The sequence below is a fragment of the Natator depressus genome, chromosome 23 (genome assembly GCF_965152275.1).
Source record: "Natator depressus isolate rNatDep1 chromosome 23, rNatDep2.hap1, whole genome shotgun sequence".
In the NCBI taxonomy this organism is placed as follows: Eukaryota; Metazoa; Chordata; order Testudines; family Cheloniidae; genus Natator; species Natator depressus.
In genome coordinates this window covers 17,826,614-17,896,836 of record NC_134256.1, presented here as the reverse complement: position 1 = coordinate 17,896,836, position 70,223 = coordinate 17,826,614, and the positions used below count along the sequence as shown (strand labels likewise).

Genomic DNA, 70,223 nt, shown 5'->3' with positions numbered 1-70,223 from the left:
CCCTGCCCCCGAGTGTGTGAAGGCCTCCAATCTAGAACCCCACCCACTCCGGCATGTGCACCTGGCATCAGCCTAGAACCTATGTCCCATCCCTGGGCAAGAGTTGAACTCCAGTATAGAACCCCCATCCCTGTGTGTGCTCTAAGGTCCCACCTAGAACCTCTCCCCCCTCTCCCTAAGAATCCTCTCCAGTTGGTACAGTCCCAAACCTTTGGATCTTCAGAACAATGGAAAATCAATCAGGTTCTTAAAAGAAGAATTTTAATTAAAGAAAAGGTAAAAGAATCACCTCTGTAAAATCAGGATGGTAAATACCTTACAGGGTAATCCAATTCAAAACATAGAGAATCCTTCTAGGCAGAACCTTAAGTTACAAAAAGACACAAAAGCAGGAATATACATTCCATTCAGCACAGCTATTTTACCAGCCTTTAAACAAAAGGAAATCTAATGCATTTCTAGCTAGATTACTTACTAACTAACAGAAGTTCTGAGGCTGCATTCCTGATCTGTTCCCGGCAAAAGCATCACACAGACAGACAGACTCTTTTTTCCCCACCCCTCCATCTTTGAAAGTATCTTGTCTCATCATTGGTCATTTTGGTCAGGTGTCAGCGAGGTTATCTTAGCTTTTTAACCCTTTGCAGGTGAAAGGGTTTTGCCTCTGGTCAGGAGGGATTTTATAGCACTGTATACAGAAAGGTGGTTACCCTTCCCTTTATATTTATGAAAGGCTGCTTCATCTTCTTCACCTATTTTGCCCCCTGCCTGGGCACCTGCCTCAACTTGAAGGACGACTACTGCATCCAAGAACTCATGGATGGGATCTTCGGTGCCATAAATGAAGACCGCCGTGCCTTGGCCTTCAAGGAGGTTTTCCAACAAGACAGAAGGCGGAGAAAGCAGCTTGTATGGAACTCATGGCAAACGCTCTGTAAAGTGCCCCTGTACCTGTGTGATGACCAGGGCTGCCACAGCTGTGAGGAGAAGGATGTCAACAAGAACTCCTGCCTAACAGCAGTGAAAAACCCAGCCATGCCTGCCCCAAAAGTCAGTCCATGGGGGTAGACGCCAAGGTGGGAGGAGAATGTAAGCTGCGATGCAATCAATCAACAACCAACCCATCCATCCTTCAACCCATCCATCCACCTGTCCTTCAACCCATCGGTCCAGCTGTCCATCCATGAACCCATCCGTCTGTCAACCCATCCATCCGTCAATCCATCGTCCTTCAACCCATCCAGCCATCCATCCGTCCATGAACCCATCCAATCATGAACCCATCCATCCATACATACATCTATCCATCCAACCGTCTATCCATGAACCCATCTGTCTGTCAACCCATCCCTCCACCAATCTGTCCATCAGCCCATCCATCCATCCATCTTGCAACCCACTCATCCATCAGTCCATCCATCTCTCAGCCGATCTGTCCATGCCTCTCACATACCTCTCCTTCTATTTATCTCTCTCATTTCAAAGTGCCTATCCCCCAGCTATCTGGGCACTGGGATTGCCCTGTGATCTCCCCTCCCTCTCTCTCTGTATCTCATTTCCAGGGTGCCTACACCCCTGGGATCTGGGCCCTGGGTTTCCCCTGCAGGTTTGCCCCCCTTTCCAGTTCAGCAGACACACTCCCTCCTCCAGTAATGGAGTAGGGGGTGGGATTCCGGTCTGGAGCATGGCATGCAGGACACAGGCGTGGGGTGTGGGGGTGGGGGTGGTTGTACCAGGGCAGACGCCAGGGCCCATGCTGGGGGTCGGGTTTGGCTAACTCTGTGCATGGCAAACCCAGTTTTGGTCATTCTCTGATGGACACCAATAAAGCTTCAGAGCAGCACTTGGCTTCATGTCTCTGTCCATGTGTTTGTCTCCTTCCTCCACAGAGGTGCCGGCTCCCCTGGGATCACCTCTCTGCAGGCAGTATAACTGCCCCACCCCAGACTGCTGCTCCTCATGCTCCCAATGCCTTGATAGAGTGTCACTTTTACAGTGACACCTCACATGAGTACTTTGTACAAAATTTGCTGCAATTGTATAACGGTGATAATATCAATGGATAAATGGTCATATTCAATCCTACAGCATCCCAGGTGCCTTTGACACGGCTGCGCTGTGGTAGTGACCACTCCTGGTCTGCTCACACCCAGCCTCCAGCAGGTAAGTCACGCCCAGTTATATTGTGTGAGTGCTGCCAGCCACTCCTGGATTACACTGGAGGGCGACACCAGCACACTCCCAGTCCCAGACTTTCCCCAGAACTGTGTGTCTTGTACTGCCCGGCTCGCTTCTGGACAACACAAGCTTGTATAAAGTCTGTCATTTTATCAATAGAAAATGAAATGCACCAATCCTGTTCTCTCAAATGGAGTATCCCAAACGTTTCAATCCAAGCACACGCTGGTTTAGAGAAAACAATTATATAAGTTTATTAACTACAACGAGATCGATTTTAAGTGAACACAGATTTCTGAGGCATAGAAGTCAGAATTGGTTACAAGAAAAATAGAATTAAAAAAAAGCAAGGGCCCAACTTAACAAACTAGAGTGAATCCAAAGCCAGGTCTCTCTCACCACATGTTCCAGCAGGTCCTATAGGCTGAACTTTGTTCAGTCAGGATCCCTCCCCCAGTCCAGTGCTGCTCCCTTTGTTCTTCAGGTGTCATGGGTGACGTGGGCAGAGCGAAAGGGAGGAATGATTTGTGGCTTCGGCCCTTCCTTCTTACAGCTCTTTCCCTTCTTCAAGACGAATCCCCAGCTGAGGTTTAGGAGGCACCATGTCTGTGTGGATAGGTAAAGAGAATCCTCAAGCAGGAAGGGACGACAAAGACAGCCCAAACAGGTGAAAAATCCAGAAGGAACGTCCTTCCTTACAGACTTTTTGTCTCCTAGTGCCCATCTTGGAATGTTTTTCAAGAGGGGGACAGAAACTACAAAAAGGAGGGACAAATATCCCAAGGACCCCACTCTCTCTCCCTGCCCATCACATTCACTGCACCAGAAGCAACAAAGGAAGCATTTGTTGGACTCTGGGAGAGGTGTCCTGACTGGCGTTTGGGTCAGTAAGACTGCCGAACACGTGCGGGGAGAAACTTTGCTTGAACCGGATGTAGTTTGTTAAGTTAGGGATTAGTAAATGTCTTATTTTTAGTTTTCTTTTATCCATTTCTGACTACTATTCACTTAACATCTCTCTCTTTGTAGTTAATAAACTTGTTGTATTGTTTTAGCAGATCCACTTGTGTGCATATTATTCTCTGACAGGAACAATGGACTGAATAGAACTTGTGATGTCCAGGAGAGGGCTGGCCAGCACAGGACATAGCTTTCTGGGGGAAATATGGCACTGGGGGTGTGTCGGGGTCACCCTGCAGTATAACCAGGGCTGGTGAGAGCCAGGGTGTTGCTGGCAGGCTGTAGTTACACACGGACACTCAGGTTGGAGCTTGGAACTCAGGCTGTTCGTGAGTGGCCTGCGTGGGAATTATTTCAGCAAGGCATTGTGAGGTACCTGAGGGTCCAAGGCAGGGGTGAGACAGTGGACCCCCCCCCCCACGAGAGATCTGCTGTTCGGGGGCCACGTGTTCGGCAAGTGAACGGGCCCAAAATGTCCCGGTGTCACGGACTCACAGGTTGTGCCCGCTCTTGCCCCGAACAGTCCCTGGGGGGAACCTCCTTCAGTAAGACAGCCCTTCTCGGGGGTCCACTCTTTCTTGGGTGTTAAGCCCCTCCGCCTTCTGAAGCCGCACCTTTGTGAGCCTTAGCATACCTGTCTCTCGCCGTGGGCCCCCTCAGGGAGTCCACTCGCTCTGGACCCCCAGGGCCTCCACTTCCAGAGGAAATAATGCAACCCTGTTCTCTAGACCGGAGCGACTCTCAGCCAGCGTAAAACAAGAGGGTTTACTGAGCATCTGAAAACAGCTTAGGAAACTCTCAGGACCTCAGGCCTGGCCTCCCTCAGCACATCCAAGTCTCCCCTGCATCCAGGTGGGCTCTGCCTGCTCCCTCTCTCCAGGCTAGAGCCCTCCTGCTTCCCAGATGGGCATCTGATATCACCGGTCCCAAGCCTCCTTCTGTCCACTGTCTTCTACCCAGGTAAACAGGGTCACCTGGGCCTCCTTTCCTCTCTTCTGTCCTCTGGCTCCCTCTGGCTGGAACCGGCTGGTCAGGTCACCGGGGTCCTCTCTTCACAGCCCATTGTCCTCCCACTGGCCAGAACCAGCTGTGACTCCTGAGCTGGGCCTCCTGGTCACCAGGTCACCAGTCACTGGGGTCTCCATTCTCCAGGCCATTGGGTGGGGTCCCAAGTTCCCTCACCGGTCCTCTGTAACAACAAACTCCCTCTCCCAACACCTTGTTAAACTAGCAACACCCAGGGAAACTGCGTTCTCGCTGTATATAAAATCTCCCCACTGTATTCTCCACTGCATGCATCCGATGAAGTGAGCTGTAGTTCACGAAAGCTTATGCTCAAATAAATTTGTTAGTCTCTAAGGTGCCACAAGTACTCCTTTTCTTTTTGCGAATACAGACTAACACGGCTGCTACTCTGAAACCTGTCATTAGAGTACTTTCTATCACTTTTTGCAGTTCCCCAAGCTTGGACTAGATCATTTAATTTTGGAAACATCCTACTTGGGCAAGGCTCTGTGAGTTTATACTGCACCTGCCTGGGGCTTTAGGGGGTGTTACCCCACTACAAATAATTGACGAGAAAGTGACTTTAACCAGGCATGAAAATAACACTTTCACAGTACTGCCAACCCCAAATGGTCAAAAATCATGAATCAGGCTCACCAAAAATCATGAGATTGTCTCTAAAAGCCTGAAATTATGTACAATAATAGACGTGGGGTTCTTCTTATTTGCCTTCTGTTTTTTGAGCCATTAGGGTGCCCTGGGGTCACATTTTGAAGCTTTCTCCACAGCCATGAGGGCTAGAAACTTCGTTTTTCTTTAAGAATCAAGGCTGAAATCAGCACAGATCCACTTGACTCCAGGATCTGGAGCTTTAAGGAAAACAATCAGTATCGTGTGACTCACGACAAAATCATGAGAGTTGGGAACCCTGCTTTCATTTCTGTTTCAAGGCTAGTTACTTTCCGGAAGGCTTTTAAACAGAACACTACAGTGACTGAGTGTCAGTTCCCACAGGAGAATATTTAAACAACAAGAAAATTCCACATTTTAAAGCTGAGAAAAAAGTTGAGAATTTTGAGGTATCTCAGGGCCCCAGGGGGTGGGGACACAGGCCGGGGGCTGCTCTTGGGCACCCTAGGGCAGCTGGAAGGTCCAGGGCTCCTCCATAGTGGCCTGGGCTCCCTGGGCAGCTCTTACCATGGCCCAGTTCCAGCTTCCAGCCTGGCCTGGCCAGGGAGTATGGCCTTGGGGGTAGAGGAGGAGCAGGGGCTGTGACCTCAGGGAAGAGGCGGAGCTAGGGCAGGGCCACAGATGTGTGGGCGGGGCTCCTGCACGCGTCCCACTTTTGCTTTTTGAAAAGTTGGTCACCTACCGACCATAGGCGCTGGCTTTGGGGCTGGAGCATTCTTGGGGAACAAATAGCTGTTCAGCGGCGGGCAGGAGGCACTGGGGGGATAAGGGAGGAGTGAGGGCAGGAAGACGCGGAGCAAGGGTGGGGCACGCTCGGGGGAGGGGGCGGAATGGGGCAGGAAGAGGCAGAGCAGGAGTGGGGCCTTGAGGGAATGGGTGGCGTGGAGGAGTGGGGAGAAGCAGGGTTCGTGCACCCCCGGGGAAATCATAAAGTCAGCACCTGTGGTCCTTGTGGCTTAACAGAATGAAATGGGGACACCTTTTGCTTTCGTTTTCATTTTATTTCTTTGTAAAGCTGCTTTAGAAACAGACACAATTATACTGAGGGCACCGCCCGCCCTCCAATACAGCAAAGTGTGACTGTCCAAAGGGAAGTTTCCACGAGCAAAATGCAGCAAGCGTGGAGGTGCCCGTCCTGGAGGATAGTGACCATAACAATCCAATGGAAGCTATCAGTGGCCCTCAGGAATGAACTTTCCCACCCGCTAACTTCCTCGGAGCCCCCTTCGTCTATTTTCTTCTTCAGGCTGCCGTATAAAACGCGGCAATGCCCATCTGGAGAAGGTACGTGACCGTGGCCATCCTGTAGAAGATGCGGGACCATGGTGAGGTGGGAGGCGCAGGTGGAGAAAGCCTTGGCCCTGCCCTGGGTGGAGTGGATCCTCAGCACAGCCACAATGATGCAGACGTACGTCACAAGGGCAAAGAAGGGTGAAGATGCTGGTGGAGAACATCACAATCTGGGTGTCCAAACAGGCCAGTCTCAATATGGCCTGGAACCTGCAGGCTGAACGGATGATGACGCTTGGCCGACGAAAGTGAACCTGGATGGGAAGCGCACAGCAGGAAAGCTCTGCTCCATGGCGTGGCTGTCAGTTGGATGCAGACCCTCTCGCTCATGACGAGGGTGTATTGCAGTGGGTTGGAGGCCATTACTGCCAGCAGGAGGTAGGCTTTCCTTTCTCCCTGCCTCAGTTTCCCAATCTGTAACACGGAGCTAATGATGCCTTCGCACAGTGCCTGTACTTGTACACTGGGGCAAAGTCATCTCTTAACTGTCACTTGGAGAAACAAATAAAAGCTCAGTGCTATTATTAAGGTTAATACCATTCTCTGCCTCCCAAATTCAACCAATTGGGTCTACAGTGGCTCTAATTGGGTCAGAATGACAGCAGCAAGAAAATACGGTAAACGCATCATACAAGTGGGTCCATGCAATAAATTGTGTCTTGTCTGTTCTGTCCCTAGGTCCCCAGGACTGACAAATCGATGGCGTTCTGCCAAGTATCATGTTAGACCTTAAAGGTACAGTAACGCCTCACGCTCACCACCCTCCCACGTGCCCAACCAATAGGTACAGAGCTAAAAGAGAGGCATCAGCAAAGCACATGCTTAAATGTTCGGCAGCATCGGGGCCAGGGGGGGATAATGCAAAGAGGGAGACATGGCAAGAGGCACTGTGAGTGTGAAGTCAGAGGCGGAGCTTCATCTGGTGTTTCCATCGGGTGGAAGGGAATTTTCCACCCATGTGGAATAGGACAGAGGTTTTCCTTCCCGTGTCCCCAGCCGTATGGATCCACATGGACTTACTCTGTAGATGTGTTGATAGTTTCATAGATCTCAAGGCCAGAAGGACCACAGTGATGGCTAACACAGGCCAGAGAACCTCCCCCCAGTGGTTTCTGCATCAAGCCCACAACTTTCCACTTCGAAAAGGTCCTGTCTTGAGCTGAGGACTTCAAGTGATGGAGAATCCATCAGATAGCTGTCTTAATGGTTAATGTCCCTGTGACGAAGTGGGGATTTTCCCTTGTTATGTTGTATGTGAGCCTATGTGAGTCCTACTGTTTTGCATGAATACTGTGTGTGCCTCAGTTTCCCTGTGTATTGCACCAATGTCTAAGTGGTGGGAATAAGGGTGTGTGACTTCTGTGTGGGTTGCTCCAGCTTACCTGCATGTATGCTATGGCCGACCCCTTCGTAACCTGAGCCCAGGAGGGGTATGTGACCAGGTGACGCTGGGCCCCGAGTGAGACAAAGGCTGGAGGAGGGGCAATGGGGGGTCTGGGGCCAGGCAGCTCTAAACGAGTCAGTCTGGGCTGGCTGGGAGCGTAAGGAGAGGGCCAGAGCCATGGCTCTGGGCTTCCCTTCCCCCAGGATGGACTTGGCTGAAAGTCACTGATTTTTATGCTAACCATGTCCTGTTTTACCCTGTTGTGGGATGTCTTGTCATCCCATCCCCTCCAGAAACTTTTCAAGCTTTTTGTGTGTCTTCACTGGCGGGCGTTCAAACTGGGGCAAAGAGTGTAGGCGATGTTTCCAGGGGAACAGTGCAGGTGAGTAGGGACAAGATTGTAAATTCTGCCACCATTTTCCACAGGCGGGGATCATTAAAGCAGATCTCTCACTGCTGAGGGGAAGCAAGGATGCATCTACTACTTGCGTGTGGTTTCAGTCCTGGTCCCTATGCTGCTCACCGGTGTGCTGCATTGTGCAAGCGATTGCCAAGTGGCACGGGAAAGTTTCCTACAATGGGGGAAGGAACAAAGCAGCTCTGCCCCGGAATCTCCAGCGAAGAAATGGCCAGTACCTCCGGGAACGTTTCCCAGAGAGCTCTCTGGAGGATTCCCGTGAAATCTTGGTGTGCATTAACACACTGCTTATCTGCACAGGGGAATGTGGAGCAACTCAAACCCAGCTAGCCTTGCACATTTCTATCCCTTCACCCACTTCTACAGTATACAGAGCAAAGGACACCTGTACGTCCTATAACCGAGCAGCATCGACTCAAAAAGGTCTTCAGCTGCATCTTGCTTGCTGGAGACCGACTGCTGGGATGTGGTTTGCTGGGAGCTTCAGGGAGCTGGCTTTGCTCTGGCTGCAGTAGATTTGGAAGAGAAACCACCTGATGGGGAAGAAAGGGGCCGAGCGCATCATGGGCTTCCTGGGGCTGCAGCCCCCGGCGCAGTTCTTCATTCCGCTCGCACTCGGGCCTCAGGCTCGGTGGATACGCAAGAAGTGGATTCGCAGGTGGAGCTGGGCGCCAGGTCATTGGTGGCAGTGCTGAGGAGCCCCCTGCTGCCCCATCATGGCATCTGCTCTGATGGACCTCCTCCTCAGTGAGTATCGGAGACAGCCAGGATGTGTGCCCATGGGGGAGGATATGAGACCAGAGCATGTGCCCATGGGAGGGGGGTCTGAGACCAGGGCTTGTGCCCATGGGGGGGATCTGAGACCAGAGCATGTGCCCATGGGAGGGGGGTCTGAGACCAGGGCTTGTGCCCATGGGGGGGATCTGAGACCAGAGCATGTGCCCATGGGAGGGGGGTCTGAGACCAGGGCTTGTGCCCATGGGGGGGATCTGAGACCAGGGCGTGTGTCTGGAGGGCGAGATCTGAGACCAGGGTGTGTGCCCATGGGGGGGATCTGAGACCAGGGCAGGTGCCCAATGGGGGGAGATCTGAGATCAGGGCGTGGGCCCATGGGGGGAGATCTGAGACCAGGACGTGGGCCCATGGGCAGAGGTGAAAGTAAGCCGGTACGCCCTGGTACGGCATACCGGTAAGAGCCGGTGCGCCTTACCGGGGCCAGCTTTCCCAGAGAGCAATTTAAAGCCCTGGGGTAGTGGTGGCAGGGCTGCGGCGGGGATTTAAAGGGCCGGGCGGTAGCGGTGGCTGGAGCTCCGTGGCCCTTTAAATCCCCGCCAGAGCCCCCCCACCCCTACCCCAGGGCTCGGGCAGCAGGGCTCAGGCGGGGATTTAAAGGGCCCCGGAGCTCCAGCCACTGCTACTGCCCCGGGGCCCTTTAAATCCCCACTTGAGCCCTGCTGCCTGTGCCTTGGGGTAGGAGCGGTGGCGGGGCTCTGGTGGGGATTTAAAGGGCCCCGGAGCTCCAGCCCCCACTACCTCCCCGGGCCCTTTAAATCCCCACCGCAGCCCTGCTGCCGAAGCCCTGGGGTAGGGGTTGGGGGTCTCTGGCGGGGATTTAAAGGGCTGGGATGGTAGCAGCGGCTGGAGCCCCGGGGCCCTTTAAATCTCTGATGGAGCCCCAATGCCGCTACCCCAGGCTCGGGCAGCAGGGCTCAGGCGGGAATTTAAAGGGCTCGGGGCTCCGGCAGCTGCTACCACAGCAGAGCCCTGGGCCCTTTAAAGCTCTGCCAGAGCCCAGGGTCCCGGGGTAGCGGTGGCAGCCAGGAGCCCCCAGGGCTCCTCAGTGATTTAAAGGGTAGCAGCAGCTGGAGCCCTGGCCCTTTAAATCAAGATTTAAAGGGCCTGGGGATTTAAGGTCCTGCCTCTTCTGGTTAAGGCCACGCCCCCTGTTCAGGACACTGGTGTACCGGTAAGTCCTCTAACTTACTTTCACCCCTGCCCATGGCGGGGATCTGAGGCCAGGGTGTGTGTTGGGGGGCTGGATCTGAGACCAGGGTGTAGGATCCAGTTGCTCTGGGATCTGGTCCCTAATGACCCGTCTCCTCCCCAGGCTGCTGACTGGCTGGACGGAGCAGAGTGTCAGGACATGAGTATCTGTGAGGAATGAGGCAGCTGGGGGAATTTCCAAATTAAGGATGAGGGATGTGCGTGGGGGGTGAGGGGCACAGGTCCCCCAAAGGGATGATCCTGTAGGACCTCTGCTCCCTTCCACACCTGGATGGGGGGACTGAGACCTCACCCCACTCATTACAGGGATGGGCCCCACACAGGATGAATTCACCTGCACTCAAAGCTCTGCCTCCCAGCAAATAGGCACCAGCCTCCCCGCAGTGACCTGAACTCTGTCCAGGGAGCTGGCAGTGGATCCAGGGAACAGGTCAGGGCTGTAAGAAGTGGACACGCAGAGGGACTGGAGCAATGCACCATTGTTTCTCAGCCCTCGGCTTGCTGTCCACGCGTGTTTCACTGCTTTGCTTGTGGGTCAGGTTCACCCCGACCCAGCCTTCTCAAGGTCCCCCTGAATAGTTCTGGCAATAGCCTGTCCCCAAAGGGGCTGTTGGCACCGTGCAGAGCAGAACTAAATCCCCAGTGGCTGAGAGCGGTTTGGGGCAAAGGAGCAGAGCCACACTTGGAGTCGCAGGTGTGGACAGGAAATTGTTAGAACAACCGGGGGATTTTGCAAACATGTTGTTTTGGGGGGCCTGTCCAGGGAGCCGCTTGCTCAAAAGACCCAGATTTGTCCCATGAATCCTTCCAGGGCAGATCTCAATTCACCCTCAGCTGTAATGGAGACAGAGCCGGATTGTGATCTCAGCCCCCCTGCGGTCAATCTGGAGTCACCCGTGATTGTTGCTCGGGCAAGGCTGGATTGACCCTGGAGAACTGAAGGAATCCAAGACTGGAAATCTTTCCCCTTCCTGTGTCTCTCCCCGGCTGTGAGCCATGGGGCCGGGCCTGCACCCTAGGGATGGGTGAGGGGTAAAATGTTGGCGGGACAGACGGTCAGAGCACTGAATCAGACAGGCGCAGTTTGTGTCACCCCCCTTACTGCCTGCTTGGTTGTGAATCTAGAGGGGTCCCTCCCCAAACCCTCCATCTCCATCCGCCCCGGTGGGGTGATCCCCATGGGGGGAAATGTCACCATCCGGTGTCGGCATCATTACCAGGAAATGAGGTTCCTCCTCTACAAGGATGGAGATGGGAACTAGCTGATTTACACAGGCCCTGCTGGCTCTGAGGCTGAATTTCCCATCACCAGCGCCAGACGGGAACAGGGAGGCAGCTACACCTGCCGTTACAGTGACAGATCAGGAGAAGATGCCTACTCGGAGCCCAGCGACCCTGTGCAGATCATTGTAGCAGGTGATGTGCCCAGCCCAGCACCTCGGCTCCCAGCCCCACACCCAGCAAGACTCCAGGGGGGCTCCGTGAGCCCTGGCACCCAACAGACAGGAAGTCCAGCCAGTGAAGTTTGTGCTGGGGGGAGATCTCAGCCCCCTGGATGTGGGAGCAGGGAGGTGAAAGATCTCGTCTGATGCCTTGGTCCCCTGGATCCCAGGGAGACCCTGACCCTGTCTCTGCCCCATTGCTGATGCTCCATGCTGGGGATGAAACGTGGTGGCCAGGAACTGTGGCCAATGGGAGCTGCGGAGCTGGTGCTCAGGGCAGGGGCAGCATGCGGAGCCCCCTGCTCACCCCCCAGGGGCCACAGGGACCAGAGCAGGTAGTGAGCCTGCCTTAGCCCTGCCTTGCTGCCAATCAGGAGCCACTCGAAGTAAGTGCTGCCAAGCCAGAGCCCACATCCCTCACCCCCTCTCGCACCCCAACCCTCTGCTCCAGCCTGGAGCTCCCTCCTGCACCCAAACTCCCTCCCAGAGCCTGCACCCAACCCTCTTCCCCAGGCCAGGGCCCTTCCTCCCAGGCTGCGAGAAAAGGCTGCAGAATCAAACCATCCAGTGCCAGGAAATGTGACAGTTATGGTTTCCTGAACAACATTAACTCTGTCCCCTTACGATGCCATCCTTTAATTGCATGATCATGTATTAATTTTACCCACATGGATCACCAGCCACTTGAACCCAGATTGAAGAGAGGATGGAAGTTTTATGGAAATCGTGGTTAGTCGAAGATTGAAGACCAGACCCTTTGGTCTCCAGGATCCCATCCCAGTGCACCTTCCCCAAGGCTGCAGGGTACACTGAGGGTGGCCTGTCCCTCCTCCCCACAGAGACATGGACAAGCTGCAAGCTGCATGATGATTGGCCAGGCTGATGGTCCCAAGGTTTCCTGAGGTTTGCAAAGACCTCTGCTTACTTTGACTGCACTAGATTTCACCTGCAGATTAGAGACAAGGTGTGTTGGCCGCAGGAAGAGATGATTCAGAGTAGCAGCCGTGTTAGTCTGTATCCGTAAAAAGAAAAGGAGTACTTGTGGCACCTTAGAGACTAACCAATTTATTTGAGCATAAGCTTTCGTGAGCTACAGCTCACTTCATTGGATGCATTCAGTGGAAAATATAGTGGGGAGATTTTATCCACTGAATGCATCCGATGAAGTGAGCTGTAGCTCACGAAACTTATGCTCTAATAAATTTGTTAGTCTCTAAGGTGCCACAGGAAGAGATGACAGGTTTCAGAGTAGCAGCTGTGTTAGTCTGTATCCGTAAAAAGAAAAGGAGGACTTGTGGCACCTTAGTGACTAACAAATTTATTAGAGCATAAGCATAAGCTACATTACAGACTGTAACAAGAGTGACCAGGAAAGGTGAGCTATTACCAGCAGGAGAGTGGGGCCGGGGTGGGGGGGCGGGGGGTATGGAACCTTTTGTAGTGATAATCAAGGTGGGCCATTTCCAGCACTTTACAAGAACAGTAGGAGGGGAAATAAACAAGGGGAAATAGTTTTACTTTGTGTAATGACCCATCCACTCCCAGTCTCTATTCAAGCCTAAATTAATTGTATCCAGTTTGCAAATTAATTCCAATTCAGCAGTCTGTTGTTGGAGTCTGTTTTTGAAGTTTTTTTTGTTGAAGAATTGCCACTTTTCGGTCTTCACTACAAAAGGTCTGTTGTCCCCCCCACCCCGCCCCCCCGGGCCCCGCTCTCCTGCTGGTAATAGCTCACCTTTCCTGGTCACTCTTGTTACAGTCTGTATGGTAACACCCATTCTTTCATGTTCTCTGTGTATCTAAAATGTCCCCACTGTATTTTCCACTGTATGCATCCGATGTAGTGAGCTGTAGCTCACGAAAGCTTATGCTCTAATGAATTTGTTAGTCTCTAAGGAAGAGATGAGCCATCGTCAGCTTCCTGTAGCTGGAGCCACCAGCTGAGTTCCTTATTTGGGGCTTGGTGGAGCTGGGTGAGGGGCATCTGCTCTCCTCCTCTTCCTCGGTGAGTATCGGAGACAGCCAGGGCGTGTGTCCGTGGGCGGGGGGAATCTGAAACCAGGGCGTGTGCCCCGAATAAAACTTTTCATTTGAATAAACAGTTTCCTGTTGTAGAGTTAGAACTATTAGCCTATAACTTTGATGCCTTGTGTCCTGAACCGTGTTCTGAGACAGATGGTCGTTTTCTTCCTATTTTAGTGTGTCAGATCTTTAACCCGTCCTCTGCTGGCAGCTTGAAATGTGTACGTGGTGGGCGTGTGAGATTCATTGGTATGTTCAGATGCACACTCGTGTCAGTGTTTGCATGCACACCTCTTTGGTTATTGGGTGTATCTTCCAGGCTAATCCATAGCTTTCCTTCAACAGGCAGCTCTGCATATCCACACAGACTAACATTTTAGCATAATACAGATCTCTCGGGCAATGTGAATTGTATTTTCCTAATAAAACAAGTTATTTTTGATATATTTGAATGATACATAAGATGGGTGAAAATTGTAATAAACTGAATTTTTATAAAACCCGGGATTTTTTCCATAAAAATCGGTTTAAAGTGAGAACGAAAGGGCTTAGGTGTGTTATACTCACCATCAGGGCGCCTCCTTGCAGCCGCGTCTGGGGATTAGCTCATATCCTGTCCGACGCCCCCTCCTTCGGTCTCTCACCCTGGGGTCTCGCACTCACTGTCTAGACCCCGGCTGCTCCCTTTGCATCACTCTGGGTGCCCCCTCTCTGGGGCTTGGCCTCTGGCCGGTCGCTCTTGTCCTCCCCATCTGGGGTATCAAACTCCCACTGGGTGACTGGTCCAGGCAGGCTCCTGCTCCTCTGCCCGCTCTGTGCCACTGCCCCCCTGGCTGGTAGGGGAACCCCGGCCCGCCTGCCACTCCAGGGTCCAGCCCAGAGACCTACAACCACCAACCAACCTGTGTCCCATCCCAAACCTCCATCAGGGTCCCTCTCCGCCCTCCTCCGGGGCCCCTTCCCTCGGGACCGGCATCCAGGGCATCTGTTCTCCTCGATTTCCCCCCTCCCCTCTCTAGACCGGGAGACCTTCACCCACCCACCCCTGCCTAACTCCTGCTTTTCAGGCAGCTCAGCCTGCCCCGTGCCCAGCCCAGCATCACCATCAATTCAGAGCTGATCGGCCCCAACTCCCACCCAGGTGCCGCCCGCCACGAGGTTCATGGGCCCTTTCTCTGGACTTGGGTCCTTAAAGAGATGGGGGAGAGAAATTGGCTTCACCGTCGTGGCTGCCACCCCCTGTACCCTGGGCCGTCCAGACCCTGCTCCGCGGAGGCGTCCTGAGCAGAGCAGCTGGAGAGAGGGACCCCGACACCATCGCCCCTCCCCCGGCTGTACCCTAAACCCGGGAGGAAACGGGGTTGGACTTTAACAGCAGCCGCAGCGACGCCGGCTCCAGCCCAGCTCCGCTGGCTCCTCTGCCCCCCCAGGACAGTCACTAGCGTCTCTGGGGCCAGTGGGGAGATGCCCAGACAGGGGGATTTTCTGGCGAGAGACTCGCTCCAGGGAATGGGCTGGAACAAACCCCTCATTTCACACAGCACCTGCCATGGCTCCCCTGGTTCCTGCTCTGCTGTGTCTGTAACAGCTGGTCCCAGGGGTCGATGGGGGGGTTGCCGTGGGGCTGAGCAGGCTTCGGGCTCTGGACCCTGCCCCCGGCCCGTGTTTAACCCTGTTCAGTGTGGGGCGGGGGCTGGGGCACCTTGTTTGCACCTTGGGCCCTTTATTTCATAGAATCAGAGAATATCAGGGTTGGAAGGGACCTCAGGAGGTCATCTAGTCCACCCCCTGCTCAAAGCAGCACCAATCCCCAACTAAATCATCCCAGCCAGGGGTTTGTCAAGCCTGACCTTAAAAACTTCTAAGCAAGGAGATTCCACCACCTCCCTAGGTAACGCATTCCAGTGTTTCACCACCCTCCGAGTGAAAAAGTTTTTCCTAACATCCAACCTAAACCTCCCCCACTGCAACTTGAGACCATTACTCCTCGTTCTGCTACCACTGAGAACAGTCTAGAGCCATCCTCTTTGGAACCCCCTTTCAGGTAGTTGAAAGCAGCTATCAAATCCCCCCTCATTCTTCTCTTCCGCAGACTAAACAATCCCAGTTCCCTCAGCCTCTCCTCATAAGTCATGTATTCCAGTCCCCTAAACATTTTTGTTGCCCTCCGCTGGACTCTTTCCAATTTTTCCACATCCTTCTTGTAGTGTAGGGCCCAAAACTGGACACAGTACTCCAGATGAAGCCTCACCAATGTCGAATAGAGGGAAACGATCACGTCCCTCGATCTGCTGGCAATGCCCCTACACATACATCCCAAAATGCCATTGGCCTTTTTGGCAACAAGGGCACACTGTTGACTCATATCCAGCTTCTGTCCACTGTCACCCCTAGGTCCTTTTCCGCAGAACTGCTGCCTAGCCATTCGGTCCCTAGTCTGTAGCGGTGCATGGGATTCTTCCATGCTAAGTGCAGGACTCTGCACTTGTCCTTGTTGAACCTCATCAGATTTCTTTTGGCCCAATCCTCTAATTTGTCTAGGGCCCTCTGTATCCTATCCCTACCCTCCAGTGTTTCTACCTCTCCTCCCAGTTTAGTGCCATCTGCAAACTTGCTGAGGGTGCAATCCACACCATCCTCCAGATCATTTATGAAGATATTGAACAAAACCGGCCCCAGGACCGACCCCTGGGGCACTCCACTTGAGACTGGCTGCCAACTAGACATGGAGCCATTGATCACTACCCGTTGAGCCCGACAATCTAGCCAACTTTCTATCCACCTTATAGTGCATTCATCCAGCCCATACTTCCTTAACTTGCTGACAAGAATACTGTGGGAGACCGTGTCAAAAGCTTTGCTAAAGTCAAGAAACAATACATCCACTGCTTTCCCTTCATCCACAGAACCAGTAATCTCATCATAAAAGGCGATTAGATTAGTCAGGCATGACCTTCCCTTGGTGAATCCATGCTGGCTGTTCCTGATCACTTTCCTCTCATGCAAGTGCTTCAGGATTGATTCTTTGAGGACCTGCTCCATGATTTTTCCAGGGACTGAGGTGAGGCTGACTGGCCTGTAGTTCCCAGGATCCTCCTTCTTCCCTTTTTTAAAGATGGGCACTACATTAGCCTTTTTCCAGTCATCTGGGACTTCCCCCGATCGCCATGAGTTTTCAAAGATAATGGCTCTGCAATCACATCCACCAACTCCTTTAGCACTCTCGGATGCAGCGCATCCGGCCCCATGGACTTGTGCACGTCCAGCTTTTCTCAATAGTCCCGAACCACTTCTTTCTCCACAGAGGGCTGGTCACCTCCTCCCCATGCTGTGCTGCCCAGTGCAGTAGTCTGGGAGCTGACCTTGTTCGTGAAGACAGAGGCAAAAAAAGCATTGAGTACATTAGCTTTTTCCACATCCTCTGTCACGAGATTGCTTCCCTCATTCAGTAAGGGGCCCACACTTTCCTTGACTTTTTTCTTGTTGCTAACATACCTGAAGAAACCCTTCTTATTACTCTTAACATCTCTTGCTAGCTGCAATTCCAGGTGTGATTTGGCCTTCCTGATTTCACTCCTGCATGCCCGAGCAATATTTTTACACTCTTCCCTGGTCATTTGTCCAATCTTCCACTTCTTGTAAGCTTCTTTTTTGTGTTCAAGATCAGCAAGCATTTCACTGTTAAGCCAAGCTGGTCGCCTGCCATATTTACTATTCTTTCTACACATCGGGATGGTTTGTCCCTGTAACCTCAATAAAGATTCTTTAAAATACAGCCAGCTCTCCTGGACTCCTTTCCCCCTCATGTTATTCTCCCAGGGGATCCTGCCCATCAGTTCCCTGAGGGAGTCAAAGTCTGCTTTTCTGAAGTCCAGGGCCCATATTCTGTTGCTCTCCTTTCTTCCCTGTCAGGATCCTGAACTCGACCGTCTCATGGTCACTGCCTCCCAGGTTCCCATCCACTTTTGCTTCCCCTACTAATTCTTCCCGGTTTGTGAACAGCAGGTCAAGAAGAGCGCTGCCCCTAGTTGGTTCCTCCAGCACTTGCACCAGGAAATTGTCCCCTACAGTTTCCAAAAACTTCCTGGATTGTCTGTGCACCGCTGTATTGCTCTCCCAGCAGATATCAGGGTGATTGAAGTCTCCCATGAGAACCAGGGCCTGCGATCTAGTAACTTCCGTTAGTTGCCGGAAGAAAGCCTCGTCCACCTCATCCCCCTGGTCCGGTGGTCTATAGCAGACTCCCACCACGACATCACCCTTGTTGCTCACACTTCTAAATTTAATCCAGAGACACTCAGGTTTTTCTGCAGTTTCATATGTAACCCTTCTGCCAGGCCAAGTTGATAGCAGCAAGGGCCGGGTTCAGTACACAGGGGTTCCCTCTCATCAAAACAAATACAAAACTGGCTCGAGCCCCCACCCAGTGACCTGGGAAAATCTTACACACCCCCTGGGCGCCTCGAAGAGGCAATACTTCCCCTCTCGCAAGCACGGAGTCTCGGTGTAGTAGAGAATCTTTAATAACATGAGGTAAACGACATCAGCATTAAATTGGGAAAACACCACAACTAGTGTTCATTAACCAAACCATGAGCAAAGACCCACCCCAGAAAATTGGGCCACATCCTTTCCCTCGGGTTCTTGAGTCCCAGAACCCAAATGTCTCTTGAGTCCAGCAATCCTCAAATCACCCAAAATCCAAAAAGTCCAGCCCCAGAGTTCAAAAGTTCATCTGCAGAGTGTTACTCCCCAGTCTGGCTAAAATGTGCCTGTGTGTGGGGGAAAGAGGTAAGGGGTACCTTACGTGTCCTGAAGCTGACTGCCCCACAGGGCTCTGCTCTGCTACGCTGTCTCACGAACGGCTCCGCTCCACCACGACCGGCTCCACTCTGCACAGCTCGCTGTCTCACGAACAGCTCTGCTCAGCTTGCCGTCTCACGAACGGCTCCGCTCCACCACGACCGGCTCCGCTCGGCACAGCTCGCAGTCTCACGAACAGCTCGGCTCAGCTCGCCGTCTCACGAACACACCGCTGTCTCACGAACGGCTCCGCTCCACCACGACCGGCTCCCTCTGCACAGCTCGCCGTCTCACGAACAGCTCTGCTCAGCTCGCCGTCTCACGAACGGCTCCGCTCCACCACGACCGGCTCCGCTCGGCACAGCTCGCCATCTCACGAACAGCTCGGCTCAGCTCGCCGTCTCACGATCACACCGCTGTCTCACGAACGGCTCCACTCTGCACAGCTCGCTGTCCCACGAACAGCTCTGCTCAGCTCGCCATCTCGCGAACACACCGCTGTCCCACGAACAGCTCTGCTCAGCTAGCCGTCTCACAAACGGCTCCGCTCTGCACAGCTCGCCGTCTCACGAACAGCACCACTGCACTCTAGATCTTCCGGCTCCCCACTACTTGACACAGTGCTCAGTGATTTCAGCTCTTAGTGATTTCAGCTCATAGTAGTGGGGACCTTAGTGCTGGTGCACCATAAGGCCAAAGTGAATGCAGCACAGTACCTGTAGCAAGACTCTTAATAGACCCAAAATTAGCTCTGACATTCCACAGTGGAGAGAGACAGAGGTGCAATTGGTGCTTCAGGCCCTCACCACCAGGTACTAATACCTGTCTCAAGTCTCTCTCCCTTCACAGAGTTTTGGAACCCATGTCCCTTGCCTAGCGAGTGCTACTCAGTTGATGGTGAGTCCCTCCATCATAACAAAAGGCCAAGTACAGTTCCAAGCACAGTTCCCATAATCAGGGTAATAACAATTTACTCTTCCCGCCCCAATAACAAAGACACTGGGGATCCCACAACAGCCAAAGTGACCATTTGGGCAGTTATGGCCTCATTCTAGGCGGGGTGGGTGTGCCTATGCAAATTGAGATCAGCCCCTGAAGTTCTTTTCCACTACTTGCCACACCTCACCACCAGATGTCAGGGTGGAGCCCATCCTGACTCTGCTTACACATACTTGAGCTCTGAGCAGTCATACTGCTCCCTTACATACAATGCAACTCCCCCACCTTTTCTGCCCTGCCTGTCCTTCCTGAACAGTTTATATCCATCCATGACAGTACTCCAGTCATGTGAGTTATCCCACCAAGTCTCTGTTATTCCAATCACATCATAATTCCTTGACTGTGCCAGGACTTCCAGGTCTCCCTGCTTGTTTCCCAGGCTTCTTGCATTTGTGTATAGGCACTTGAGATAACTCGCTGATCGTCCCTCTTTCTCAGTATGAGGCAGGAGCCCTGCCCTCTCACGCGCTCCTGCTCGTGCTTCCTCCTGGTATCCCACGTCCCCACTTACCTCAGGACTTTGATCTCCTTCCCCCGGTGAACCTAGTTTAAAGCCCTCCTCCCTCGGTTAGCCAGCCTGCTTGCCAAGATGCTCTTCCCTCTCTTCGTTAGGTGGAGCCCATCTCTGCCTAGCACTCCTCCTTCTTGGAACACCATCCCATGGTCAAAGAATCCAAAGTCTTCTCTCCGACACCACCTGCATAGCCATTCATTGACTTCCACGATTCGACGATCTCTACCCAAGCCTTTTCCTTCAACGGGGAGGATGGACGAGAACACCACTTGCACCTCAAACTCCTTCATCCTTCTTCCCAGAGCCACGTAGTCTGCAGTGATCTGCTCAAGGTAATTCTTGGCAGTATCATTGGTGCCCACGTGGAGAAGCAGGAAGGGGTAGCGATCTGAGGGCTTGATGAGTCTCAGCAGTCTCTCCATCACATCCTGAATCCTAGCTCCTGGCAAGCAGCAGACTTCTCGGTTTTCCCGGTCGGAGCGGCAGACAGATGACTCAGTCCCGCTGAGGAGAGAGTCCCCGACCACCACCACCTGCTTCCTTCTCTTGGGAGCGGTAGTCGTGGAACCCCCAACCCTAGGACAGTGCATCTCATGCCTTCCAATCGGCGGAGTCTCCTTCAGCTCCCTTCCCCCAGACGTATCATCTAGTCCACTCTCCGCATTAGTACCTGTGGAGAGAACATGAAAACGGTTGCTTACCTGTATCTGCGTTGCTGGTACATGAACGCTCCCCTTTCTTCTTCTGGAGGTCACATGCTGCCAAATTTCTTCACCGTCCTCCTGTCCCCGCAATGCAGCCTGCTCTGAATCTTCAGAACATTGTGCCCATAGAAGCATCTCCATGAACACAACAGGGTGCAGAGGGATTTAGCCCCTGGCACTTCTGGGCCCCCTATGGCGGGTGTTTGGGGGGAACCGGATGCGGGGAGCCTGGAGTTTGAGGGAAGTTAGTCGGGAGGGGGGCTGAGGGGAGAGGGGCCAGGATGGAGTTTGAGAGCAGCCAGGCTCCCCTCCTCAGAAGGTCAGAGCTGGGGGGCAGGATTTGGGGGGGGTTGAGCAGTGAGGGGGGAGAAGGTGCCCCCAAGTTCCCCCAGGCTTCCATTTCTACCCCCAGCAGCCTCCCCTTTCACTGCCCCCTGCTCAGCCCCACCCCAGCTCCAGCCCCCTCAGCCTCAGGGTTCCCCATTTTTTCTGTCCCCTCAGTTCCCCTCCCCACATCCCCCCGCCCCACATTCCATGACCCGTAATGCCCCCAGCCCCACAGTCACCCCTCCCTGCCCCTATAGACAGTCCAGGGGGCCAGGATTGTTCCCCACGCCCAGGCTGAGGCATTGGCCATCTTAGCCGGGGGGAGCCTGGCCGCCCTGCGAGGGCTGCAGCGGGTGACGGGGCGGCCATGTTAACTGAGGGCAGCTGGGGTCCCTTCCCTTGGGGAGCAATGGGAGATGGCGGCCATAGCTAGTGCGGGGCTGGCTGTGAGGGGGGACAGGTTGGAGATGCTGGGCTGTGGGGGGGAAGGGGCCAGTGGTCTGTGAGGGGACATGGGCCAGGGGGCACAATGCGAGGAGGAGGGGTGTGGGGTGACACAAGCTAAACTGGGAGACTCGGGGGGGGTCAGGCCTGGGGGGGGGTCATGCTGAAGGGAGGCGGTCAGGCCATGGGTTGTGGGGAATGACCCTGCTTTGCAATGAATCTGCTGCTCGTCTCCCTTCTTCTCCGGGGCTGGGGGTGAAGGCTCCCGGGGGTCTGTTGAGCAGGGGGGTTGGGGTCCTGTGATGAGGGGGCTGATTGAAGGAGGCTCATGGGGACCCGTTGGCCGGGAAGCTGAAGCACTTTTAATGCAGCCCTGGCCTGGCCCAGTGCTGTGTGCGAGCCCCGGAGGGGCAACACCACGACTGTTACACTACTGTCCTGGCCCCAGCTCCACCCCCCGGCTCTAACCACTAGTCCCCACTCCCCTGCCAGAGCCCAGAACTGAGTCAAACTTTCCTGACCTCCAGCTTCCTCCTGCCCTCTAGCCAATGGCGTATAAACAAAGCCTGTGTCACGTCCCTCTCTAGGGGCCTGGGCACATAACCACTGACAGTGTCTCCTCCAGCTTGGGGGCAGGGTCTCTGCAGGGGCATTAGAAGGTCCCTGGGTCTCTCCCAGCTGGGTGCACGGGATGGAATTTCTCTTGCTCCAGTTTTTCTTTGAACCTGGTTTATTTAATTCCCACGCTGAGAAAAGACCCTTTGAACCAGGCGTTACAGCGTAAAGCCGTCCTCCCTGCTCAGTTATGGTGCAAGGGGCAGCAAACCCAGGTGTTCCCCATCGCGCCCGCTCCTCACACGGTGCCAGGGCAGGTGTTGTGCGCGTGGGCAGGTTGGCAGGCTGAGCGGGAAGGCTGCAGAGTCAAACCCTCCAGCACCGGAAAATGCCACAGATAGTTTCCTGAACAACCTAAACTCCGCCCCCTCATGCACATGCATTACGACGCCAGCCTTTAATTGCATGATCACGTATTAATTTTACCTACATGGGTCACCGGTGAGGTTTGATTCTAGCATGTAAGAAAGGACAGGATGGGAGGGGGGAATCTGCATGGAAATCGTGGTCAGGTGAAGATTGAAGACTAGACCCTGTGGTCTCCTGGCTCCCAGCCTGTTGCACCTTCCCCAAGGCTGCAGGAGAAATTGAGGGTGACCTGTCCCTGCTCCCCACAGACGTGAACAAGCTGCGAGCTGCATGGTGATTGGCCAGGCTGAAGGTCTCAGGGTTTCCTCGGTTTTGCAGTGACTGCTGCTTACTTTAGCTGCATTAGATTTCGCCTGCAGATTAAAGACAAGATGTGATGGATGCAGGAAGAGACAAGACATCATCAACTTCCTCCAGCTGCAGCCACCCGCTGAGTTCCTTATTTGGGGCTTGGTGGAGCCAGGCACTGCGGCTTTGGTGGCCCCCTCACTGAGGGGCCCCCTCACTGCCCCATCATGGTGTCTGCTCTCACCGTCCTCTTCCTCGGTGAGTCTTGGAGACAGCCAGGGCGTGTGCCCATGGGGGGGAGTCTGAGACCAGGGTGTGTGTCCATGGGGAGATCTGAGACCAGGGTGTGTGCCTATGTTGGGGGGGGGATCTGAGATCAGGCGTGTGCCCATGGGGGAATCTGAGATCTGGGAGCGTGCCCATGGGGGGATCTGAGACCAGAGTGTAGGATCCAGTCACTATTGGATCTGGTCCCTAACAAGATGTCTCCTCTCCAGGCTGCTGGCTGGCCGGGCAGAGCAAAGTGTCCAGAGGTGAGTATCTGTGCTGCTCAATGCTAAGTGTTAAGGATGGGGGGTGGGAGGGGGAAGGTGGAGGGGAAAAGAGCAGCTGAGACCTGAACCTTCCCCCAAAACTCAGTTGGAGTTGACTCTGGATTGATCCCAGGGGACTGAGATCAGAACCCAGCCCTGCCCGCAGTGCAGTCAGGGGTGACTCCAGATTGATCCTGGGGGGCTGAGATCAGAACCCGGCTCTGCCCTCAGTGAAGTCAGGGGTGACTCTGGATCGACCCTGGGGGGCTGAGATCAGAATCCAGCCCACAGGTTCCCTGTAGATGCAGTGAGGTGTCTAACAAATTTATTTGAGCATAAGCTTTCGTGAGCTACAGCTCACTTCATCGGATGCAGGTGTCTGTTAGCCCTGGCGCTATCCCTGGGGCTGGGCACTAAGACACGTGGGGAGGGGTTTGTGTCTCCCCATCTCTCTCCTGTTTGTGTGTGAACGCAGAGCTCCCTCAGCCCAGACCCTCCATCTCTGTCAGCCCCAGCGGGGTGATCGTCCTGGGGGCAGCCGTCACCATCCGCTGTCAGTGTCAGTGCGAGGCCAGGAGGTTATTTCTGTATAAAGATGGAATCCAAATCCAGGAGCTGGACGCTGCTGGGGACGGGGGTGAATTCACCATCCCCAGCGCCAGACGGGAAGACGCAGGGTTCTACCACTGCAGATCTCGCTCCAGATCAGAGCCGGAGCCGGAGCCGGAGCCCCATGATTACCTGCGGATTGTTGTAGCAGGTGAGGGTCCTGGGGAGTGGGGACAGAGTCACAGGGGGGGTTCCCAGCCGCTGTAGATTCAGGGCTGACGCAGGGGGGGATCCCTGCCCCCAGGGGTCCTTGGGGTGTCACTTACTTCCCTGTGCTTCCATTTCCCCTTGTATGAATCATCCTCCCTGCACCTTGTGTCTGGTTAGAGAGTCGGGGTTGGCTTTAGGGTGGGGGCTTTTTCTCACTGTGCCTGTGCAGCTCCCAGTACCTCTGACTGCCAGGCCCCCCCAGCTCTAACCACTAGACGCCACTCCCTTCCCAGAGCCAGGGACAGAACCCAGGCGTCCTGGCTCCCAGGCTCGGGGGGACTATTAAGTGGATAGACAGGTACAGAGGGTGCTCTGGATTTAGGTCCTCAGGCAGTTTCGGTCGTAGCTCCCAGGAATCTCTGGGATCTCGGAGAGGTGCCTCTGGCTGGGTTTTCTCCCAGGGGCCCGGGGTCTGGGACCGTGCGGCGAGGACGGGGCGCAGTGACTGTGCCGGGGTCTGTCTCACAGCCTGTCTCCTTCTCACTGCAGAGCCCAGCTACCCCAAACCCACCATTTCCCTGAGCCCCAGCAGGGGAGTCGCCCTGGGACGAAATGTGACCATCCGGTGTGAGTGTCGATGCCAGAAAGCGACGTTCCTCATGTATAAACTTGGAAACCCGGACGTACGGCACTGGGCAGAGACTGCTGGGGGCGTGGCTGAGTTTACCATCCACAACGTGAGCCGGAGACACACAGGGAGCTACAGCTGCCAATATGGCCCCAAATCGGACCCCTCCATCTGGTCGCATCCCAGCGACCCCATGGAGCTGATGGTAGCAGGTGAGGGGCCCGGCTCAGTATTTCCGCCCTGTGACAGGGTTCCCGGGGTGGGTCTATGGAACCGCTGGACCCTCTGTCCCACCAACCTGGGGTATCCCTCCCAACTGTGATACTGATGTCAAGCTACAAACCTCTGGCAGGTCCTGCACTTACCCAGCCATCCACAGCCAGGGACACACCCACGGGAGTTACAGGAATGATCTCCCAGCCTCTCACGAACCCGTAATAGGGTCGCGCCAGCCAAGTCCCTCCCAGATCCCCAGCCTGGTACCATCCTGCACTGGTCAGAAGCCTGGCCAGTGTCAGTTCATTACACAGTCTGCCCCTCCCTCGATGGGGAGAGGACACAAACCAGCCTTTGTAACCTGAGCTGAGATTTCCCAGGCACTTCAACCGAAACACACTGTTTGAGATCAAATAGAAAAGAGATTTATTAACTCCAGAGAGATGGAGTTGAAGTGATTATAACTAGCAAGAGTAGAGATCAGAGTCAGTTACTTAAGAAACAAAAATAAACTGGCAGTCTGAGTTCTACAAACTAACCAGGATTTGAATCAAGCAGCGTCTCCCCGGGTAGCTGGTACCCACAGGTCACAGATCTTCAGTACACAGACTGGAACTGCCTTCCGGCCGGGACCACCCTCCCCAGTTCAAAGTTTTTGTTCTCCAGACGTGTTTCCAGGGGCTGAGTTGTGCGGGGAGTGAGGCCAAGGGATGTTGTCACTTCCCCTCTTTATAGCTTCTTCCAGCTTACTGGGAAGATCTTCTGCTAGAGGTGGGTCGAGCAATCTCCATTGCGTAGATGCTCTCTCTGCGATGGTCCTTAGGGGACCCACACTGAAGGGAATCCACTCTCCCATCACAGCCCCACACCCAGCTAGACCTTCAGGGGGTGTCTGCCCCAATGGGATGCTCAGAGCCGGCTCTGCCCTGAACCCTGGGCCCAGCAGAGGGGACACCCGGCTGGGGAGCTGGGACGGAGTCACTGGGAGGTTCCCAGCCAGGGGGAGCAACAGCTGCTGGAGGTTCGGGGCCAAGAGAGGGAGGATCTCTGACCCAGGGGGAACTGCAGAGCAGGGACCTTTTCCAGGGGGATGCTCCCCCGGCTGCCCTGCTCTGGGGATGCACAAAGGAGTCAGGGCCAAGGGGCTGCGCAGCCAGCACCTGCCCCAGCGCTGAATTCACCCCCCACCTGCCCGGACAATTGAACCCATAACATACGCCGGGTGATGGGGTGAGTGGCCCAGTCACTGAGTCACCATTTCAGCCCCTTCCCACCCCAGGCCTGGGTGCTGGTTTAATCCCACAGAGCGAACTGACCCAGCTGGGCCCTGGCAGCCAGATCCCTCCCCTCCCCCCCGCAATGGAGCTGGAGGGAGAAGGTGGGTGGGAGAAATGGAACAATTCACCCCCCAGGGAACCGGGTTCCCGGATCAGAGGGCCACGGGGCCATTCAGGCTGTTTGGAGGGGGACAGTCCCAGAAGACAGAACTGATGGGTTGAAGTCTTCTACACAGAGGATGGTGGATTGATCCATGGGGACCTATGGCCACCAGTCTGTGGGAATGTGGGTCTGTAGGAAGGTAGGGTGGTGGACAGATGGGAGTGCGTCTGATGAGGGATAGAAAGATGGACGAAGACCTTGTCTACATGAAAACTGGACCTGAAATGATGAATCCAGTGTGGTTCCCAATCCCCGCTGGTGATCTCAGAGCAAGTCTGGGCTGTTGGAATTCGCACCCCCTGGTTTGATACAGCCCCGTTTTGCAGACGAGCTCCCCTTTAGCTCTATAGACACAGGGGCACCCTCCTCCGAAATAGGAACAGCTGCGCCCAGAGCTGCTCCGCAGTGACTCCAGGTGTGAATGGCACCTGAGTGGAGCAGTGACCGTCTCTGTGTCCGGTGTCCGTACAGCTCTGAGCACACAGGGCCCAGGACAGGGGCTCCTGGTAATTAATACTAGTCATTAATGATTGCAGTTCCAGTTTTGTGGAGCCAGGCAGGGGCTGTATCTGTGCTGAGGGTCTCGCTGGGCCGATCCTCCCCTCCTGCGATCCCTGGGGCACTGAGCGAGCCTGAATCCCTGGGTCCCATCCTCTCCCTCAGCTCAGGGAAAAGCGCCCATCACTGGTTTCCCTGTATAACTAACCCCAGACACCAGGACTCCAGCTTTCTCACCCCTGCACCCCAGACCCTGACAGACACTGGTTCTACTCCCGCAGGGGGAACCGACCCGACTCAGCTGGTAACGGCGCCGGCTCCGAACCACCCAGGCAGTGTGTGGCCAGGTACTGGGGCTGGGGGAAGGAAATCGCCATCAACTCCCCCAGAAACAGGTTTGTGCTGTCCTAGCAGCCGCCCCCAGGGGGAGCCACAAAGGGCTGTTTGGGTGTGATGGGGGAAGATCTCCACAGCGAATGCCCCATCTGGGCTGACAGCCCCGCAACTCATTTCATATGCTGGGCGGATATCACGGGACAGATACCAGATTGGCTTGGTGGGGGCAGAGCCCAGGAGAGCTTCCCCACGATGCACAGCCCCACCCCGGGGGCCCCACAGACTGGGATGCTGTGCTGCCCCCTGGCACCACAAAGCCACCCATGTGAGGCACAGCTCGGTGCATATCCCCCTGGGAGAACAGGACCAGAGACAGAGAGCCGGGGATAACAGTCCCATGCATCCCATCTGTCTGCCTGTGTCTGCAGATAGCCCGGGGGAACGGCTCAGAAACAGGGCTCTCCCTTCACATGGTTCTGTGACCCAGCAGGGGGGTTAACCCTGGCACCTATCTATTCAGATAGACATGGTGTTAACACTTGAACCCATCCATTCAGAGTGACACGTTGTTGACTGTGGAACCTAATGACGGCTGTTGCGATGACAGCACCGTTATGTTTTCCACTGCTGATCGCTTCAGCGGGGCATAATTCTTCCAATGATCTCAAAGCACCCTCCCCAGCCACAAGCTCCACCCACTGCCGTCGCCCCACCCACATGATTGCTACGCAGAAGTGAGCTGAAGCTGCAGGGAAATTCCTGGGACAGGGGCGGGACCCAAGGGGCCGGGCTGTGGGATTCGGGCCCAGCTGGCTTCACTGGGTACATGGGGCCTGGTGTTCATCCCCCCCACACACACACACTCTGCCCTCTCCCCAGGACAACCCTTTGCCATTGGCAATGAACACCCCACCAACCACTATTACCCAGCATCCCCTCTGCTCCTGCCCCTCCCAGCTCCATAGCATGTTCTGCTGTGGGTCCCTGAGGCCTCGAGGGGGCGGGGCTGGGGTAGCAGGTAATGAACCAGCAGCTCTTCTTCCCAGGTGGAACGGAACCAAGCGCAGCACCGGAGCTGAGCAGCTCTGTCATCGCCGGAGTGAGCGCGGCGGCCGCCATCCTCCTCCTTCTCCTGGGCATCCTCTGCCACAGAAGAACCCGAGGAAGTGAGTGCCCGGCCCAGTGAGGGAAGGGTTAAACCCGCTGCTAAGCCGGGCTGGGAAGGGGTCACGGCTTGGGTGGGAGACAGGCCAGGAAACCAAGGAGGCAGAGCAGGGGGCCCAGCAGGGGGCACTCTTCCCTGGCAGAGAGAGCTGGCCCCCCTAGGGGGCACTGTGCTGTAGGGGGTGGAGGACTCCATAGGGGGTGCTGTGCTGCAGGGATTGGGGGGCTCCATAGGGGGTGCTGTGCTGCAGAGGGCAGGTCTCAGCCTGTCTCTAGGGTATCCAGGCAGAGCGATGTGGGGGATTCCCTCCCTCCTGAGCCCCCTGTCCTGGCTGCCCTATGGGGCTGAGGGGCAGGGCTGGTACATGGGGATCCAGGTCGACTTATGGACGATTCTGCTTCCTGTCTCTGCAGGGAAAGGACCAGCACCAAGAGAGAGCAGGTGAGACCCCCTCTGCTCCCCTCAATCTACCTGTTCCAGGACACAGGACTCCTGGTTCTCTCCCTGGCTTGGGGAGGGGATTGGGGTCTAGTGGGTTGGAGCAGGGGGGCTGTGAGGCAGGACTCCTGGGTTTGTTATGATCTCTCTCTCTTTGTCCCTGTAGAGAGTCCAAGGCTGCAGCCACAGTCGGTAAGTCACACATGAGGGGGCAGCCATGGGGAGGAGGGAAGGGGAGAAGAGGGGAGAGTGGTGGGGGCTGTGTCCTGAGGGGGGGAGGACACGCTGATGTGGGGTGCAGCCTGTGTGTCGCTGTGGGACGAGGCATCTCTGCCCTGTCTCACTGCATCCCCTTGGGGGTGCCCCTGCCCTGCTCTGTGCCTCAGTTTCCCCTGCTGCACCATGAAGCTAGTGACCCTGCCCCAGCCCAGTGTGCTGGGGGGAAGGTGGGCCACTCTGCAAAGGGCTGAGATGCGGGGTGGGAGGCCGGGCCCCGGGCCCTGATCTGGACCCAGCCCCTCACTGGGACTGTCTCTGTTCCACAGACACCCTTGTGGGCCAAGGGAAGCAGCTGGATGTCCTGGTAAGTGCTCCCCACTCCCCAAGACATCCACCGCCCCACCAATCTGGCCCTTTGTGGGCCCCACTAGAGCAACAGGGATCAGCAACAGGGCTCCCCCCGGGATTGGGGGGCAGAAGGGAGGGGGGAGACCCAGAACACTGAGAATAAGAGGCTGACCTTGCACCCCACAAACTCACCCCCCCCGCAAACCTTCCCCCCAAATGTTTGCATTTGTCTGAGGTTTGCGGAGGGTCAGCAGAATTCCAGGGGGGGCAGGTGCAGCGCGGGCCAGGGAGGATTTCCCTGATCTCTGCCCCATGGGGCTCTGTGGGCTGGAGTGTCCGTGGAGATGGGGTGTCTCTGGATTCCCCAGGGGAGGGGTGGGAGGAAGCGCTGCTCTCCAGAGCCCACTGCTGGACAGGACAGAGCGGGTCAGAGCAGCTGTGCACGTGTGTGGACGTCGCTGCCCCCTGGTGGAGGGGTTGGGACTGCTCTGCTGCTGTGTACACCTGCTCCCTCAGGGAGGTGGGGGGAGCACACACATCTATGTGCTACGTTGGCGTAAGGTCACCTGTGTGTGTGTGCAAATCTCTGTGTGCGCGCACATCGCTATGTGCAGTGTGGCTGTGTGTGTGTTGGCGTTGGCACACACAACACACACTACACACAGTGACTCTCTCCCCTCCCAGCCCCAGGAGCCTGGGACCGAGGGACTCACCTACGCTGAGCTGGACTGCCAGATGCTGCAGGCCAAGCAGGGGGGGCCGGCCCCTGCCCCCGAGCCTGTCCTGTACGCCGCCATCAACGTTAGCTGGGGCCCCCACGGGCAGCACCCCCGGGACGCGGGGGGCACCCTCTCCCCACCCCCATAGTGTGATCCTGGGGGGGAGTCACCCCACACAGAGAACAGATTACGTGTATAGCCCCCCCGGAACCCCTCCAACAGCTGGTGCCGCCCCACCCAGCCCCACATGTGGAGGGTCATGGGGGTTCAGCACCAGGGGAGGGACAGGACGCAGCAAGGAGGCTGTTTGTGTTATTTTGCATCCTGTTAATCTCCAGATTTGTAATAAACACAGAACCACAAACTGCCCCCCTCAGGTACCCCACAGCCCCCCTGTCTCCGCGCTGGCAGTGTGTGTCACACCTGGGGCAGACAGGATCGCTTCTCCCATTTTCCAGGTGTGCCCCTTACCCAGCTGCTGGATATAACTTGAGGGCTGGGTTAGGGGCCTGCCTGGGACATGGGAGAAGTGGGGGAACGGAAACCTGTGACCTAAAATTGGGGTTGTCGGAAATGAGGCTTCATTGGTGGATAAAATATTGCAGGGATGGGCTGTGCCGTCCACCACCCTTTGGGGGCCTTAAAGAAAGAGACTCACTTCAACATCCTGGCTGCCAACCCCCGTCTCCTGCCCCCCCCCCCCCGGGCTGTCCAGACTCTGCTCCGCGGAGACGTCCTGAGCAGAGAGGCTGGAGAGAGGGACCCCAATGCCATCGCCCCTCCCCCGGCTGAACCTCCAACCTGGGAGGAAACCGGGTCGGACTTTAACAGCAGCCGCAGCGATGCTGGCTCCAGCCCAGCTCCGCCGGCTCCTCTGCCCCCCAGGACAATCGCTAGCATCTCCGGGGCCAGCGGGGAGACGCCCAAACCCGGGGGATTTTCCAGCTAGAGACTCGCTCCAGTGAACGAGGCCAGGGCTGGAACAAACCCCTTGTTTCACACGGCGCCTGCCATGGCTCCCCTGGTTCCTGCTCTGCTGTAACAGCCAGTCCCAGGGGTCAATGGGGGTTTGCCGTGGGGCTGAGCAGGCTGCGGGCTCTGGACCCTGCCCCCGGCCCGTGTTTAACTCTGTTCAGTGTGGAGCAGGGTCTGGGGCATGTTCGCACCTTGGCTCTTTATTGCATCTCCATGAACACAACAGGACAGAGAGTGATTTAGCCTCTGGCTCTTCTGGGCCCCCCCCGGCCGGCGTTTGGGGGGAGCCAGATGCAGGAGAGCCAGAAGTTTGAGGGAAGTAGGTTGAGGGTGTTGGGAGGGGGGTTGAGGGCAGAGGGGCTGGGATGGGGAACAGGAGTTTAAGGGCAGACAGGCTCCCCCTGCAGAAGGTCAGAGCTGGGGGGGGGCAGGATTGTTGGAGGGTCTGAGGAGGAGGGGAAGGCAGCACCCGCTGAGTACCCTCTGAGCTGCCACTTCTATCCCCAGCAGTCTCCCCTGTCACTGCCCCCTGCTCAGCCTCCCCCCCATTCCAGCCCTCTCAGCCTCAGGGTCCCCCATTTTCTTTTCTGTCCCCTCAGTGTTCTCCCCACACAGTCACCCCTTCTCCTCTGTAGTGGTGGTCCCGGTGGGAGCTAGCTGAGGTCACTCCATCAGGGTGAACTCCAAACAGAATGGGGCGGACAAACCCCACAAGCTGGTGGATATTCCAAGATTTAGATTTCCCAAGCCAGCACAAAACAGCTTCGGTATCACCTCCCTGGTTACTCAGAAGTCCAAACAACACAGTTCCCTTAAAGTGCCCAGCCTCAGGCCTCCAGCCAGTACCCAGGTCAACATATGATGTTGTCATAAATATAAAGGGAAGGGTAAACAGCTTTAAAATCCCTCCTGGCCAGAGGAAAAACCCTTTCACCTGTAAAGGGTTAAGAAGCTAGGATAACCTCGCTGGCACCTGACCCAAATGACCAATGAGGAGACAAGATACTTTCAAAGCTGGAGTGGGGAGAAACAAAGCTTTCTCTGTCTGTGTGATGCTTTTGCCAGGGACAGAACAGGAATGGAGTCTTAGAACTTAGTAAGTAATCTAGCTAGATATGCGTTAGATTCTGTTTGTTTAAATGGCTGAGAAAATAAGCTGTGCTGAATGGAATGTAGATTCCTGTTTTTGTGTCTTTTTGTAACTTAAGGTTTTGCCTAGAGGGATTCTCTATGTTTTGAATCTGATTACTCTGTAAGGTATTTACCATCCTGATTTTACAGAGGTGATTCTTTTACTTTTTTTCTTCAATTAAAATTCTTCTTTTAAGAACCTGATTGCTTTTTCATTATTCTTAAGATCCCAGGGTTTGGGTCTGTGTTCACCTATGCAAATTGGTGAGGATTTTTATCAAGCCTTCCCTAGGAAAGGGGGTGTAGGGTTTGGGGAGGATTTGGGGGGGAAAGACGTTTCCAAGCGGGCTCTTTCCCGGTTATATATCTGTTAGACACTTGGTGGTGGCAGCAATAAAGTCCAAGGAAAAAAGGAAAATAGTTTGTATCTTGGGGAAGTTTTAACCTAAGCTGGTAAAAATAAGCTTAGGGGGTTTTCATGCAGGTCCCCACATCTGTACCCTAGAGTTCAGAGTGGGGAAGGAACCTTGACACTTGCTAATAGCTTTTAGCAAAGAGAGCACACCCAATCAGCCAGTGAACTCTCTTAAGCAAGAGAAGTCAGGGTTTGATCCTTCAGGACAAGGAAGAAAGGAGAGACCTTAATTTTGCAAAGGAGAGCCATGAGTTAACCCTAAAAGGCCCAAACCCCAGTGGTATTGAGCCAAAGGTGTGGCAAGACAAACATGATTGTAGATGGATACTTGCAATGAATTTGTTGTCGCTGCTAATGGTAATTTTTGTAACTAATGTGTTGCTATTACCAAGAACTGTAAAAATGTCCAATGTGCCTAATCTTTTGAAAAAACCCTTGAACATGTTAAAAGAAATACATGAAAACACGCTTTGTTAAAAGGCCTTGTTATACTGATGTTTCACAGTTAATGCCTGTAAATGGTATTGAAACTTTTCACAGGGGAAAAGACATTCCAGACCTGATGTGCTGTATGAAAAGGGAGACTGAGGCACACTACCAGATTACTTGCATGGCTAAATGCCAAGATTCCTATTGTATGGACAACATTAATATCTACATTGTCTTGATATTAATTGGGTTCCAAACATTTGCCAGAGCTTGTATGGATAAAGTTGCGATGTTCTTTAGCTCTTGGGAAAATCACGAGACACACAGGAACCATGCTGCAAGAGCAGATCCAATCCACTATTGTTCTACCTTGAGTTTGTAAAGAGATTCAATCATGTTATTGAACATGACTTTGATAAATCATTTCCGTTATACGCTGGTACGGCTTCTAACCCAATATTAGCTGTAGTAAAACAGAACCCAGGATGGGGAGCTCTTGGGATGCAGTCAGTGATGTTTGTGTCATCCCTTCTTGCATCAATTTTGCGTTGGGGTGGGGGTGGGGGGGTGAGGTTATTCACATAACCTGTGACGGTATAGATCATTGTTGCAACCACTGTTATATATTTGCAGCAAATATTGTACAAAGGTTGTTGTGTAAGAGGCGCTGTTTTCCACTCCCTGCTCTTGTGTTATGTCTGTTTTAACTCCTCGTCTCCTAGTTGACACCCATACCGATAAAAAAGTTAGTGAAGCACTATGATTTGCTAAAAGTTATCTACAATAAGGGGGGTAGATGTGCATGCCTATAGAGAGAGAGGATTTTAACTAATATAGGGGGGGCATGGGCTGCTTTATGAATAAATTTGTGACGTGACGGGACTGTTTATAAAAACCTATTCGTTTTACTTAGAGGCTGCTGGTTCTCTTTGGAGACGGGCTGCTCTCTGTTGTTGTGTGCACTCTTCAGTAAAGAGCTTTGTGTTCGGACCTTGCTGGTGTTGCCTGTCTCTCTCCGGTCAGACAACGAACCGTGATAATAATCGCTTGATAATAAGAGTTGGGGATTGTGGGTTTGAGTCCCCTTTCCACCTAGGATGGGACAATTTGGCAGTAAATGCCCGGAGGACACCCCGTTGTCTCTGATACTCAGAGATTGGAAGGGAATCTCTGAAACTATTGGGTTAACTAAATCAAAGATGAATAATTTATGTCAGGTTCAATGGCCAGCTTTCACCACTCATTTGTCCCCGACTAAGGACTGGCCGGCTTGTGGAACTTTTTCCGCAGACAGGATGGATTCCTTAAAAGATATTCTGGTTGATCTTAGACCGGGACAAATGGATTATTTGTTGTATGGTATAATTATAAGCCAAAAGAAGGACGTATGGCTTTCGAAGCTGTTTGTATGGAAGCGTCAAGGATGTCCTCTTTCCTCCTCCTTTTCTTATTCATCTCAGGGGTCTCCAGCCCCGCTCTGTGCTATGCCTGCTTCTGCCCCTCCTCCGGCTTACCCTCGGCTTTCTGACCTATGCCCAGGACCAGTTGCAAGCCTTAAGACAGGACTTCCAGGCAGAAAAGGAAGCACTGGCTAAGCAAGTATCAGTCCTTCAGAGACTTGTCAAAATTTAACCATTTGTGCTCAGCATATGCCATAACAACAGTGTGTCTGCCATAAGAGGAAATTAAATAGTTAAACTGCCAATTGGCTGTGCGTTCTGTCCAGGTGACAAGCCTCACGGGGGAGGACTCGGGTAGCCCTTGTGAGTGAGAATATTTAAGAGAAGAGACCAGGAGGGCTGGGGGGCTCGTTAAAAAGCCCACCCTTCTTGTTAAATTGGTAGTGGAACAAAAGCTGGTGCTCATGGAAGGGACAGTTCAGACAGAAAAACAGGATCGGGCCCAAGCGGGCAGGCAACAGAGAGAGAGATTGGAAAACAGGTTAGAAACTTGGAGGGCATAGTGAAAAAAGAGGAGTAAATAATTACAGGAATGGGAAACGTAAATCCTGGAATAATACTTGGACTGTTAAAATCTGAGTTGATTGGGGTGTCGTTTTGGAGAATAAGCAAGTGATTTAAGGAAAGAAAGTGAGACGTTAACTCTGTAGTTGCTGGAGGGAATTATGCTAAAGAGAAAGAATTTTTGGTTTCTTGGCAGCCATTCTGAAGGGAAAATGGGCCTTTTTTTCAAAGAAATGTCTGTAAATAAATCCAGGCAAAGAGACTATGTGATTGAAATCATTTGGCTATGAAAAATTTAGTCAAATTAGCTAAAAGAACATAAGGGGTTTTATTGGAACTTAACCGCCCAAATGTATAAAGGAATGTAAATATATAATGCTACTTAATTAAGATCCTATTAGACTCTAAGGGGCTACAATAGTTGGTGTTTTCCTTTTTAGAGTTGTGTGTTGTGAAAACAGGCGTTAAAAGTAAAAGGCAATTAAAAGTCTGGTAAAGTTTATTGTGCCCTTTTTAAAGTAAAAATCTTTAAGTTGTGGATCCAAAAGCAAGCCGAAAAGCATTTGTTTTAATGTAAATTACCTAACTGATAAGGTAAAAGCCACTGAAACCTGGGCTGCCTATGAAACAAATACAAGAAAATATGGGTAATTCCTCTGTTTTGCCTGCAATTAACAAGGGTATTTATATAAAAAGGAAATATTTTAAGGAATGACTGACTGTCCAGAAGGGGTAGATCTATGTTCTTTTTGTCTTTCAGAAAATCAGAGAAAACTGATGCCAGATGAAAAGCAATTCAGCATATCATTAATTTACTGGCACAATAGGAATTCTGTTCTGTGTTCTGTGTCCTGTCTTGTGGCCAGAATTGCTGTGTTTAATTTTTCATAGGACAGTTTAGTTTAAAACTAAATAGAAGGGTTAAATTAAAATGCAGATACTTGTTTTATTCAATTTGGAATACAAAGTGTTTGGATAATATTAGGAAAATGTAATATACTAAAGTTTAATACATTTGCTTAAGAAAGAAAAATAAATTTCATTGGCCAGATCTTTTAATTGAAAAAAAATTGTTGTTAAAATTTACACACCAACAGTCTTTGGAAGCAAGGACATGAAAGATTAACCCACTTCCCGTATTATACATGGGATCCTTCTGGCTCCCTCAAATTGCTAGCCAGAGGGCTGGGGAGGGAGGAAAGCTATTGGACACCAGAGGTTGTACCAAGTGGACTCCTCAAAAGTGGGTGTGCTTGTCCTGGCTTGTTGCTCCAAAGCTCCGTAATAAAGTCATTTTACTAGAAGGGTGTATGTGGCATACATTGAACAATAAGACTAAAGTGCTGTATAATGGGCAATGTATATGTGTTCATTTTTGAACAAAGGTGTGTGAGTGGAAAGTGAAAGTTTCCTTTGCAGGTTAATAGAAGCCAAGAAGGGGAGAAGAAAAAGAACAAACGGAGGACGAGCTACTTCAACGCGGTAGCTGGCAGGCTCGGTCCAAAGGTAATGTCTATTCGACATTGGTGAGGCCTCATCTGGAGTACTGTGTCCAGTTTTGGGCCCCACACTACAAGAAGGATGTGGATAAATTGGAGAGAGTCCAGCGAAGGGCAACAAACATGATTAGGGGTCTGGAACACATGACTTATGAGGAGAGGCTGAGGGAGCTGGGATTGTTTAGTCTTCAGAAGAGAAGAATGAGGGGGGATTTGATAGCTGCTTTCAACTACCTGAAAGGGGGTTCCAAAGAGGATGGTTCTAGACTATTATCAGTGGTAGAAGATGACAGGACAAGGAGTAATGGTCTCAAGTTGCAGTGGGGGAGGTTTAGGTTGGATATTAGGAAAAACTTTTTCACTAGGAGGGTGGTGAAACACTGGAATGCGTTACCTAGGGAGGTGGTGGAATCTCCTTCCTTAGAGGTTTTTAAGGTCAGGCTTGACAAAGCCCTGGCTGGGATGATTTAATTGGGGATTGGTGCTGCTTTGAGCAGGGGGTTGGACTAGATGACCTCCTGAGGTCCCTTCCAACCCTGATATTCTATGATTCTATGATAAGATGCTGGCCTGCCCAAGGACACCACTCACAGCTGGGATTTGGCTAACAGCCAAGAAAGAGGGGGGCTTGAATGTGCCCAAGCATCTGTGAGATCTGTAAAACTCTGATCCTGTATCAGTAGGTAACCGCTTGGCCTATGAGGCTGCTAGAACCGCTGCCTTACAAAATACTCAATTAGATTTACGTTCACCTCTTTTAACCTGGCAACAGCAAGCCCCAGATAGTAAAAAAATAATCCGGGAAAAATGGGGAGCTAAGCCCGATTCCACCGGAATGTGGAAGTGTAATGGTCGTTTTGTTTTACCTAAAAACCAACAGAGTGCAGTGACGGAACAGATCCACAAAAATACACACTTGGGAGCAAATAAAATGGCCCAGATTATGTTAAGACAGTTTGTTTCCTCAGGACTTTACGAACTAGCCAGAAGGACAGTAGAAAAGTGTGCTCTGTGTCAGCAGTGTAGCCCAAGGGGTGTAAATAAGCAAGCACCACCTGGGGGCGCAGGTGGGCTCACAGGCCTATGCAGCATGTACAGATTGATTTTACTGATTTACCTCCCTCTGAAGGAAAGCGGCATTTATTAGTCATAATAGACCGGTGGAAGCTTATTCCACCGCTCGAGCGACTGCAACTGCTGTATGTAAGGTATTACTTAACGAAATTATACCAAGATTTGTCCCCCCCTGAAATAATTGACTCAGACCAAGGTACTCATTTTACCGCAAAAATTTGTAACAAACTGACCAGTAGGAACAAAATGGGCCAGGTGGAGCGGATGAACGGAACTCTAAAAAATCTTTTGACAAAATTATGCCGGGAACTCAATATGAGATGGACTAAAGTCCTTCCTCTAGCTCTCTACACCATTCAAACAACTCCGAGTGTCAGAACTAAACTGGCACCTTATGAAATCCTGTTTGGACATATACCCCCAACCTTCGCTCCTTTGATATCAGTTCCCAATGACACTGATATGACCAAAGCCACAGAGACTTATGTGAAAGAATTGCAGAGACATCTACTGACATTGCAACAATACTCTGCACACTCCCAGTCCTTACCTTTGTGGGAAGCTGTTCATTCTTTTTTACCAGGTGATCCTGTGTGGATAAAAGCATATCAGAAGACTCCGCTTCAACCACAGTGGCTGGGACCCTTTGAAACCCTTCTGGTGAGCCCTACCGCTATCCGACTGAAGGAGCTACCCACCTGGATCCATCATACCAGAGTCAAGAGGAGCACCGCTAGGGAACCTGACCTGTAAAAAGATTCCCCAGAAGCAGACGGTGTCGGACTTTGAGGAAGCTACGCACGTTCACCCCACCGTGAACTGGGTGAATCAGAAGCAGACGACATCTGTGCTCAAGACAAATGGACTGCTACCCCTTTGGGCGACCTGAAGCTCCGGCTGCAGCTAAAAAAAACCTTGAGTTGGTGGTGCCCTCTCAGGGAAGGATGGCCCCGTTCTTTAAACTGGGTTCTTGTGTTTTTAATCTGTTTGTTATTTGTTTTTGTTTTTTTTTTTTTTTGGTGGTATGGGGAGTTGAGACTATAGAATCACACAGTTCTAACACATTTATACGTCTTGCCCATGAAATGAAATCTCATATGCCAGCCCTACAAAACACTTCATGCTGGGTGTGCTCATTAATACCAGCAGATAGCCAAAAAAGTTCCCATGGTTCCTATTCCCCTTAGTGCAATGAATATGACCTGGACCCCGTCCTGAAAAAATTCTTCAGGCAATTGAAATATTACCTGGGCTGATACCGGCATCTCTGAACGCAGGTATCTAATAGTTTGGAAACGAGTTGGTCAACGGTGCCTCTTAAGAGAAGGGAAAATAGCTTTGGGTAATAGTGAGTGCACAGCCTACTTTAATGGCACTCATTTCGGGAGTAAAAGAGGTCCTAATATCTCTCTCCTGAATGGGGCAACCTCTTGCACCTCCGCGTGGTATAGATTCACGGGTAACAAGTGCAGTCTGCATGGGGAAAAACATTTTTTGTGTAAAGATCATAAGTTGATTGAGCATTACGTTATAAATTGTACGCTTGGGTATAACCTGCCAGCTCATACTATGTGTTTATGTTCCTCTAATGCCTCCGCGGCTAAATTCTCCCTCCTCCCATCTTGGACCGGATGGTACGAACGTATTAATAATACCTGGTCCAAAGTCACTCTTACCCTTTTTGGAGTATACTGGGTGTGTGGTAACAAGGCATACCTAGCCCTCCCTCCTTCCTGGAGTGGATCCTGCTACTTGGCTTGGTTAGAACCAACTGTGGTATATCACACACGTCTCCCTAAAGGGAAAATCAGAAATGTAAGAGGGGCTGAGGAAGATGCAAATGACTCTCGCCCCCTTACTTGGCGCGCCCTAAATGACTGGACGGGTGCTTGTGCAGGATTTGTCTTCGCCTGTGGAGGTGCCACTTGGCATATTGGGGAAGGAGTCATGAGAATTCAGGGAGTGTTGGAGATGATGGCAAATACTACTACCGATGCCTTGGTAGACTTGGCAACCGAACAAAAAAAACTAAGGCAGATGGTTCTTCAAAACCGCTTGGCATTAGATATTTTGCTGGCCTCTCAGGGAGGAACATGTGCATTAATTGGGCAAGAATGTTGTGTATATGTTCCGGATGTTTAAACGCCATCTGGGAAAGAGCAAACCACCTTATGCAAGTTGCAAAAGACCATGGAGGAGAGCAAGTCAACTCATGGTGGGGCAATTTGTTCAATTGGGTTCCAGATATAGGTGGCTGGTTACATAACTTGCTTCGCAGTGCCGTTGTAATTGTTTGTGGCCTAATAGTTTTGTATGTTATGTTAAGATGTGGCTGTTAGATGGGTACCAAGCTGTGCCCTACCAACCAGTGAATATTTTTAAGTCACTCCACACAGAGACCAGTATGTCCCAAGAGTTCCCCTATGGCACTCTGGGGACAAAGGGGGGACTGTTAGGTGAGAAAAGCTAAACAGGAGGCAGTTATGCCAACCGAACCAAAGTCAGGCTAAGAGAGGCTGCTGGGAAAGTCTCTGAAAGTAGAATGAAGGAATATGTGTTTAAGTTACAGAGAGTGAGAAAAAAGGGGAGGCCTGCATTCCTGCATTTTTGTACCAGATGTGCTGGGAACAGTCCTTGAGATACAGAGGCGCTGTTTTCCACTCCCTGCTCTTGTGTTATGTCTGTTTTAACTCCTCGTCTCCTGGTTGACACCCATACCGATAAGAAAGTTAGTGAAGCACTCCGATTTGCTAAAAGTTATCTACAATAAGGGGGGTAGATGTGCATGCATATAGAGAAAGAGGATTTTAACTAAAATAGGGAGGGGTGGGCTGCTTTATGAATAAATTTGTGATGCGACAAAACTGTTTATAAAAACCTATTAGTTTTACTTAGAGGCTGCTGGTTCTCTTTGGAGACGGGCTGCTCTCTATTGTTGTGTGCACTCTTCAATAAAGAGCTTTGTGTTCGGACCTTGCTGGTGTTGCCTGTCTCTCTCCGGTCAGACAACGAACCGTGCCGTCTGGGGTTCGAGTCCTCAACATGACCAAGGAGTGAGGTGTGCAGGGTGTGCTCCCAAGCCAGCAGGGTGGGGAAGACTCTGGCATCCAGGGAGCTCAGGTTTCAGGAAGCAGAGGGCTAATGATTTGCCATGGGCATAGCAGAGTGGTTAGGTGGCAAACCATCTTGCAATCAGGGAATCTCCTGGGGGGCGGCCAGGAGGAGGAGCTCCCAAGGGAGGCTGTATATATGGGGCTGGGGCTTCGGGGCTGGGACAGTGGGGACAGGACAATGGCTTCACCTGCAGCTACGTGCGTCCTGGCCTGGGCCCTGGCACTGCTCTGCGAGGAGACCCAGGGTAAGGGAGGCAGGGGCTGTCTCAGGTCGGTGTGTGTTGGGATGTAGTGTGGTAGAGTGTGTGGCTATGCAGCAAGGTGTTGTGGAGCAGTGTGGTGTTGTGGAGCAGGCTGTTGTGTTGTGTAGTAGAATGCAAGTTGTGGATCAGCGTGTTCTTGTGCAGTGGAGTGCATGTTGTGTTGTGTAGTAGAATGCATGTTGTGGAGCAGTATGTTGTGTAGTGTAGTAGAGTCTGTGTTGTGGAGCAGTGCATGGTGGGTGTAGTAGATTGTGTGGCTCTGCAGCAGAGTATTGGTCTGCAGTGTCAGAGAGTGTGCACTGAGGAGCAGTCTGTTGTGAAGATGTGTGGTGTGAAGTGTAGCTGTGTGGTGTGAAGTGTAACAGACTATATTGTGACAGGTTTCAGAGTGATAGCCGTGTTAGTCTGTATCAGCAGAAAGAATGAGGAGTACTTGTGGCACCTTAGAGACTAACAAATTTATTCAAGCATAAGCTTTCGTGGGCTAGAACCCACTTCATCAGATGCATATAGTGGAAAATTCAGTAGGAAGATATATATACAGAGAACATGAAAAAATGGATGTTGCCATACCCACTATAACGAGACCGATTGATTAAGGTGGACTATTATCAGCAGGAAGGAAAAAAAACAAACGTTTGTCGTGATAATCAGGATGGCCCATTTCAAACAGTTGACAAGAAGGTGTGAGTAACAGCAGGGGGAAAATTAGCATGGGGACATAGTTTTAAGTTAGTGTAATGACTCATCCACTCCCAGGCTTTATTCAAGCCTAATTTAATGGTGTCTAGTTTTGCAGATTAATTCCAGTTTTGCTGTTTCTCTTTGGAGTCTGGTTTTTGAAGTTTTTTTGTTGAAGAATTGCCACTTTTAGGTCTGTAATTGAGTGTCCAGGGAGGTTGAAGTGTTCTCCGACTTATTTGTGCATGTTTTATAATTCTTGACGTCTGATTTGTGTCCATTTATTCTTTTTCTACATTGTGAAGCAGCTTGTTGTGCAGTAGAGCCGTATGGTGCTGTTCAGGGGACTGTTTTGTTGTGCAGTGGGGTGTAATACACTCTGTGTTGTGGAGCAATGTGTTGTGTTGTGGAGTAGGTTGTTGTGTTATGTAGTACAGTACATGTTGTGAAGCAGTGTGTTGTGTTTAGTAAAGTACGTTTTGTGGAGCAGTGTGTTGTAATGCAGTGGAATGGTGTGTTGTGTAGTGGAGGAGAGTGCATGTTGTGGAGCAGTGTGCTGTTGTTGTGTAATAAAGTCTCTGCTGTGGAGCAGTGGGTTGTAGTGTAGTAGATTGTGTTTTTCTTCAGCAGTGTGTTGGTGTGCAGTTTCAGAAGAGTGTGTGCCGAGGAGCAGTCTGTCGTTGTGTAGCTGTGTGATGTAAAGTGTAACCGACCATGTTGTGGAGCCGTATGGTGCTGTTCAGGGGACTGTTTTGTTGTGGAGAGTAATACGCTGTGTGTTATGGAGCTGTCTGTTTTTGACGAGTATCGTGGTGTGGGGGTTGTGGCGCAGTGGATGCTGGGTGGCAGTGGGCATGTGTAGTGCAGTGGCTGTTGAGGGACGCGCTGTCATTGTATAGAGTAGCACAGTGTTTTGTGAAGCAGTGTGAGACATACCAGCCTGGTAGGGGTCAGAGATGGACAGCAGGAGTCCTGGCTCCCAACGCCCCAGCCAACCACTAGACCCCTCCCCCTCCCTGAGCCGTAGCTAGAACCCAGGCTTCCTGACCCCCGGCCCAGGGCTCTCCCTGCTAGGCTTGGAGGGGCCCCCTGGTGGCCATCGCCCCCTTTTCTGATCTCTGCCCCTTGTTCATGGCCAGGTGCTGACACTGCCCCCTGTGTCTTCCCCTTCACCTACAAGGGCAAGGTCTACACGGCCTGCACGACCGAGGACAGCGACCGGCCCTGGTGCGCCACCACGGCCAGCTACGACCGGGACAAGGCCTACAGGTTCTGCTCTGAGGAGGGTGAGTGCCCAGGGGTGGGACAGGGACAGGACGGGGGGACAGCGGAGGGACAGGACGGGAGGGAAGCCAGGGGACGAGAGTGGGACAGGGCAGCTGGGGGGAAGGGATGGAGACGTGGGGCAGCCCGGGGTTGGGATGGGGATGGGGATGGGGGGCAGCACGGAGGAGCGTCATGTTCCCCATTTGTGATCCCACACGCCTGGAGCTGGTGGGTCTGGCCCATGTCCAGGCGCTCGGCCACCGTCTTCCTGGCACCTGCCCTAGCGACGTCTCCAGAGCTGGGCAGGGCAGAGCCACCCAGTTGGTCTGTCTGTCTAGCCCCATATACCCTGCTCTGTCTGTCTGTCTAGCCCAATACACCTCCACCCATCTGTCTCTCTGACTATGGGTCAGACCCTTGCACGGTGGCAGCAGGGTCCCCATCTCTGGTGGTCCTTACCCTCCTCTCCAGGCTCTGTCCTGGGTGGGGTGAGCGGTCCGCACCCATCTGCGCTGCCCCCAGGGCTTCCCACCCCCTGACGGTCCCTGCCTGTGTCTCCCCCCCAGCCTATGGCGGGAACGCGGGCGGCCAGCCCTGCTTCTTCCCCTTCGTGGACCAGGGCCACACCTTCCGCACCTGCACCACGGAGCGGAGCCAAGGGGCCCTGCCCTGGTGCTCCACCACAGCTAACTACGACGCAGACCAGCGCTGGAGCTACTGTCCTGACACAAGTACGGTGCCTCTGGGGGCTCCCCAGCCGGGGGCATGGGTAGGGAACACGGCCACACCCAACGTCCCCCCACTCACCCAACCCTGCTGGTGCCCTTCACTCCTGACCCACAGCCCCTTCTAGTCTAGCCCTGGGCTTCCCTCCAACACAGCTCTGCCAGTGCCCCATAACCTAGTCCCCCATTCCCTGCACTATCCCACAGCGGATGGGGGACATTGACCAGGCTGCTGGGGGGCTTGGGGAGGTGAGGGGTTTTATTTACCTGGAAACAGGCTCAACTTGGGGCAATTCTGGTTTGAGTGTGAGCCACGTTACCCAGCATGCTCTTTGTCTCTCCCGTCCCATCTCTCCCAGTGCTTGGCGGGAACTCGGAGGGCCCCTGCACATTCCCGTTCAGCTACAAAGGCAGGGAGTACACGGCTTGCACCACGGATGACAGCAAGCGGCCCTGGTGTGCCACCACGAGCAACTACGAACCATAAATGGAGGTACTGCGGCACGGCAGGTACGTGGGGCCAGGAGAGGCTTAAGGGGTGGGTTTGCTTTGCAGCTGGTATGAACACAGACTAAGGGGGCAAGAGGCAGCATGGCCCAGTGGAGAGAGCACAGGAAAGGGAATCAGGACACATGGGTTCCATTCCTGGTTTTGGCTGTATGTCTAGCACCCGGCATGGCAGGGCCTAATCTCAGTGACTGTGTGTCTGGGCAATGCTCTATTCTACTCCAGGGGTTTTTACTGTCTCCATTACTGTGGTATCTGAATGGTCAAACAAAATGAGTGGGCAAGAAACATTCATTTGTATATAGGTCCTGTGGGAGCAAGGAACATCTCAGTACCCATAGTGAACCAAACCAAATCAAAATTTTGCCCAGTGCTGCCGATCGACACCTTGGATCCTCTTCCAAGGTGTCAAGAAGCCGAGAAATATTTTTGGGAATTCAAAAATTTTCCCCTCTGGGATTGGAGGGGGAAAAATGAAACCTCAAAAATATACATGAACTGAAAAGCCAAACTCTTTCAGTTCAGCTCAGTTGAAAAGTTTTGTTCTGAAACTTTCTGTTTCCATTTCAACATTTTTTCTTTTTTAAATGTTTTTTTACTCTAATTAGCTTAAATTTCTGTAACCCTTCTGCCAGTCAGAGCTGGCAGCAACAAGAGCAGGGTTCAGTATCTAGGGTTCCTTTTCAACAATATAACAGAGAGCCAGCTCGAGCCCCCACCCAGTGACCTGGGACAATTACACAACACCTCCTGGGCGCCTCTAAGAGGCAATACTTCCCCACTTGCAAGCACAGGGTCTGAGTGTAGAATAGAAACTTTTAATAAAAGGAGGGAAGTAACTCTGCATTAATTTGGGAAAACGCCACAAATGGGATTCATAAACATAAGCCATGAGCAAAAGACCCACCCCAAGTAAGTTGGGCATGTCCCTTTCCCCTCAGGGTCTTAAGTCCAGCAACCAAAAGTTCCTTTAACATGCCCATCCCTTCTCTGCACCCCACTCACAGTTGTTGTCCTTGGTCAGTGCAGACCTAGAGTTCAGAGGCACATCTGCAGAGTTCACCTCCCACCGTGGGTGGAGGGAGGGTGGGTAAGGAGGCACCTTACTCTCTCCACTGCTCAGGAACTCACTTGCCACCCCTCTCTGCAGGGCTCTGCTCTGACCCTCTCCACCAGCTGCCCTGCTGGCCACTCACTAAGATGTCTTCAGGGCCCATCACTTAATACAGCTCTCAATGATTTCAGCTGTTAGTGTGGGAACCTCACTGCTCATGCACACAGGTCAATCTCTTGCATCAGAGACACTGTCCCAAAGCAGGTCTAATACTTAGACCTAGATATCAGTGATTTCAGCTTTGCAGCATGTAACAAGACTCTCAGTTGAGTTTAAATTATTACACAATGGAGAGAGGAAGGGTCAAAGAGTGTCTGGGGCCCTTGGGCACAGCCCACACCACCACCCATAAACATCTGTCCCCACCCTCTCTCAGTTCACTAGGCTTTGGAACCCATGTCCCCTGCCTGGCGAGTGCCATTCAGTTGAGGGCGGATCCCTCTATCGGGATATGCCAAGTACAGTTCTGCTGCCCATGATTCACACAACAAGAATAGCAACCTTTATTACTCCTGCCCCAATAACAAGGAGATTGGGGATCCCACACCAGCCAAAAGTGACCATTTGGGCAAGCAATCCCATCATGCTGAGCACCTAGGCAGGGTGGGTGTGCCCATGCAAGTGAGATCAGGTTCTGAAATCCTCTTCCACAGCTCACCACTAGATGTCAGGGGAGAGCTCATTCAGACTCTGCTTACATTTCAAAGCAAAAAGGTGCTCCCAACCGGGAACCCAGATTTTTTTTCCCCCATTTCGAACATGTCTAAACGTTTCCACGCTTTTTTCCCTCCTACATGTTTTTCAAGTCGGGAAATGCGTCAAAACCAGCAACTTTCATCAAAATGCTCAAACACTTTTGAGTCCCATGAATTGGCATTTTTTCAACTTTAAAAAAATAGTTTTGCTGGGAAAATTCGCACCCAGTTCTCCCAGCAAATCGCCCGCCCTGTGTCCTGCCTTCTGCCCTGTTTTTAACCCTTTCCTCCCTTGCCTCTTTCTCCACCAGCGGCAGGGGGAAATTCAGACAGCTCCCCTTGCGTTTTCCCTTTCATCTATAAGGGCAACACCTACCACAGCTGTACAGCCGTCAATGACAAGATGGGAAGGCCCTGGTGTGCTACCACTCCCAACTATGACAAAGACCATCTCTGGCGCTTCTGCTTGAGCAAGGGTGAGTCCCGGTCACGACCAGAGCGCGCCGTGTCGGCACAGAAGTAACGGGTTTGTGGAGGACGTGCCGGTACATGGAGCTCTAGCATAGTTAGGGCTGTCACCCAGTCTTGCGGGCCAAATGAGCTCGCTGGAGGAGCTGCATGCCACAAATGGCTTTCCCTGTGCAGCCAGATTGCCTGGCATCTCCTTGTGATGCGGCTGTCAGAGACGGGATGCCAGGCTAGATGGGCCCCTGGGATGATCCCCTGCTCCTAGACATAACGCTATTCACCCACTGTAAAAAATTATCTTTGGCTTTTGCTGCAGCAGTGAGACGAGACACCCCCACCCAGGCTTTTCTTTTTTGCTAAGAAAACAGCCACGACGGTCCCTCTCTTCGGCATTCCTGCTGTTCATTCTGCTTTGCTCGTTGCCTTTGCAGCCTACGGGGGGAACTCCAATGGCCAGCGCTGCACATTTCCTTTCGTCTACAAAAACCAGCTATTTCACAGCTGCACCAACGCCGGAGACAAGATGGGAAATTTCTGGTGCGCCACAACCCACAACTACGACCAGGATAAGCTGTGGAGCTACTGCCCCGATATCAGTAATGTGTCCAGTCTCTTCGTACGTTCCCTTTGGGGCAGATCTGACTCTGGCTTTTCCCATACAGCTGGGCAAATAATTAATTTGTGGTGATTCTGAAAAATCGGGGTGGGGGGTGGAGCTTCTCATGGATTGCCATGAAAATGAATTTTTTTAAATTGTCATTGAATCAAAAAATCGGGGGGGAGGAAATCTTTCAGGTGGATCATGAAAGTTCATTTTTTAAAAATTGTCATTGCATTGCAAAGTCAGAAAAATGGTTTCAAGTGCATTCCTAAGATGAAATGTCTGACATTTTCAGTGAGTCAAAAAATTAGAAAAACATTTGTCTCAGGTTGTCCAGAAAATGAAATATTTCACAGTTTTTAATTAATCAAAAAAATCGGGGGACAATGTGTTTTGGGAGGATCCCGGAAACAAACTTGTTCGAAATTTTCCATCATTTGTAAGATCAGGGAAAAAAACATTTTGGGTGGATATTGGAATTGAAATTTTCTTTGATGCTTTTTGTGAATTAAAAAATCAGGAAACAAAATTGATTTGGATGGATCCCCAAAACTATTTGTTTTAAATTTTCATTGAACTGAAAATACCCTTGGGTGGAATGAAACATTTCTTTTCAATTTTCTGCATTTAAAAAACTTTCTAAAAGTTGGTTTTAATAAAATAGAAGGAGATTTTGAAAGCAGAAGTTGTTTCAAATTGAAGAATAGACTTTTTCTGACTTTTTGGTCATTTTTCCGACACGAACAATCCCACAAAACTGACACAAATTCACAACACATTTTGGCTTCACTGAATCCGTACTTTTCACCAAAAACATTTCATCTGAAAAGTTTCATCCACCTCTATTTACTGAGTTGTTCAGGGGCCTCCAGATCTCCTGTATAATCTCATCAAATCTCTGCTGTGCCCCGAGCCAATGAGAAGTTGTAACACTTGGATGCCAATGGGAGTTGGGCAGTGGGTGTCTATTTGATTGGTGGGTGGGATAGTGGCTTACAACACGCCCCTCCCAGCAGCTGAAGGAGCCTCTAAGGATTCTTTCAGGAAAGGTTCAAGGCCAGGGTCTAGGAGCAGCCATAGAATCAGATCTAGAACTGATGGAGGGTCTGACCCCAGTGGGATTTGGAAATCCAGGTTCCTGTCCCAGCCCAGTGTTGGCTTTCCTGGAAGATGCTTTAGCCATGACAATGTCTTAAAATCCAGACTGGATGCTGTCCTAGAAGATACTTAAGTGAAACCCAAGTTATTGGGTTCAACACAGAGAGAACCGGGGGACAGTCACTGGCCTGTGTTCCACAGATCAGACTACATGATCACAATCATAGAATCATAGAATATCAGGGTTGGAAGGGACCTCAGGAGGTCATCTACTCCAACCCCCTGCTCAAAGCAGGACCGATCCCCGACTAAATCATCCCAGCCAGGGCTTTGTCAAGCCTGACCTTAAAAACTTCTAAGGAAGGAGATTCCACCACCTCCCTAGGTATCGCATTCCAGTGTTTCACCACCCCCTCCTAGTGAAAAAGTTTTTCCTAATATCCAACCTAAATCTCCCCCACTACAACTTGAGACCATTACTCCTTCTGGCCTTGGAATCTATGAAAGCCTACCTGAGATTTCTTGGCTGTTGGTGATGGGTGGCTGGATCATTGTAGGATGCAGGAGCTGTTAGTCCATAGGCAGGTGGGCGTGTTGGTGGTGTCTATAACCACCTCCCTTTGGCTCCCTAGTCCTGGGTGGGAACGCGGCAGGAAAGAGCTGTGCGTTCCCCTTCCTCTACAACAAAAAAATGCACCACACCTGCACCAGTGACGGGGAGAGCTCGGGGAAACTGTGGTGCAGCACCACCAGGAATTACGACGTGGACAAGAAGTGGACTTACTGCTCCATGCCAGGTAAGGCAGGGGGCGGAGGAAGCTGAGCCTTGCGGTTAAGGTGTTCGGCTCACTGAGACCTGGTTCAATTCTGTCATAGACTCCTTGGGTGAGTAAGTTAGGAACTGGTTGGTTGGTTTTTTGGTCCCCATCCCCCGCCCCTTAGGAAAAGCTGAGCAAGCTGAAGTTCATGGGGAGCAGTTCTTAAAACCATCCCCCAAATCGCCCTCGAGCGGAGGGACTCCTTCTGTTGGCTGTTTAGTTTGTCAGTGCTCTGAGGCAGGGACTGTCGGTCTCTGTCTGTCTGGGCAGAGCCTGGCACAACCCCGATCTCAGTGACTCTGTGTCTGGGCAGTGCCCGGTGTGACAGGGCCCCGATCTCAGAGACTCTGTGTCTGGGTGACACTCAGTGCCCCAATCTCAGCAAAAGGGGCCCCAGATCTTACACTAGTATCTAGAGGCCTTGACTAATGCATGTAATAACCACAGAGGATGTACTCCTAAAACACATCTGAGGTGTGGCTGTGTCTAACCACTTGTGCGTGTATAAACTGGCTAAATGAACTTCTCACGGACCCACAAACCACCTAACACATTTTGCATATGCAACCTCCAACAGCACAGACATTTTTTGCCTGTCCCCTTGGCATCTTTGGCTCGTTAGCCCCATGTTGCAGAAGTGGGGAAACAGAGACATGGAGCTGGGCCGTGCCTTCCGAAAGGTCACCCAGCAGAGCCAGGTATAGCACCCAAGTCTCTCATTGCTCAGCCTGGCACCCCGTCACAGGGCCACACTCTCCCCCCTAGCCTTAAGCTGCCTGGGGAACTATCTAACAAAGTGTTTGCTCGTGGTCTGGTGCCACCTGCATTTGCTATGCATTACCTGTGATTCTGGTCACAGTGCTCACCCACTGTCGGTGTGTTTGGTCTGCAGACTATGACAAGCCCTGTGTCTTTCCCTTCATCTACAAGAAGTTTAAATTCCACACCTGCACCAACCTGGGGGGGGTCTAGCGGGAAGTTCTGGTGTTCCAAAACAGACAACTATGACCGGGACCATCAGTGGAGCTACTGTCCTGCCTGAGACAGGTAGGACAGGGCAATGGGATGGTTTCTGTTTATAGCATTCGCATCTGGACTAGGGGTGTGTGTGACAGGTTCGGTCACAGAGATCCCCTTGGACTGTCACCTGATGTGCTGAAATTACCTCTGAGCCCGTTTTCCTTGCCAACTTGGGACTACAAGAACCCTGCCTTGGTGAGCCAGACATGCTAGCCGGCTGCAACACAGACTCAGGGTCTGGGCCATACCCCCAAAGCTGCAGACTTAAATGAAAACAGCTCAGCAGGTACTTGTCTCCAGCACCCAGACACCCAGCTCCAAATGGGCTCCAAACCCCAAATAAATCCGTTTTACTCTGTATAAAGCTTATACAGGGTAAATTCATAAATTGTTCTCCCTCTGTATCACTGGTGGAGAGAGATGCAGAGCTGTTTGCTCCCTCAGGTATTAATTACTTACGCTGGGTTTATTAATGAACAAAAATGATTTTATTAAGTATAAAAAGTAGGATTTAGGTGGTTTCAAGTTATAAGAGGTAGAACAAAGTAAGTCACCAAGCAAAATAAAGCAAAACCACGCAACTTTAAGCCTAATACATTAAGAAACTGATTGCAGGTAATATCTCATCCTCAGAGATGTTCCAATAAGCTTCTTTCACAGACTAGACTCCTTCCTAGTCTGGGCCCAATCCTTTACCCTGGTACAGTCTTTGTTAGTTCCAGCAGACATCTCAGGTGGTAAGCAGGGGTCTTCTCATGACTTGCAGCCTCTTTTGTCCTCCTCCACCCCCTTTTATAGCTTTGGCACAAGGCGGGAATCTTTTGTCTCTCTGGATCCCCACCCCTCCTTCTAAATAGAAAAGTACCAGATTTAAGATGGATTTCATTATCAGGTGATATTGTCACATGTCACTGAAAGACTCCTAGTCTCCATCCCTCATGGGCTGGCCCACACGTACACAGGAAGGCTTTCAAGTAACTAAGGCCATTTAAAACTGATTTTTTCTGGAGCACCTTTAATGGTCTCCACTTAATATGTTTACATCAGTGATACAAGTTTATATCTTATTCTCCTAACTCCAGATATAGAAATAATACATGCAAACAAATAGGACGAACACACTTAGTAGATTACAAGCTTTCTAATGACACCATACAAGGGGTATTTAGCATAAAGCATATTCCAGTTATGTCATATTCATAAGCATATTTCCATAAAGTATGTGGAGTGCAACATCACAGGGTGATCCTCCTTCCTTTGTCTATTTACACTGGGAACTCTTCCAGGCAGGGACCATCTGCAGCACCTGGTTCAAGGGGCCCCCAATCTCGGTGACTCTGTGTCCATCCATCTTTCATCACATGCATCCATCTATCCATCACCATACACACCCATCCATACATTTCCATACGCATCCATCCACCCACTCATACATCTCTATCCACAGTCACCCATCCAACATACACATCCACCAACCACCCAACTATGGAATCATAGTGATATAGGGCTGGAAGGAACCTGAAGAGCCCAGCTCCTGCCCCCATGCTGAGGCAGGACCAAATATACCTAAACCATCCCTGACAGGTATTTGTCCAACCTCCAATGACGAGGATGCCACAACCTCCCCTAGGTAACCTGCTCCAGAGCCAAACTATCCGTAGAGCTAGTAAGTTTTTCCCAGTATCTAACCTAACTGAAAACTCAGCTAATTCCTCCTTGTCTTTCCCTCGGTAGCCATGGAGAACATTTGTTCTCCATCCTCTTTCTAGCAACCTTTTGCATATTTGAAGACTGTTATCAGGTTCCCCACTCAGCCTTCTCTTCTCAAGATTCAACTTGCCCAATTTTTTCAATCTCCCCTCCTAGGTCAGGTTTTCTAAACCTCTGATCATTTCGGTCACTCTTCTCTGGACTCTCTCCAATTTGCCCACATCTTTCTTCAAATGCAGTACCCGAAACTAGACACTGTCCTCCAGCTGAGACCTCACCAATGCCTACTACAGCAGGACAATGACTTCCCATGTCTGACATATGATGCTCCCGTTAATACACCTCAGAATTATATTTGCCTTTTTCACAACCTCGCCATGCTGTCGACTCATTCAATTTGTGATCCACCCTAACCCCTAGATCCTTTTCTGCCATCCTGCTGTATAGCTAATGAAGTGGTGCTGAACGTCTGTCCTTCTGTCCTTTTCAGGTGACCGCCCCAGTGCCGGGAGGAGACAGAATGATGAAATTCGAAATTAAATGAAAGGAATGATCCCCGCTCTGGACACCTCTGCCCTCCCAACAAAGATCGCTTCTGATCAACAGATGCCGGTGGCATGATCAGCCTTGAATCCAAATCCAAATGTGCTCATTTCTCTAGTTGATTTTAGTAAATTCAAATAAAGCACCTTTTGAAACAGTGTCTGTGAGTTCTGTGTCCAGGCAGAAGGCAATCAATGACCTATCCATTTCCCTGGGATGAGGATGACAGTGCGATGGCTTTTGCTTCTGATGCATATTGGGCATTTCCCAATGAACATGGCTTATTGGAAGGGTTATAAATCTTCCTGCTTCAGGGTTGAAGGTGATCGCTCTTAGTGGTCAGTGTGATGTTGCACTCCATATGATTTTATGGAAATATGCTAATGAGTGTGAATATAATGTAACTGGAATATGCTTCTTGCAAAAGGTCTCTTGTAAGGTATCATTACAAAGCTTATAATCTACTGAGTGTGGTCATCCTATTTGTATGAATATCATTCTTGTATCTGAAACTAGAAGTATGAAATATAACTCTGAGGTCCTATTGTAATTATGCAAAGTGTGGGCCATTAATGGTGGTTTGGAGTCTTGATGGCTCCCATTTACCAGGACAATTGGTTGTAAATGGCTCTGTTTACTTGCAAGCCTTCTTGTGAGTCAAGCCAGGAAAAATGAAGGTTTGGGGTCTCACAGAACATGTGACCATGTCACCTGGAACTGGAATCCATCTTAAACCTGGTGCTTTTCCATTTAGAAGGGTGGGGTGGGGACCCAGAGAGACAAAAGATTCCCACCTTTTGCCAAAGCTATAAAAGGGGGTGGAACAGAACAAAGGAGGCTGCAGTCATGAGAAATCCCCTAGCTACCATCTGAGCTGGAACAAGGACTGTACCGGGGAAAGGATTGGGCCCAGACTAGAAAGGATTCTAGTCTGTGAAAGAAGCTTATTGGAGCATCTCTGAGGGTGAGGTTTCATCTGTAATCAGTTTCTTACTGTATTAGGCTTAGACTTGCATATTTTTGTTTTATTTTGCTTGGTGACTTACTTTGTTCTCTCTGCTATTACTTGGAACCACTTAAATCCTACTTTTTATACTTAATAAAATCACTTTTTGCTTATTAATTATCCCAGAGTAAGTAATTAATACCTGGGGGAGCAAACAGCTGTGCATATATGTATAAGCTTTATACAGAATAAAACCGATTTATTTGGGGTTTGGATCCCATGGGGAACTGGGTATCTGGCTGCTAGAGACAGGAGCACTTTCTAAGCTATTTTCAGTTAAGTCTGCAGCTTTTGGGAGACATGGTTCAGACCTGGGTTTGTGTTTGCAGCAGGCTACTGTGTCTGGCTCAACAAGACAGGGTACTGAAGTCCCAAGCTGCCAGGGAAAATGGGCTCAGAGGTAGTTTCAGCACATCAGGTGGCGGTCCCAAAGGGGTTTCTGTGATCCAACCTGTCACAATCAGGAAGGGAACATCCTGGGAGACAGATTACCCCACATTTCTCCAGTGCTTTCTCTGAAGCTTGTCATGCTTCCATTGCCAGAGATACTGAACTAGTCAGATCTTGGGTCTGGCCTGGCCTGACCAGTTTTATGTCCATGGTTGATGCATTGGAGGGAAATGACCCAAAATGCCCAGTGGAAATGGCTCCTTGTTCTTCCTGAGTTTGGGTGAAGTCCTGGCTCCAGTGACATCAATGGCAAAGCTCTGGTCAAGTTTTCACCCCTTATTTCGAAGGTGACAATAACACACAATCTGAGTTTTCAGCAGCGCTTGGGTCCTGTCATGAATCTTTAGCTGTCTTAACTGATCATTTCCGTGCTTGCAAATGGCAAGGGGGCCAGATCCCCAGCTGGCCTCAGTGGGTGTGGGTCAGTATTTAAATGATGGAATGATGCCGACTTGATGGCAGTAATGGAACAGCACCCATTGACACCAGCTGGGGGCCTGCCCCATTGACTCCAATGGAGCGATGGCTGATTCACACCAGCTGGGGGCTCTCTCCATTGACTCTGATGGAGCTGTGGCCGATTGACACCAGCCGGGGATCTGGCCCTATTGACTCCAATGCAGCTGCAGCTGGTTTAAGTCCAAATGTTCATAGATCCCATAGATTCGAAGGCCAGAAGGGGCCATTGTGATCATCTAGTCTGACCTCCTGTATAACACAGGCCAGAGAACTTCCCCAAAACAATTCCTGTCTGACCTAGAGCAGATCTTTTAGAAAAACATTCAGGTTTATTATAAAAATCCCCAGTGATGGGGAACCCCCGTGACCCCTGGTAAATCATTCCAAGGGTTAATTGCCCTCCCTGTGAAAAACGTGCACCTTGTTTCCAATCTGAATTCATTTAATTCAACTTCCAGCCATTGGATCTTGTTAGAGCTTTGTCGGCTAGACTGGCAAGTCCATTATTTAATATTTGTTCCTCATGTAGGTCCTGATCCTCCCCCCTCCACCTCCTCTGTGTTAAAATAAACCAACTCAGCTCCTGGAGTCAAAGTTTTCCAATCCTTTCATCATGCTTGCAGCTCTTCTCTGAACATTTTCCAACTTCTCAGTATCGTTGTTTCCCTTAGAATGGTGGCCACCAGGACTGGACACAGGATCCCAGCAGTGGCCGCCCCAGGGCCAAATGCAGAGGTAAAATAACCTCTCTGCTCCTACTCAAGATTCCCAGATTTGCTCATCCCAGGATCACATTAGCCCTTTTTGCCCACAGCATCACACTGGGATTATCCACCATGACCCTCAAATCTTTCTCAGACCCGCTGCTTCCCAGGAGAGAGTCCCCCAGTCTGTAAGTATGGCCAATTTTCTTTGTTCCTCGATACACGACTTTACATTTTGCCATTTTAAAATGTGTATTGTTCACTTGCGCCCAGTTTGCCAACCGCTCCAGGTCACTCTGTACCAGTGACCTGTCCTCTTCATCATTTACTTTCCGCTTCCCTTGGTATGCCTTGCAACACCTGGGTCATATCTGCAACTATTGGCACCCATTGCAGGGTCATCACATTGACTCTCCGATAGTCAACAGTCAGTCTTCATGAAACACCATCAGCTTTCCTCACAGGCCATATGGGGGAGTTAAAGAAGGAAGTCGTTCTTTTCACTACTTCCTGCTCTTCCAACTCTTTAACTATCTCTGCTACAGCCCAGCGTGCCACAGTGGGGATAGAATATTGTTTCTGTGGGGTGACCGCTGGTCCTTCTATTTTCACTGGTTCCCCAGTCCATTTACCACAGTACAACTTGTGGGCCGCCCATGCCTGGGGAAAACACTTCCTCCATTCCTCCTTGCTATCTCCGGTCACTGCTGCCACTCCCAACACACTAAGTGTCAGCAATCTGGTATCTCCCTTCCTTACTTCAGGGGTCCAGTCTTTCTTTGGGGTCCTCCATAAACCTTTGTTAGCACAATCAACCACTATTCCTCCCTCCCGCAAGCAATCTATGCCCAGTATTGGTTCTGTAGTTGTTGGGCTATAAATCCAGGGCCATCTTTGGGTAAGATTCCCCACCTGGGTGACCAGTCATCCCAATACTTGCCCCTGCACTGAGGTGCTGTCAAATTCCTGTATCTCAATAGTTCCCTGGACTGGCAATCCCAGCACGGGGCAGGGAAGCAATGAGATAGCAGTGCTGGTGTCCACCAGCACCACAAAATCGAGTTCAGATGTCTCAGGGCTCTCATGTGGTCCCACCCCACCCGAAGGTGCACCTGCAACCTTACTCTCGAATCCACCTGCAGAGGTCCCACCAACCTCCATCCCTGGATGCTTTCCTCTCCTAGTGGACTTGGGGAGTCGGGGCCCCCCTAATCTTAAGTTGCTTTCTTGGCCCCAGTGTCACCCCCACAGCTCCAGGAGCTTCAGCCCAAGCTGAATACAGCATAGTGCTAGGGACTCCCTGGGTTTCCCAGCCCATTGGCCCATGGGTTCCCCATGGTCCTTTAAGGCCATTCACAACTGTGTGCGGAACCAACTGGTGTCCGATTGGGGGCACCTGTGTCAAGGCACTGGGGCTGCGGCCACAGCGACAGGAGCAGGAGCCCAGCTCCAGGCTGACCAACCACTCTGGTGGCTTGGAGCTCTGCTTTCTTAAGGTGTGATATGTCTAGGCGCTCTCCATGCCTCCACACTCCCATAGCCATCTGAATGTCTTTGGGCAACATTGCTGCAATAAGCCTTAATTCGGCTGTTGGAACCACAATCTCGAACAGGGTCCTGGGGATCTCTCCCTGCCCCTCCCCACCCCCGGGAAACAGGTCGGATACTGCCCAGTTAACAATCCCGCTAATACCATTCTCTCCACAAAGACATCAGGGGTCTCCTCAGGAGCAGGGGAGCCTGCTGCATACTGATGGCTGACCTCCTGCAATGCCTCTCCTTGAGCCAAATTGTGAACCAGTGCGAACGGGGACTACCACCGTCTGGTCACCTGCATCCAGAGTGCAATTCCCGTACCACACCCCGGTACTGTGAATGCCATCCTCAACAGCTTCCTAACCTCCTCTGGGTTTAACCCTTGATCCTCTATCGCCGTCAAAAACTGATATGCCCATTCCGAGAATTTGCTCACCTTGGCCAGCTCTAATCCCTGGGCCAGAGAAGTTATTTCAGTGGGGGGTCAAGGCTATTTCCTGCATAGTTACCCTGGTTATGGACCCGGGGCTCCCTCCCTGGGCCGGGGGACCGTGCTGGAAAGTTAACCATTGCGCAGCTACCACCAGGGCCGGCCGAGCTTCTGCCCCATCTGGCAGCCATCCTGGGTCGGGGTCATACCCTATGTCCCAGTCTCCAGGGTCATATTGGAGCGGCATCTTTGTCCCTGATCCTGGAGGTCCTGCTGCTCTCCCGCCTGGATGGGTTCTCTGCTCTAACAGCAATCCCTGCAAACACTTCACCTCGACCTCCAACTCCTTCGATTGTTCCCTCTCTTCCTCGGCCTGTTCAGCTCTCTCCAGAGCCTTGACGGCGGAGATTGCTAGGTGCTGACAACTTGCCCCTGCCACTTGCGCTTGTGCCTTCCACATTTCCCTTCCCGCCCTCACTCACTCCAACTCCTGCTTCACTTGCATAGTTTCAGAATTATAATCCGCATTAGCAGTTTGCCAAGCACAACAAGTTTGCCACAACAACCATGCCACCGCCCAATCCTTAGTCTTTGAATCTGGATGATAAAACTCACAATATTTCTGGTACATATTTTCTATGTCCACCATGGTGTCCCCTGATGAAACCACCCCTGGGACCCATGGGTCACCAGCCTTGGAATGTGCCCAGAGGAGGAGGAGGGGACGTTTTGCCACCTTCCCCTCCATTGTGGATTTGGGGGGGCTCTTTCCCTTTCTGAACAGTGGCATCGTGCCCAAAAACAGGAAGGGGGAGCAGGTGCACCGGGATTCCTAGGCTACCTGTACGCGCTCTCTACTCCATGTTGCCCCTTTCCTCTAGTGTACCCTATCGGTGGTTACCCGCATTCTCCACCACTAATGTTACCTAGATTTCACTAGAAACCAACCCTTGGTTACACTTATATTGGTTTTATTAAATGCTGCTATTGGATCAAATAGAAAAGGGATGTAGCTGATTCAAGCATGTACACATTCAACACATTCATATCCTCATGTACCCACACACTCACGCAAGCGGAGAGTTACCAGAAACAGCAGAGGAAGCTGAGAAGCCGAAGCATAGTAGATCTGGTATGTCTGCCTGTGGTCATAGGTCTGGGCCGGCGACCAGGTCAAAAAGAGGGGCTTGTGAACATGCTCTCTTCCTTTTTTTGGAAATGGGCGGCTCCTGTCATGTACACGTGAGTTTTACTTCTGTGTCCGTCACCAAGAAGCATTCCCAGACCTCGTTCTTTTCATGCATACCAGGTTCTTCTTTTCTTTACAACACCCCATGATTGCCTTCTCAAGGCAGATTACATAAGACACACCTGGCTCCTGTCTCCAGGCTCTTTTCTCCTTGCAGTTCCTCTCCACGCAGTCCCACATACACTCCCTTGTTCACACTCTCCCTGATCATGTGATGGAATATTGCAAAGCTTGGAGGTTATACAAGTGGTCACTGAAAAGGTTACAAAGCTTGCAAAAGTTACAAAATTTAAAAGGCTATGCTAACAATGACTAAAAGTTACAAAGTTTTCAAAAGGTTACAGAACATAATGATCATACCTATGGACAGATTTCTAGATGTATGATAGAAAAGGGCCATGACTGGGACACATTTCAGTGCAGGGTCAAAGTGAAGGAGCTGCGGAACGCCTACCACAAGGTGTGGGAGGCAAACTGCCACTCCAGTGCTGCACCCATGAGCTGCCGGTTCTACAAAGAGCTGGACGCGATACTCAGTGGTGACCCCACCTCCACTGTGAAGTCCCCTGTGGATACTTTATTGGCTTCGTTGCCAGTTGAGAGTGGACTGAGCCAGGAGGAGGCATTCTTGGATGAAGAGGGGGAGGGGAACCCCTAGCTGCACACAGCCTAGCCACATAGGGGCCAGAGGCAGAGTATGACTCAGAGGTCAGAGTTGCATGCAGCCAGGAGCTCTTCTCTACCCCGGAGGAGCCTAGCCACTCACAGCAGTCAGATCTTGGCGAAGCGCAAACAGGAGAGGAGGCCCCTGATTTGGGGAATTGCTGAAGCAAGTTGCTGGGGGTGGGAGGGTTGCAGAAAGCAGGCTTGTCTCCCACCTCCTGCCTAGTTTGAGCAGCAGAACTGGCTGTTGATACACTCCCTCACTTCATGTGAATCTCCCTCAGAGATCTCCAGGAAACTCTTGTGGAGATATTGGGCAATCCACTTCCGCAGGTTCCTCAGCAGAGCTGCTTTGTTTCTTGCCCCATTAATGGTAACTTTCCCATGCCATTGTGCCGCCATGGCGGGTGGGGGGAGGGAACCAAAGCTGCACACAGGCTAGCCGCATAGGGGCCAGGGCGGAAGCCGCATGTTTGGAGACGACCCTCCCTTGATTCCCTGCTCACCCTCAGCAGTAAGATATCTTCCATAATGATCACCTTCTGTGGAAAGTGTGGGAACAGGAATGATTATCAGTCCCCTCTACAGTGCTGGCTCTTCCCAAGTGCCCAAGAGCCATGTGTCCTGTTTACAGCAGGGTCCAGGAACAGTGATTTACCCTGCCCCTGCAACTACTCACCATTTGGGGGGTCTTGTGGCTTATGTGTGCTTGCCTGGGGTCAGCCAGTTAGTGTCAGGTGTGTGAGTACTGGCTGTGTTTTAAAGCACTGAAACAGTGTTGTCTGTGTTGCAAACAATACTGCTTCTGTAAAATGTTGTATTTAAACTTCATAGAGATGATCTCAGGAGGCCAGCCTCCCTTATCGGCTGCAGAACGGTTGTGAAGAATTAGAAAGCGTCCAAGAACTAAGGAGGACTTTATGCGTGAGGTTATGATGCAGTTTGCTGCTGAGAAAAAGGAATTGAAGGAGTGGTGGAACAGCGAGAAGAGGGAACGAAAAGAGAAGGAGGCACACCAGAAAGAAGCCATGGAGTGGCTTTTAGCAGTTATGGAGGGCCAAGTGGACACGCTCCAGGTGATGCTAGCTCTTCAAACCGAGCAGCTCTGCGCCCGCCCTCCCCTGCAGCCGCTGTTGTAAAACTCTTTCCTATGAGCTCCCCACACACACCGCCAACACACTGTTATCGACCTCCTGGCTCCACTCTCTACCCGCTGCATTCCACTCCTCCTTCCTCACAGTCCAGCAATGTGGACTCCCAATGCCCCCTGCACTCAACACCCATCCCTCTGCAGTTTGGCCCCGCTGCATCATATTCCAAAGGAGAAGGTTGGGTACGATCCCTGGACATACACAAATCTGTAGCCATCCCGGGACCCCTCCTCCTTTTGAGACCTTCCATTCCCCCATCCCCCTCCCTGCTGATGAATTTTTTCATTTGGCTCTCTCCTCTGGTTGTTGTCTTTCAGTAAAAGAATTGTGTTTGTTTGAAAGCAATCTTTATTCTATTAAGTGAAAGCAAAAAGAGCACTGCAAAGCAACATACAATTATGTTAAGGCCCCTTCTTGCATCATGTGCACCAATCACCTCCTAGCATTACAAGCATTGCAATCCTGAGCATAGCAACAAATATTAGTGGCTTTCAGCTTCAAATTTCTGCCTCAAAGCATCCCTGATCCTTATGGCCCCGCGCTGTACCCCTCTAATAGCCCTGGTCTCTCGCTGTTCAAACTCAGCCTCCATGCGCTGAGCCTCTGCGGTCCAGCTCTCAGGGAAGCTTTCACCCTTCCCTTCACAAATACTATGGAGCGTACAGCACATGGCTATAAGCATAGGAATATTGTCATCGGCCATGCCCAGCTTCCCATACAGGCTTCACCAGTGGCCTTTTAAACAGCCAAATGCACACTCCACAATCATTCTGCACTTGGTCAGCCTGTTGTTGAACTGCTCCTTACTGCTGTCAAGTTGCCCTGTGTATAGCTTCATGAGTCACAGCATTAAGGGGTAGGCGGGGTCTCCCAGGATCACAATGGGCGTTTCGACTTCCCCTGTGGTGATCTTCTGGTCTGGGGAAAAAGTCCCTGCTTGCAGCTTCTTGAACAGGCCAGTGTTCTGAAAGATGCGCGCGTCATGCACCTTTCCAGACCAGCCTGCGTTAATGTCTGTGAAACGCCCACGGTGATCCACAAGCACCTGGAGAACCGTTGAGAAATACCCCTTGCGATTAATGTACTCGGTGGCTAGGTGGTCTGGTGCCAGAATTGGAATGTGGGTGCAATCTCTCGTCCCTCCGCAGTTAGGGAAGCCCATTTGTGCAAAGCCAGCCACAATCTCACGCACGTTGCCCAGAGTCACGGCCTTTTGGAGCAGGATGCCATTAATGGCCCTGCATACATCCATCAACAAAAGTCCAATGGTCGACTTTCCCACTCCCAACTGGTTAGCGACTGATCGGTAGCAGTCTGGAGTAGCCAGCTTCCACAGTGCAATCGCCACGTGTTTCTCCAAGGGCAGGGCAGCTCTCATTCTCCTGTCCTTGCGCCGCGGGGCTGGTGAGAGCTCATCGCACTGTCCCATGAATGTGGCTTTCCCCATGCAAAAGTTCTGCAGCCGCTGCTCATCATCCCAGACGTGCATCACGATGTGATCCCACCACTCAGTGCTTGTTGCCTGAGCCCAAAAGCGGCGTTCCGCTGTGGTCAGCACCTCCGTGAACGCCACAAGCATTCTCAGGTCATAGCTACTACGTGTGGTGAGATCGATGTCGCACTCTTCTTGCCTTGGTAGTTTAAGGAATAACTCCACTGCCACTCGTGACGTGTTGGCCAGTGCGAACAGCATTCCTGTCAACAGCTCGGGATCTGTTCCTGCAGCCAGAAAGAGGCTTGCGCAGTACACAAACCATTGAAAGATGGCGCCAAATGCGGATGGAAGCACAGGGATTTCTGGGATGTGAAGCAATGCATCACGGCGCATTGGGACAGGATCCAGGATGCCCCGCGTCCCCTTCCGCCTTCCCACAAGTCTTAGCGGCAAAAGAGAAAGAGATGCTCTGTGGGGTTGCTGCCCAGAGTGCACCGCTCCGAATAGTGCCGCAAGTGTGAACATGCTATTGCACAGGCAGCTGCCAGTGTGACGATGTGACGCAGCAGGGAGGGGGGAGTGTTGACCTGGGAATGTGCCCTGGGGATGGGAGACCTGAGAGCCTGTCACCTGAGCCAGGAGGGGGCGGGGAAGGTAACACCTCTGCCCGGGAATGTGGAGAGAGGCTGCAGGAGAGAGCCTGCTGGGGGATTTGGTTTTCAGTTTGGTGCTGGGTGGAGGAACGCAGGGAATCCCAGGGCTGGGGTCTGAGCTCCCTGCTCCCGCAGAAGGACTTGACTGAGGGGGTCCTGGGTGTACCCACAAGCTCTGTTTTGGACTGTGTTCCTGTTGTCCAATAAACCTTCTGTTTTACTGGCTGGCTGAGAGTCACAGTGGATCCCAGGAAGAGGGGTGCAGGGCCCGGACGCCCCCACACTCCATGACAGAACACACAACAGTGGTTTTCCTTCGGCGCTATCTGAGAAGCGCTGTAACTGCCAGCTCTGTAACTTTGCCAGTGTAGACGTGCCCTTAGAATCAAACACATTGAGATACAAGTCATAGAGTCAAAGAGTCATAGAATATCAGGGTTGGAAGGGACCTCAGGAGGTCATCTAGTCCAACCCCCTGCTCAAAGCAGGACCAATCCCCAAGTACATAGTCAGTATTCATAACTTCAAATACAAAAATGATACACACATACAGACAGCATAATCATAACCAGAAAATTGCAACCTTTTTGTAGACACCTTACTTGATCTCCTTTGTACAAGATTTTGGGCAACCATAGGACCTTGGTTGCAACACTGATCTATACGGTCACTGTTCATGTCAATAACATCACAGAGGGCCAATGGATTTGTAACACAGCGACTCCCACCCCTGGGATTTTAGCAAATAATCTTGCGGAGAAGGAGAAGTGGTTGAACCAAACCCAACAGGGCCCTTTGCAGGGGGAGGGGGTGGGTTTGTCAGTGAGATTTGGCCGGCCATGGTGGGCAAGTTCCTGCATTTTAACACTCTACCAGGAAAAAAGCAAAACATCCTGGCTCAAATGCCAACAGTCCTGGGTCATGGAGCCACAGGTCCAGAGCTCAGGGAGGCCCCTTCTTCACTATGTCCCTAGGGGAAAGCGCATGGCTTCTCCACCTCCTTGGACCAAACCTCTGAGCCTCCAGCCCCCTGCCCTGTGCCCTGTCACCACCACCTACTACTGGCCCCCTTCCCTTGCCATACCCACCCCCTGCACTTCCCACAACATTCTGCTGTCACCGTCTGCCCCCAAGATCCAAGACCCAACCATACCTCACTCCCACAGGGAATGGGGCCTTCCCCAGCTCCAGCCTGGCTCTCCTGCCCCAAACCAGCCCCCCTGTGGGTCTGGGACATCCTGTTCCCCCCGCCCTGGGTATATGGAACAGCACCTCCCCAGCTCTCCCAGACTGCAGCACACCAAGTGTGGGGGGAGGCTAGGGCTGCTTGCCCCATTGTGCAGGGAGGGAAACTGAGGCAGAAAAAGTGAAAGGGCCTGGCACAGCAGGGAATAGAACCCAGGAGTACTGAGAACCAGGCTTTAGCCTCTAGGCCACACTGCCCCCTGGATAGCTGCTAAAGGTGGCTCAGAAAGGGGCAATCCCACTGCCCGCCTCTTGCCAGGGTGCTTGGTCCCTCTCATTTCTGCCCACATGAGGCACCCATTTTCTGCCCTCCACAGTACTAGAGGACCCTCCAGGGTCACCTGAACACCCACCATGGACCCAGCTGTGCTGCGTGCCCCTGGGCAGGGCCCCGCTCCATGCCTCAGTTTCCCCATCTGTCAAATGGCCAGCCCAGCCTCCTTTGTGAAGAGCTGGAGAGAACCTTGGGATGAACAGCCAGGGCTCTAGCCACTGGGTGACACCACCCTGCATTGCAGGGGGTGAGGGGGGTGGTTGGGAGGAACAGAAATCAGATGTTTAAGGGCTGAAGTCAGGCTCCCCGCAGAGCCTGGGGTGGACTGGTGAGATCACAGGGCTGGAGAGGGGGAGAATGACTGGGGGACGGACTGGTTGGCTGATTGATCGATTGATTGGCAGCTCCTACAGCAGCCATAGATTATTGACCCAAGGGGGATATTGATGGGGAGACTGATTGATTGTTAGCTCACATGGAAGCCATGGATTAAAGACCTGAGCAGGTTACTGCGGCAGGGATTGATTGATTGATTGATAGATTGATTGATTGGGTAGTGCACACAGAGCTCATGGATTACAGACCCAGGGTGGTTATTGATTGATTGATTGATAGCTGATAAACAAATTATGGATTACAGAAAGGAGGAGGTTCTTCGGGCAGGGAGAAATTGATTGGTGGTGTTAGAGGGCTTTCCCTTCACCCGCTCTCCTGGTTCGTGTCACTCAGACAGAAAGCAGAAGACCAGGCGTGCAGGCAATGCAATGTTTATTGGGGTTAGTTTCCAGCAAACAGGTGTCCCATAACTCCAACGCCACAGAGCCTTGTTTCCCAGTGTCCCATCCCCCCCTCCTTAGCAGGCCTAATTATACCTGAAATATGCCCTGTGACACTCTGTATTTCAGGGGAACACCAAGCACCCCATGTTCATCCACGTAAAATGATTGTGTGGTATCCAATGCAAAGTTTGTCATGTTGGGTGTCTTCGGAAGGCTCATGATGCACTGAGCATGGTTGTTATAGTGATGTTAATCATTGTTACAGTAATGTTATCAGCTGTAATTTCATGAATATAGTTATGAGGCTGAAAATGTGTCTTCATGACCTAAAATAAGCCCAGGCAAAAACTCTCCAAGAACAGAGAGACAGTTCACCCCTCACCAGGACATATATGGGACAAACCCAGCCCAGCCTCGCCTCACAGGAACAAAAGGATCTGTTGGACTCTCGAGTGAGTCACCCCCCTTCCTTTGGTCAGCTTGGGACTGCAATGAGGTAATGCTCACCTGACTCTGAAGCGGGGGGGGGGGGGGGGGTTGAAGCCAAGGGGGAAGAAAGAACATGATAAAAGGAGAGACGTTTTCCATGCTCTTTCTCTCTCTTCCACCTCCATCTACAGACACCACCACCAAGTGACAGATCAAAGAGGACAGCCTGGCTGAAGGACAACCAGCCTGCCTGTGGTGAGAAGCATCTAAGTTTGTATCACAGGTTTCAGAGTAGCAGCCGTGTTAGTCTGTATTCGCAAAAAGAAAAGGTGGACTTGTGGCACCTTAGAGACTAACAAATTTATTTGAGCATAAGCTTTCGTGAGCTACAGCCCACTTCATCGGATGCATTCAGTGGAAAATTCAGTGGGGAGATTTATGTACCCAGGGAGCATGAAACAATGGGTGTTACCATACACACTGTAAAAAGGGTGATCACTTAAGGTGAGCTATTACCAGAAGGAGAGCGGGGGGGGGGGGAGCTTTTTGTAGTGATAATCAAGGTGGGCCATTTCCAGCAGTTGACAAGAACGTCTGAGGAACAGTGCGGGATGGGAGGGTGGGGGATAAACATGGGGAAATGGTTTTACTTTGTGTAATGACCCATCCACTCCCAGTCTCTATTCAAGCCTAACTTAATTGTATCCAGTTTGCAAATTAATTCCAATTCAGCAGTCTCTCGTTGGAGTCTGTTTTTGAAGTTTTTTTGTTGAAGTATTGCCACTTTTAGGTCTGTGATTGAGTGACCAGAGAGATTGAAGTGTTCTCCAACTGGTTTTTGAACGTTATAATACTTGACGTCTGATTTGTATCCATTTATTCTTTTACGTAGAGGCTGTCCAGTTTGACCAATGTACATGGTGGAGGGGCATTGCTGGCATATGATGGCATATATCACATTGGCAGATGTGCAGGTGAACGAGCCTCTGATACTGTGGCTGATGTGATTAAGCCCTATGATGATGTCCCCTAATCACATCACCCACACTATCAGAGGCTCGTTCACCTGCATATCTACCAATGTGATATATGCCATCATGTGCCAGCAATGCCCCCCGCCATGCACATTGGTCAAACTGGACAGTCTCTACGTAAAAGAATAAATGGACACAAATCAGACGTCAAGAATTATAACATTCAAAAACCAATTGGAGAACACACTGCATGAGCTCTGAAAATATGTCATCGCGAGTGTGGTTTTTTTTTTTGTCTTCTAATCTGCTATAACCTCAGGGACGGAGATGATACGGGGAGCATAGCAACATTTGCACCTGCAGGGGGAATAAAAAGGGAGAGTAGAAGATACATTTCTGAGAACAAAAGGGAGACTCTTTCACAGTGAATCAAGCAATTCACAGCAGACAGCACATCTGCTTTAGGTACAAGATCACATTTTGCCTTTTACCTTGAGCACCTGCCTGTATGGTGACACATCACACATGGCTGGGCAACAGAATTCAGTTTCCAGGCAGCCAGGGTAAACCAAAGGGTACGCTGGGTTGGCTTCTTTCGCCTTCATAACATGTGGGAATGGTTTCAAACTGCAGCACCCTCCTTTCCAATAGCAAGCGATGCCGGTTGGGTCTGCCATTTAAAAGGAGGGGCTGCAGTTTTGGGGTGGATGTGAAGCACACCCTTCCCCCCACCCTACTGCGTGGCTATTCTCTGGGATGATCCCTTTTAGCCAAGCGCAAACAGCCCAGCATGACCGGGGTCTAATGTGCTGGGGATCACCAAACAGATGGGATTACTGTTCCCTTACAAAAACTCCCCTATTTCAACCAGGTGACCATGAATGATATCACTCTCCTGAGGCTAACACAGAAAGATAAAGACCGAATGTTTCATGAATGTGACCAAAACCCAGGACCATTTGCTGCCATGCTTTGTGCTGCAATGATTCCAGACTACTGGCTACAGGCTTGGCATGGTAAAGCGTCCTACCATGGAGGATGGAATAAAGCAGCCCTCCCCAGAAACCTTCTGTAAAGGCTTTCAGAGTACCTCCAGGAGAGCTTCATGGAGATGTCCCTGGAGGATTCCCACTCTATCCCCAGACACGTTAACCAACTTTTCCAGTAGCTGTACTGGCTGCGAATGCATCCCAATTCTTCAGGGCAAATCAAACATTAAACACAATTGCTTTTAACCCCTGTAGTGTAGTTACAAATGGGCACTCACCAGAGGTACCTTCTCTGCCTTCAGGGTCCAGGAACAATACGCCCTAGGAGGGTGTTGGCTCCAGGGAGATGAAAAGGTCCTTGCTGCCAGGGAGAACAGATTCTCCGCTTGCCTGCTGCGAATTCTCCTCCTCCTCTTCCTCATCCACAAAATCCTCCTCTGTGTTGCGTGAGACTCCCCCCTTGCAGGTGTCCATGGAGAGTGTTGGGGTACTGGTTAGGTCCCCCCCAGAATGGCATGCAGCTGATCATAGAAATGGCATGTCTGGGGCTCTGACCCGGAGCAACTGTTTGCCTCCTTTGTCTTTTGGTAGGCTTGCCTGAGCTCCTTGACTTTCACACGGCACTCCTGTGTGTCCCTGGTGTAGCCTCTGTCCACCAGGCCCTGTGTGATTTTGGCACATACATCAGCATTTCTTCTGCTGGATCAGAGTTCTGCCTGCACAGATTCTTCTCCCCGTACAGCGATCAGATCCAGGGTCTCCCGTTCGCTCCATGCTGGAGCTCGTTTGCGATTCTGGGACTGCATGGTCACCTGTTCTGCTGAGCTCGCCATGCTGACCAAACAGGAAATGAAATTCAAAAGTTCCCAGGGCTTTTCCTTTGTACCTGGCTAGTGCATCGGAGTTGAAAGTGCTGTCCAGAGTGGTCACATCAGAGCACTGTGGGATAGCTCCTGGAGGCCAATTCTGTTGAATTTCACAATGCTGCATCTGCACTACCCCAAATTCAACCCAGCAAGGTCGATTTTAGCGCTACTCCCCTGGTTGGGAGGAGTACAGCCGTCGATTTTAAGAGCGCTTTAGGTCGATGGAATGGGGTTGGTTGTGTAGCCGCATTGCTTATAAAATTAACCTAACGCGGCTAAATTTGACCTAACCTCGTAGTGTAGACCAGGGCTGAGACTGGAGACATTGGCTGGTGTCATTCGGTTGCACAATCCAAGCAGCTTACATGCCAGAGGCTGTGTGTGAACAGCCTGGGAGTGGGGGTTCTCACAGCAGAGCAGGGTAAGGCTGGCTCCCAGAATCAAGGATTGGAGTGACCTAGCAGATCACCGATCCAGATAACACCAGAGGGGAACGTCACAGTGGTGCAGCGAGCGGAGTGTATGTGCAACTTGTTACTCCAACTGGAGTTCACACTTCAAGCACTGGATATTTGTGATTTTAAGTGAGTCTTAAGTGCAGTGCCTAGGAACAGCCAGGAAGAGGTCACAGTTTTGTTATTTCCTGTTTGCTTATTTTGGAAAAAGGGAAGTAAGAACAGTAAAGCAGGAAAATGAGGGAAAGCAGTGTAGCGATTGCAAAGTTGGAGCTTTTTGAGTGGCAGAAAAGGAGAGGGAGCACTAGAGATCATTGCAACTGAAAGAACTGGAGCTAAAGGAAAAAGAGAGAGAGAAGAAAAAGAAAAAGAGGCAGCCAGAGAGGAGGCTGCACAGAGAAGGGCCAGGGAAGAAGAAAAGGGAACGAGAGAAGAAAGAGGAAGAGAGAGAAAACAGCAACTGGCCCTGCTAGACAAGCAGACCCAGAACCCCCCGACCCCAATGGTGCCCATCACTCCGAAAATCCGTAAATGGGAACACTTCCGTCCTGCATACAGTGAAGAGGATGATAGTGCTGAATATCTGACCCCCTTCGACAGGCTGTGTGTAATACATGAAATCCCTGGTGACAAGAGAGTTCCTACCCTGATTGGGAAATTAACTGGTAAAGCTCGAAATGTATTCAATGGAATGCCTAGTGAAGATGCTTTAGACTATTGTAAATTTAAAAAAGGAGGACTTGCGGCACCTTAGAGACTAACACATTTATTTCAGCTTTCGTGAGCTGCAGCTCACTTCATTGGCTGTAGCTCACGAAAGCTTATGCTCAAATAAATGTGTTAGTCTCTAAGGTGCCACAAGTACTCCTTTTCTTTTTGTGAATACAGACTAACACGGCTGCTACTCTGAAACCTGTAAATTTAAAGATACTGTTTTGCAAAGTTTTCAGATTACCCCTGAAACAGATAGAGTTAAATTTAGGAATCTTAAGAGGGATATTGGGATGAGTAATGGGGAATATATGAACAAAATGAGAGATTTGTTGGGAAAATGGGTGAGGGGCAAAGAAGTGGCAAGTGTTGAGGGGATGTTGGATCTTGTTGCTCAAGAGCATTTCCTTAGCGTATGTTAGGCTGATGTGAAGCAGTGTCTATGGGACAAGGATGTAAAGTCTGTGGATGAGATGGCATCTCTTGCTGATGCCTTCGAACAAACTCAGGCATCTATTGAGGGCTGGTCACAGAAAAGGGGGTTTAAAACTGGTGGGAAGGGAGGATCCCATTTTGCCCCTGGGAAGAGAGAGGGGGGTTGGGAGCCTAAACATTCCCTTACCCAAAAACATTCCTCTAACCCTCATCCCAAATCTCCTGTAAAAGCAGAAGAGCCCAAAAGGTGCGATCAGTTTAATTCCACTGATCACCTGAGGAATAAATGCCCTGTGCTAGGAGGAAGCAGGCAACCAATAGCTCATGTTAGTCCTGCTGTCCTCACCACAGAACCCCCCCAAGCAACTGAAACCTACTATATTGGTTCTCTGAGAGTAGCCTCTGCAGAACCAGATATGGAGCTTGTTAAGGCTGTCCAAATTAATGGCAGGGAGTACTTGGGGCAGAAGGATACAGGGGCCCAGAACTCTCTGGGTAAGCAGAGTGTGGTCCCAAAGGCCCATATGTTACCTGGCCAAATGGCAGAGATTGTGGGGGTGGGCGAAAGCAGATTCCTTGTATCACTAGCTAAAATCTATGTGGTGTGGGAAGGTTTGGAAAGTGTTTTGACTGTGGGGGTAATGGAATACCTCCTATTTGACCTGCTCCTTGATAATGATTTTTTCCATGGAGCTAAGGTTAAAGTATTTGCCTGCAGCAGGAGGGAGTTTTATGCTGGGACTCCTGAGAGAAAGGGTAAGGTCTCAGGAACTGCTGAGAGAATGGGAGAGAGTCTCCTTGATTCTTCTACAGCAAGGGGAAGCCACATGCTTCCAGGTGGGAGGGTGGTTGAGACCAACTCCTGCACTGCAGCTGGAGGGAACACCACATCTGGAAGAGATAAGGGTGTAATGCCTGCCAGGGAGAGAACTGTCCTGTCTGTTAGCTGCCAGCAGGTTGCAGCTGAACCAGACACAGACCTCGCTTTAGGGAGCATAGGGAAATGTGTCCCAGAGGAGAGCCCAGAGAAGGGGCAGGGGATCTCAGAAACCACTGAGGTGGATGAGGATTCCTGTGACCCTGTAACACAGGGAAGCAGTATGCTTCCAAGTATGGGAGGGGCTGAGACTAACTCCTTTCCAGCAGAAGGCAACATGCCCTCAGGCTCAGGGGAAGGAGAAATGCTGTCAGCGATTAAGGAAACTGTCCCAGTTGTTAGCCGGCAGAGTTTTGCAGATGAACAAGGAATAGAACCCTTCCTAGAGAGCACAGAGAAATGTTTCTTAGGAGGTGGCCCAGAGGAGGAAACTGGGGAAGGAATAGTGGGGGTACAGGAATGTGTTCTCACTAGTCATTTGGGGCAGGATGCCCAGGACACTATGAGGATGGCTGGGTCAGCATCTGTGCACCCAGGCACTCAGCCTGTGATCCAGGTTTTGAGAAAGAACTGTGTAAATGACCTCCTG

The 70,223-nt window shown here is 51.4% G+C and overlaps 2 protein-coding genes and 1 long non-coding RNA gene across 5 annotated transcripts; all 3 read left to right on the top strand.

The window, feature by feature from the left end:
* Nucleotides 1-22,683: 22,683 nt before the first annotated feature.
* On the top strand, nt 22,684-28,052 carry LOC141976851 (immunoglobulin superfamily member 1-like). The gene is made up of 5 exons (XM_074938015.1): nt 22,684-22,714; nt 23,465-23,749; nt 24,298-24,588; nt 26,812-26,925; nt 27,913-28,052. Exons 1-5 carry the CDS (start codon nt 22,684-22,686, stop codon nt 28,050-28,052), a joined length of 861 nt encoding a protein of 286 aa, XP_074794116.1.
* Nucleotides 28,053-29,024: 972 nt separating this feature from the next.
* Nucleotides 29,025-40,009, top strand: LOC141976264 (uncharacterized). Of its 3 annotated transcripts, none has more exons than XR_012636092.1 (3): nt 29,025-29,052; nt 36,089-36,175; nt 37,826-40,009. It is a non-coding gene; the product is annotated as an uncharacterized LOC141976264 (long non-coding RNA). The 3 variants fall into 3 exon arrangements; XR_012636091.1 differs by lacking the exon at nt 29,025-29,052 and adding an exon at nt 31,767-31,826; XR_012636093.1 differs by lacking the exon at nt 29,025-29,052 and adding an exon at nt 34,398-34,646.
* Nucleotides 40,010-40,524: 515 nt separating this feature from the next.
* Nucleotides 40,525-52,268, top strand: LOC141976255 (matrix metalloproteinase-9-like). The gene is made up of 9 exons (XM_074937147.1): nt 40,525-40,600; nt 42,480-42,585; nt 43,132-43,296; nt 43,650-43,800; nt 45,918-46,082; nt 46,506-46,670; nt 48,406-48,570; nt 49,484-49,638; nt 51,812-52,268. Exons 3-8 carry the CDS (start codon nt 43,135-43,137, stop codon nt 49,561-49,563), a joined length of 888 nt encoding a protein of 295 aa, XP_074793248.1. The 5' UTR covers nt 40,525-40,600; nt 42,480-42,585; nt 43,132-43,134; the 3' UTR covers nt 49,564-49,638; nt 51,812-52,268.
* Nucleotides 52,269-70,223: the final 17,955 nt, after the last annotated feature.

Coding starts and splice junctions, on each gene's coding strand:
- LOC141976851 (XM_074938015.1), top strand. CDS start 22,684: ATGGTGTCTGCTCTCACCGTCCTCTTCCTCG. Junction 23,750..24,297: donor CCTGCGGATTGTTGTAGCAG/GTGAGGGTCCTG, acceptor TTCTCACTGCAG/AGCCCAGCTACCCCAAACCC. Junction 26,926..27,912: donor ATCAACTCCCCCAGAAACAG/GTTTGTGCTGTC, acceptor TCTTCTTCCCAG/GTGGAACGGAACCAAGCGCA.
- LOC141976255 (XM_074937147.1), top strand. CDS start 43,135: ATGGCGGGAACGCGGGCGGCCAGCCCTGCTTCTTCCCCTTCGTGGACC. Junction 43,297..43,649: donor GAGCTACTGTCCTGACACAA/GTACGGTGCCTC, acceptor CATCTCTCCCAG/TGCTTGGCGGGAACTCGGAG. Junction 48,571..49,483: donor GACTTACTGCTCCATGCCAG/GTAAGGCAGGGG, acceptor TTTGGTCTGCAG/ACTATGACAAGCCCTGTGTC.